The sequence below is a fragment of the Haematobia irritans genome, chromosome 4 (genome assembly GCF_050003625.1).
Source record: "Haematobia irritans isolate KBUSLIRL chromosome 4, ASM5000362v1, whole genome shotgun sequence".
In the NCBI taxonomy this organism is placed as follows: Eukaryota; Metazoa; Arthropoda; class Insecta; order Diptera; family Muscidae; genus Haematobia; species Haematobia irritans.
The window spans coordinates 99,633,715-99,705,803 of NC_134400.1; positions in this window are offsets into that span (position 1 = coordinate 99,633,715).

The following is a 72,089-nucleotide window of genomic DNA, read 5'->3' on the forward strand; positions in this document are numbered from 1 at the left end:
ATATGCGTCCTAGAGCGAAAAGGACTTTAATTCATGACCACCCCCAAAAAATTGAAAAATCCACCCAAAACCTAAAAAAATTGAAATTTTTATATGAAAAACTTCCTTTGCCCATATCTCCTAAACTAAGCGTCATAGAGCGAAAAGGACTTTAATTCGTGACCACCCCAAAAAATTGAAAAATCCACCCAAAACCTAAAAAAATTGAAATTTTTATATGAAAACCTTCTTTTGCCCATATCTCCTTAAATATGCGTCCTAGAGCGAAAAGGACTTTAATTCGTGACCACCCCCAAAAAATTGAAAAATTCACCCAAAACATAAAAAAATTGAAATTTTTATATGATAAACTTCTTTTGCCCATATCTCCTAAACTAAGCGTCCTAGAGCGAAAAGGACTTTAATTCGTGACCACCCCCAAAAAATTGAAAAATCCACCCAAAACCTAAAAAAATTGAAATTTTTATATGAAAAACTTCTTTTGCCCATATCTCCTAAACTAAGCGTCCTAGAGCGAAAAGGACTTTAATTCGTGACCACCCCAAAAAATTGAAAAATCCACCCAAAACCTAAAAAAATTGAAATTTTTATATGAAAACCTTCTTTTGCCCATATCTTCTTAAATATGCGTCCTAGAGCGAAAAGGACTTTAATTCGTGACCACCCCCAAAAAATTGAAAAATCCACCCAAAACCTAAAAAAATTTAAATTTTTATATGAAAAACTTCTTTTGCCCATATCTCCTAAACTAAGCGTCCTTGAGCGAAAAGGACTTTAATTCGTGACCACCCCCAAAAAATTGAAAAATCCACCCAAAACCTAAAAAAATTTAAATTTTTATATGAAAAACTTCTTTTGCCCATATCTCCTTAAATATGCGTCCTAGAGCGAAAAGGACTTTAATTCATGACCACCCCAAAAAATTGAAAAATTCACCCAAAACCTAAAAAAATTGAAATTTTTATATGAAAAACTTCTTTTGCCCATATCTCCTAAACTAAGCGTCCTAGAGCGAAAAGGACTTTAATTCGTGAACACCCCCAAAAAATTGAAAAATTCACCCAAAACCTAAAAAAATTGAAATTTTTATATGAAAAACTTCTTTTGCCCATATCTCCTAAACTAAGCGTCCTAGAGCGAAAAGGACTAATTCGTGAACACCCCCAAAAAATTGAAAAATCCACCCAAAACCTAAAAAATTGAAATTTTTATATGAAAAACTTCTTTTGCCCATATCTCCTTAAATATGCGTCCTAGAGCGAAAAGGACTTTAATTCATGACCACCCCAAAAAATTGAAAAATTCACCCAAAACATAAAAAAATTGAAATTTTTATATGATAAACTTCTTTTGCCCATATCTCCTAAACTAAGCGTCCTAGAGCGAAAAGGAGTTTAATTCGTGACCACCCCCAAAAAATTTAAAAATCCACCCAAAACCTAAAAAAATTGAAATTTTTATATGAAAAACTTCTTTTGCCCATATCTCCTAAACTAAGCGCCCTAGAGCGAAAAGGACTTTAATTCATGACCACCCCAAAAAATTGAAAAGTTCACCCAAAACATAAAAAATTGAAATTTTTATATGATAAACTTCTTTTGCCCATATCTCCTAAACTAAGCGTCCTAGAGCGAAAAGGACTTTAATTCGTGACCACCGCAAAAAATTGAAAAATCCACCCAAAACCTAAAAAAAATTAAATTTTTATATGAAAAACTTCTTTTGCCCATATCTCCTTAAATATGCGTCCTAGAGCGAAAAGGACTTTAATTCATGACCACCCCAAAAAATTGAAAAATTCACCCAAAACCTAAAAAAATTGAAATTTTTATATGAAAAACTTCTTTTGCCCATATCTCCTAAACTAAGCGTCCTAGAGCGAAAAGGACTTTAATTCGTGACCACCCCCAAAAAATTGAAAAATCCACCCAAAACCTAAAAAATTGAAATTTTTATATGAAAAACTTCTTTTGCCCATATCTCCTAAACTAAGCGTCCTAGAGCGAAAAGGACTTTAATTCGTGACCACCCCCAAAAAATTGAAAAATCCACCCAAAACTTAAAAAAAATTGAAATTTTTATATGAAAAACTTCTTTTGCCCATATCTCCTAAACTAAGCGTCCTAGAGCGAAAAGGACTTTAATTCGTGACCACCCCAAAAAATTGAAAAATCCACCCAAAACCTAAAAAAATGAAATTTTTATATGAAAACCTTCTTTTGCCCATATCTCCTTAAATATGCGTCCTAGAGCGAAAAGGACTTTAATTCGTGACCACCCCCAAAAAATTTAAAAATCCACCAAAACCTAAAAAATTGAAATTTTTATATGACAAACTTCTTTTGCCCATATCTCCTAAACTGAGCGTCCTAGAGCGAAAAGGAGTTTAATTCGTGACCACCCCCAAAAAATTGAAAAATCCACCCAAAACCTAAAAAAATTGAAATTTTTATATGAAAAACTTCTTTTGCCCATATCTCCTAAACTAAGCCTCCTAGAGCGAAGAGGACTTTAATTCGTGACCACCCCAAAAAATTGAAAAATCCACCCAAAACCTAAAAAAATTGAAATTTTTATATGAAAACCTTCTTTTGCCCATATCTCCTAAACTAAGCCTCCTAGAGCGAAAAGGACTTTAATTCATGACCACCCCAAAAAATTGAAAAATCCACCCAAAACCTAAAAAAATGAAATTTTTATATGAAAAACTTCTTTTGTCCATATCTCCTTAAATATGCGTCCTAGAGCGAAAAGGACTTTAATTCGTGACCACCCCCAAAAAATTGAAAAATCCACCCAAAACCTAAAAAAATTGAAATTTTTATATGAAAAACTTCTTTTGCCCATATCTCCTAAACTAAGCGTCCTAGAGCGAAAAGGACTTTAATTCGTGACAACCCCCAAAAAATTGAAAAATCCACCCAAAACTTAAAAAAAATTGAAATTTTTATATGAAAAACTTCTTTTGCCCATATCTCCTAAACTAAGCGTCCTAGAGCGAAAAGGACTTTAATTCGTGACAACCCCCAAAAAATTGAAAAATCCACCCAAAACTTAAAAAAAATTGAAATTTTTATATGATAAACTTCTTTTGCCCATATCTCCTAAACTAAGCGTCCTAGAGCGAAAAGGACTTTAATTCGTGACCACCCCCAAAAAATTGAAAAATCCACCCAAAACCTAAAAAAATTGAAATTTTTATATGAAAAACTTCTTTTGCCCATATCTCCTAAACTAAGCGTCCTAGAGCGAAAAGGACTTTAATTCGTGACCACCCCAAAAAATTGAAAAATCCACCCAAAACCTAAAAAAATTGAAATTTTTATATGAAAACCTTCTTTTGCCCATATCTCCTTAAATATGCGTCCTAGAGCGAAAAGGACTTTAATTCGTTACCACCCCCAAAAAATTGAAAAATCCACCCAAAACCTAAAAAATTGAAATTTTTATATGAAAAACTTCTTTTGCCCATATCTCCTAAACTAAGCGTCCTAGAGCGAAAAGGACTTTAATTCGTGACAACCCCCAAAAAATTGAAAAATCCACCCAAAACTTAAAAAAAATTGAAATTTTTATATGAAAAACTTCTTTTGCCCATATCTCCTAAACTAAGCGTCCTAGAGCGAAAAGGACTTTAATTCGTGACCACCCCAAAAAATTGAAAAATCCACCCAAAACCTACAAAAAATGAAATTTTTATATGAAAACCTTCTTTTGCCCATATCTCCTTAAATATGCGTCCTAGAGCGAAAAGGACTTTAATTCGTGACCACCCCCAAAAAATTGAAAAATCCACCCAAAACCTAAAAAATTGAAATTTTTATATGATAAACTTCTTTTGCCCATATCTCCTAAACTAAGCGTCCTAGAGCGAAAAGGAGTTTAATTCGTGACCACCCCCAAAAAATTGAAAAATCCACCCAAAACCTAAAAAAATTTAAATTTTTATTTGAAGAACTTCTTTTGCCCATATCTCCTAAACTAAGCCTCCTAGAGCGAAAAGGACTTTAATTCGTGACCACCCCAAAAAATTGAAAAATCCACCCAAAACCTAAAAAAATTGAAATTTTTATATGAAAACCTTCTTTTGCCCATATCTCCTAAACTAAGCCTCCTAGAGCGAAAAGGACTTTAATTCATGACCACCCCAAAAAATTGAAAAATCCACCCAAAACCTAAAAAAATGAAATTTTTATATGAAAAACTTCTTTTGTCCATATCTCCTTAAATATGCGTCCTAGAGCGAAAAGGACTTTAATTCGTGACCACCCCCAAAAAATTGAAAAATCCACCCAAACCCTAAAAAAAATTGAAATTTTTATATGAAAAACTTCTTTTGCCCATATCTCCTAAACTAAGCGTCCTAGAGCGAAAAGGACATTAATTCGTGACCACCCCCAAAAAATTGAAAAATCCACCCAAAACCTAAAAAAAATTGAAATTTTTATATGAAAAACTTCTTTTGCCCATATCTCCTAAACTAAGCGTCCTAGAGCGAAAAGGACTTTAATTCGTGACCATCCCCAAAAAATTGAAAATTGAATTGTCCATATCTCCTTAAATATGCGTCCTAGAGCGAAAAGGACTTTAATTCATGACCACCCCCAAAAAATTGAAAAATCCACCCAAAACCTAAAAAAATTGAAATTTTTATATGAAAAACTTCCTTTGCCCATATCTCCTAAACTAAGCGTCATAGAGCGAAAAGGACTTTAATTCGTGACCACCCCAAAAAATTGAAAAATCCACCCAAAACCTAAAAAAATTGAAATTTTTATATGAAAACCTTCTTTTGCCCATATCTCCTTAAATATGCGTCCTAGAGCGAAAAGGACTTTAATTCGTGACCACCCCCAAAAAATTGAAAAATTCACCCAAAACATAAAAAAATTGAAATTTTTATATGATAAACTTCTTTTGCCCATATCTCCTAAACTAAGCGTCCTAGAGCGAAAAGGACTTTAATTCGTGACCACCCCCAAAAAATTGAAAAATCCACCCAAAACCTAAAAAAATTGAAATTTTTATATGAAAAACTTCTTTTGCCCATATCTCCTAAACTAAGCGTCCTAGAGCGAAAAGGACTTTAATTCGTGACCACCCCAAAAAATTGAAAAATCCACCCAAAACCTAAAAAAATTGAAATTTTTATATGAAAACCTTCTTTTGCCCATATCTTCTTAAATATGCGTCCTAGAGCGAAAAGGACTTTAATTCGTGACCACCCCCAAAAAATTGAAAAATCCACCCAAAACCTAAAAAAATTTAAATTTTTATATGAAAAACTTCTTTTGCCCATATCTCCTAAACTAAGCGTCCTTGAGCGAAAAGGACTTTAATTCGTGACCACCCCCAAAAAATTGAAAAATCCACCCAAAACCTAAAAAAATTTAAATTTTTATATGAAAAACTTCTTTTGCCCATATCTCCTTAAATATGCGTCCTAGAGCGAAAAGGACTTTAATTCATGACCACCCCAAAAAATTGAAAAATTCACCCAAAACCTAAAAAAATTGAAATTTTTATATGAAAAACTTCTTTTGCCCATATCTCCTAAACTAAGCGTCCTAGAGCGAAAAGGACTTTAATTCGTGAACACCCCCAAAAAATTGAAAAATTCACCCAAAACCTAAAAAAATTGAAATTTTTATATGAAAAACTTCTTTTGCCCATATCTCCTAAACTAAGCGTCCTAGAGCGAAAAGGACTAATTCGTGAACACCCCCAAAAAATTGAAAAATCCACCCAAAACCTAAAAAATTGAAATTTTTATATGAAAAACTTCTTTTGCCCATATCTCCTTAAATATGCGTCCTAGAGCGAAAAGGACTTTAATTCATGACCACCCCAAAAAATTGAAAAATTCACCCAAAACATAAAAAAATTGAAATTTTTATATGATAAACTTCTTTTGCCCATATCTCCTAAACTAAGCGTCCTAGAGCGAAAAGGAGTTTAATTCGTGACCACCCCCAAAAAATTTAAAAATCCACCCAAAACCTAAAAAAATTGAAATTTTTATATGAAAAACTTCTTTTGCCCATATCTCCTAAACTAAGCGCCCTAGAGCGAAAAGGACTTTAATTCATGACCACCCCAAAAAATTGAAAAGTTCACCCAAAACATAAAAAATTGAAATTTTTATATGATAAACTTCTTTTGCCCATATCTCCTAAACTAAGCGTCCTAGAGCGAAAAGGACTTTAATTCGTGACCACCGCAAAAAATTGAAAAATCCACCCAAAACCTAAAAAAAATTAAATTTTTATATGAAAAACTTCTTTTGCCCATATCTCCTTAAATATGCGTCCTAGAGCGAAAAGGACTTTAATTCATGACCACCCCAAAAAATTGAAAAATTCACCCAAAACCTAAAAAAATTGAAATTTTTATATGAAAAACTTCTTTTGCCCATATCTCCTAAACTAAGCGTCCTAGAGCGAAAAGGACTTTAATTCGTGACCACCCCCAAAAAATTGAAAAATCCACCCAAAACCTAAAAAATTGAAATTTTTATATGAAAAACTTCTTTTGCCCATATCTCCTAAACTAAGCGTCCTAGAGCGAAAAGGACTTTAATTCGTGACCACCCCCAAAAAATTGAAAAATCCACCCAAAACTTAAAAAAAATTGAAATTTTTATATGAAAAACTTCTTTTGCCCATATCTCCTAAACTAAGCGTCCTAGAGCGAAAAGGACTTTAATTCGTGACCACCCCAAAAAATTGAAAAATCCACCCAAAACCTAAAAAAATGAAATTTTTATATGAAAACCTTCTTTTGCCCATATCTCCTTAAATATGCGTCCTAGAGCGAAAAGGACTTTAATTCGTGACCACCCCCAAAAAATTTAAAAATCCACCAAAACCTAAAAAATTGAAATTTTTATATGACAAACTTCTTTTGCCCATATCTCCTAAACTGAGCGTCCTAGAGCGAAAAGGAGTTTAATTCGTGACCACCCCCAAAAAATTGAAAAATCCACCCAAAACCTAAAAAAATTGAAATTTTTATATGAAAAACTTCTTTTGCCCATATCTCCTAAACTAAGCCTCCTAGAGCGAAGAGGACTTTAATTCGTGACCACCCCAAAAAATTGAAAAATCCACCCAAAACCTAAAAAAATTGAAATTTTTATATGAAAACCTTCTTTTGCCCATATCTCCTAAACTAAGCCTCCTAGAGCGAAAAGGACTTTAATTCATGACCACCCCAAAAAATTGAAAAATCCACCCAAAACCTAAAAAAATGAAATTTTTATATGAAAAACTTCTTTTGTCCATATCTCCTTAAATATGCGTCCTAGAGCGAAAAGGACTTTAATTCGTGACCACCCCCAAAAAATTGAAAAATCCACCCAAAACCTAAAAAAATTGAAATTTTTATATGAAAAACTTCTTTTGCCCATATCTCCTAAACTAAGCGTCCTAGAGCGAAAAGGACATTAATTCGTGACCACCCCCAAAAAATTGAAAAATCCACCCAAAACCTAAAAAAATTGAAATTTTTATATGAAAAACTTCTTTTGCCCATATCTCCTAAACTAAGCGTCCTAGAGCGAAAAGGACTTTAATTCGTGACCATCCCCAAAAAATTGAAAATTCCACCCAAAACCTAAAAAAATTGAAATTTTTATATGAAAAACTTCTTTTGTCCATATCTCCTTAAATATGCGTCCTAGAGCGAAAAGGACTTTAATTCATGACCACCCCCAAAAAATTGAAAAATCCACCCAAAACCTAAAAAAATTGAAATTTTTATATGAAAAACTTCCTTTGCCCATATCTCCTAAACTAAGCGTCATAGAGCGAAAAGGACTTTAATTCGTGACCACCCCAAAAAATTGAAAAATCCACCCAAAACCTAAAAAAATTGAAATTTTTATATGAAAACCTTCTTTTGCCCATATCTCCTTAAATATGCGTCCTAGAGCGAAAAGGACTTTAATTCGTGACCACCCCCAAAAAATTGAAAAATTCACCCAAAACATAAAAAAATTGAAATTTTTATATGATAAACTTCTTTTGCCCATATCTCCTAAACTAAGCGTCCTAGAGCGAAAAGGACTTTAATTCGTGACCACCCCCAAAAAATTGAAAAATCCACCCAAAACCTAAAAAAATTGAAATTTTTATATGAAAAACTTCTTTTGCCCATATCTCCTAAACTAAGCGTCCTAGAGCGAAAAGGACTTTAATTCGTGACCACCCCAAAAAATTGAAAAATCCACCCAAAACCTAAAAAAATTGAAATTTTTATATGAAAACCTTCTTTTGCCCATATCTCCTTAAATATGCGTCCTAGAGCGAAAAGGACTTTAATTCGTGACCACCCCCAAAAAATTGAAAAATCCACCCAAAACCTAAAAAAATTGAAATTTTTATATGAAAAACTTCTTTTGCCCATATCTCCTTAAATATGCGTCCTAGAGCGAAAAGGACTTTAATTCGTGACCACCCCCAAAAAATTGAAAAATCCACCCGAAACCTAAAAAAATTGAAATTTTTATATGAAAAACTTCTTTTGCCCATATCTCCTAAACTAAGCGTCCTAGAGCGAAAAGGACTTTAATTCGTGACCACCCCCAAAAAATTGAAAAATCCACCCAAAACCTAAACAAATTTAAATTTTTATATGAAAAACTTCTTTTGCCCATATCTCCTTAAATATGCGTCCTAGAGCGAAAAGGACTTTAATTCATGACCACCCCAAAAAATTGAAAAATTCACCCAAAACCTAAAAAAATTGAAATTTTTATATGAAAAACTTCTTTTGCCCATATCTCCTAAACTAAGCGTCCTAGAGCGAAAAGGACTAATTCGTGAACACCCCCAAAAAATTGAAAAATCCACCCAAAACCTAAAAAATTGAAATTTTTATATGAAAAACTTCTTTTGCCCATATCTCCTTAAATATGCGTCCTAGAGCGAAAAGGACTTTAAGTCATGACCACCCTCAAAAAATTGAAAAATCCACCCAAAACCTAAAAAAAATTGAAATTTTTATAGGAAAAACTTCTATTGCATATATCTCCTAAATTAAGCGTCCTAGAGCGAAAAGGACTTTAATTCGTGACCACCCTCAAAAAATTGAAAAATCCACCCAAAACCTAAACAAATTGAAATTTTTATATGAAAAACTTCTTTTGTCCATATCTCCTAAACTAAGCGTCCTAGAGCGAAAAGGACTTTAATTCGTGACCACCCCCAAAAAATTGAAAAATCCACCCAAAACCTAAAAAAATTGAAATTTTTATATGAAAAACTTCTTTTGCCCATATCTCCTAAACTAAGCGTCCTAGAGCGAAAAGGACTTTAATTCGTGACCACCCCAAAAAATTGAAAAATCCACCCAAAACCTAAAAAAATTGAAATTTTTATATGAAAACCTTCTTTTTCCCATATCTCCATAAATATGCATCCTAGAGCGAAAAGGACTTTAATTCGTGACCACCCCCACAAAATTGAAAAATCCACCCAAAACCTAAAAAATTGAAATTTTTATATGATAAACTTCTTTTGCCCATATCTCCTAAACTAAGCGTCCTAGAGCGAAAAGGACTTTAATTCGTGACCACCCCCAAAAAATTGAAAAATCCACCCAAAACCTAAACAAATTTAAATTTTTATATGAAAAACTTCTTTTGCCCATATCTCCTTAAATATGCGTCCTAGAGCGAAAAGGACTTTAATTCATGACCACCCCAAAAAATTGAAAAATTCACCCAAAACCTAAAAAAATTGAAATTTTTATATGAAAAACTTCTTTTGCCCATATCTCCTAAACTAAGCGTCCTAGAGCGAAAAGGACTAATTCGTGAACACCCCCAAAAAATTGAAAAATCCACCCAAAACCTAAAAAATTGAAATTTTTATATGAAAAACTTCTTTTGCCCATATCTCCTTAAATATGCGTCCTAGAGCGAAAAGGACTTTAAGTCATGACCACCCTCAAAAAATTGAAAAATCCACCCAAAACCTAAAAAAAATTGAAATTTTTATAGGAAAAACTTCTTTTGCATATATCTCCTAAATTAAGCGTCCTAGAGCGAAAAGGACTTTAATTCGTGACCACCCTCAAAAAATTGAAAAATCCACCCAAAACCTAAACAAATTGAAATTTTTATATGAGAAACTTCTTTTGTCCATATCTCCTAAACTAAGCGTCCTAGAGCGAAAAGGACTTTAATTCGTGACCACCCCCAAAAAATTGAAAAATCCACCCAAAACCTAAAAAAATTGAAATTTTTATATGAAAAACTTCTTTTGCCCATATCTCCTAAACTAAGCGTCCTAGAGCGAAAAGGACTTTAATTCGTGACCACCCCAAAAAATTGAAAAATCCACCCAAAACCTAAAAAAATTGAAATTTTTATATGAAAACCTTCTTTTTCCCATATCTCCATAAATATGCATCCTAGAGCGAAAAGGACTTTAATTCGTGACCACCCCCACAAAATTGAAAAATCCACCCAAAACCTAAAAAATTGAAATTTTTATATGATAAACTTCTTTTGCCCATATCTCCTAAACTAAGCGTCCTAGAGCGAAAAGGAGTTTAATTCGTGACCACCCCCAAAAAATTGAAAAATCCACCCAAAACCTAAAAAAATTGAAATTTTTATATGAAAAACTTCTTTTGCATATATCTCCTAAACTAAGCCTCCTAGAGCGAAAAGGACTTTAATTCGTGACCACCCCCAAAAAATTGAAAAATCCACCCAAAACCAAAAAAAATTGAAATTTTTATATGAAAAACTTCTTTTGCCCATATCTCCTAAACTAAGCGTCCTAGAGCGAAAAGGACTTTAATTCGTGACCACCCCCAAAAAATTGAAAAATCCACCCAAAACCTAAAAAAATTGAAATTTTTATATGAAAAACTTCTTTTGTCCATATCTCCTTAAATATGCGTCCTAGAGCGAAAAGGACTTTAATTCGTGACCACCCCCCAAAAATTGAAAAATCCACCCAAAACCTAAAAAAATTGAAATTTTTATATGAAAAACTTCTTTTGCCCATATCTCCTAAACTAAGCGTCCTAGAGCGAAAAGGACTTTAATTCGTGACCACCCCCAAAAAATTGAAAAATCCACCCAAAACCAAAAAAAATTGAAATTTTTATATGAAAAACTTCTTTTGCCCATATCTCCTAAACTAAGCGTCCTAGAGCGAAAAGGACTTTAATTCGTGACCACCCCCAAAAAATTGAAAAATCCACCCAAAACCTAAAAAAATTGAAATTTTTATATGAAAAACTTCTTTTGTCCATATCTCCTTAAATATGCGTCCTAGAGCGAAAAGGACTTTAATTCATGACCATCCCCAAAAAATTGAAAAATCCACCCAAAACCTAAAAAAATTGAAATTTTTATATGAAAAACTTCTTTTGCCCATATCTCCTAAACTAAGCGTCCTAGAGCGAAAAGGACTTTAATTCATGACCACCCCAAAAAGTTGAAAAATCCACCCAAAACCTAAAAAAATTGAAAGTTTTATATGAAAACCTTCTTTTGCCCATATCTCCTTAAATATGCGTCCTAGAGCGAAAAGGACTTTAATTCGTGACCACCCCAAAAAATTGAAAAATTCACCCAAAACATAAAAAAATTGAAATTTTTATATGATAAACTTCTTTTGCCCATATCTCCTAAACTAAGCGTCCTAGAGCGAAAAGGACTTTAATTCGTGACCACCCCCAAAAAATTTAAAAATCCACCCAAAACCTAAAAAAATTGAAATTTTTATATGAAAACCTTCTTTTGCCCATATCTCCTAAACTAAGCGTCCTACAGCGAAAAGGACTTTAATTCATGACCACCCCAAAAAATTGAAAAATCCACCCAAAACCTAAAAAAATTGAAATTTTTATATGAAAAACTTCTTTTGTCCATATCTCCTTAAATATGCGTCCTAGAGCGAAAATGACTTTAATTCGTGACCACCCCCAAAAAATTGAAAAATCCACCCAAAACCTAAAAAAATTGAAATTTTTATATGAAAAACTTCTTTTGCCCATATCTCCTAAACTAAGCGTCCTAGAGCGAAAAGGACTTTAATTCGTGACCACCCCAAAAAATTGAAAAATCCACCAAAAACCTAAAAAAATTGAAATTTTTATATGAAAACCTTCTTTTGCCCATATCTCCTAAACTAAGCCTCCTAGAGCGAAAAGGACTTTAATTCATGACCACCCCAAAAAATTGAAAAATCCACCCAAAACCTAAAAAAATTTAAATTTTTATATGAAAAATTTCTTTTGCCCATATCTCCTTAAATATGCGTCCTAGAGCGAAAAGGACTTTAATTCATGACCACCCCCAAAAAATTGAAAAATCCACCCAAAACCTAAAAAAATTGAAATTTTTATAAAGGGTGATTCTTTTGAGGTTAGGATTTTCATGCATTAGTATTTGACAGATCACGTGGGATTTCAGACATGGTGTCAAAGAGAAAGATGCTCAGTATGCTTTGACATTTCATCATGAATAGACTTACTAACGAGCAACGCTTGCAAATCATTGAATTTTATTACCTAGAAAAGTTGGCAGAAAATCCGCTTTTTTATCGACAAATTTTGTTCAGCGATGAGGCTCATTTCTGGTTGAATGAAGAGCAACCAGAAGCCGTTCAAGAACTGCCCATGCATCCCGAAAAATGCACTGTTTGGTGTGGTTTGTACGCTGGTGGAATCATTGGACCGTATTTTTTCAAAGATGCTGTTGGACGCAACGTTACGGTGAATGGCGATCGCTATCGTTCGATGCTAACAAACTTTTTGTTGCCAAAAATGGAAGAACTGAACTTGGTTGACATGTGGTTTCAACAAGATGGCGCTACATGCCACACAGCTCGCGATTCTATGGCCATTTTGAGGGAAAACTTCGGAGAACAATTCATCTCAAGAAATGGACCGGTAAGTTGGCCACCAAGATCATGCGATTTGACGCCTTTAGACTATTTTTTGTGGGGCTACGTCAAGTCTAAAGTCTACAGAAATAAGCCAGCAACTATTCCAGCTTTGGAAGACAACATTTCCGAAGAAATTCGGGCTATTCCGGCCGAAATGCTCGAAAAAAATGCCCAAAATTGGACTTTCCGAATGGACCACCTAAGACGCAGCCGCGGTCAACATTTAAATGAAATTATCTTCAAAAAGTAAATGTCATGGACCAATCTAACGTTTCAAATAAAGAACCGATGAGATTTTGCAAATTTTAGGCGTTTTTTTTTAAAAAAAAGTTATCAAGCTCTTAACAAATCACCCTTTATGAAAAACTTCTTTTGCCCATATCTCCTAAACTAAGCGTCCTTGAGCGAAAAGGACTTTAATTCATGACCACCCTCAAAAAATTGCAAAATCCACCCAAAACCTAAAAAAATTGAAATTTTTATATGAAAAACTTCTTTTGCCCATATCTCCTAAACTAAGCGTCCTAGAGCGAAAAGGACTTTAATTCATGACCACCCCAAAAAATTGAAAAATTCACCCAAAACATAAAAAAATTGAAATTTGTATATGATAAACTTCTTTTGCCCATATCTCCTAAACTAAGCGTCCTAGAGCGAAAAGGACTTTAATTCGTGACCATCCCCAAAAAATTTAAAAATCCACCCAAAACCTAAAAAAATTGAAATTTTTATATGAAAAACTTCTTTTGTCCATATCTCCTTAAATATGCGTCCTAGAGCGAAAAGGACTTTAATTCATGACCACCCCCAAAAAATTGAAAAATCCACCCAAAACCTAAAAAAATTTAAATTTTTATATGAAAAACTTCCTTTGCCAATATCTCCTAAACTAAGCGTCATAGAGCGAAAAGGACTTTAATTGGTGACCACCCCAAAAAGTTGAAAAATCCACCCAAAACCTAAAAAAATTGAAATTTTTATATGAAAACCTTCTTTTGCCCATATCTCCTTAAATATGCGTCCTAGAGCGAAAAGGACTTTAATTCGTGACCACCCCCAAAAAATTGAAAAATCCACCCAAAACCTAAACAAATTTAAATTTTTATATGAAAAACTTCTTTTGCCCATATCTCCTTAAATATGCGTCCTAGAGCGAAAAGGACTTTAATTCATGACCACCCCAAAAAATTTAAAAATTCACCCAAAACCTAAAAAAATTGAAATTTTTATATGAAAAACTTCTTTTGCCCATATCTCCTAAACTAAGCGTCCTAGAGCGAAAAGGACTAATTCGTGAACACCCCCAAAAAATTGAAAAATCCACCCAAAACCTAAAAAATTGAAATTTTTATATGAAAAACTTCTTTTGCCCATATCTCCTTAAATATGCGTCCTAGAGCGAAAAGGACTTTAAGTCATGACCACCCTCAAAAAATTGAAAAATCCACCCAAAACCTAAAAAAAATTGAAATTTTTATAGGAAAAACTTCTTTTGTCCATATCTCCTAAATTAAGCGTCCTAGAGCGAAAAGGACTTTAATTCGTGACCACCCTCAAAAAATTGAAAAATCCACCCAAAACCTAAACAAATTGAAATTTTTATATGAAAAACTTCTTTTGTCCATATCTCCTAAACTAAGCGTCCTAGAGCGAAAAGGACTTTAATTCGTGACCACCCCCAAAAAATTGAAAAATCCACCCAAAACCTAAAAAAATTGAAATTTTTATATGAAAAACTTCTTTTGCCCATATCTCCTAAACTAAGCGTCCTAGAGCGAAAAGGACTTTAATTCGTGACCACCCCAAAAAATTGAAAAATCCACCCAAAACCTAAAAAAATTGAAATTTTTATATGAAAAACTTCTTTTTCCCATATCTCCATAAATATGCGTCCTAGAGCGAAAAGGACTTTAATTCGTGACCACCCCCACAAAATTGAAAAATCCACCCAAAACATAAAAAAATTGAAATTTTTATATGATAAACTTCTTTTGCCCATATCTCCTAAACTAAGCGTCCTAGAGCGAAAAGGAGTTTAATTCGTGACCACCCCCAAAAAATTGAAAAATCCACCCAAAACCTAAAAAAATTGAAATTTTTATATGAAAAACTTCTTTTGCATATATCTCCTAAACTAAGCCTCCTAGAGCGAAAAGGACTTTAATTCGTGACCACCCCAAAAAATTGAAAAATCCACCCAAAACCTAAAAAAATTGAAATTTTTATATGAAAACCTTCTTTTGCCCATATCTCCTAAACTAAGCCTCCTAGAGCGAAAAGGACTTTAATTCATGACCACCCCAAAAAATTGAAAAATCCACCCAAAACCTAAAAAAATTGAAATTTTTATATGAAAAACTTCTTTTGTCCATATCTCCTTAAATATGCGTCCTAGAGCGAAAAGGACTTTAATTCGTGACCACCCCCAAAAAATTGAAAAATCCACCCAAAACCTAAAAAAATTGAAATTTTTATATGAAAAACTTCTTTTGTCCATATCTCCTTAAATATGCGTCCTAGAGCGAAAAGGACTTTAATTCGTGACCACCCCCAAAAAATTGAAAAATCCACCCAAAACCTAAAAAAATTGAAATTTTTATATGAAAAACTTCTTTTGCCCATATCTCCTAAACTAAGCGTCCTAGAGCGAAAAGGACTTTAATTCGTGACCACCCCCAAAAAATTGAAAAATCCACCCAAAACCTAAAAAAATTGAAATTTTTATATGAAAAACTTCTTTTGTCCATATCTCCTTAAATATGCGTCCTAGAGCGAAAAGGACTTTAATTCATGACCATCCCCAAAAAATTGAAAAATCCACCCAAAACCTAAAAAAATTGAAATTTTTATATGAAAAACTTCTTTTGCCCATATCTCCTAAACTAAGCGTCCTAGAGCGAAAAGGACTTTAATTCGTGACCACCCCAAAAAGTTGAAAAATCCACCCAAAACCTAAAAAAATTGAAAGTTTTATATGAAAACCTCTTTTGCCCATATCTCCTTAAATATGCGTCCTAGAGCGAAAAGGACTTTAATTCGTGACCACCCCAAAAAATTGAAAAATTCACCCAAAACATAAAAAAATTGAAATTTTTATATGATAAACTTCTTTTGCCCATATCTCCTAAACTAAGCGTCCTAGAGCGAAAAGGACTTTAATTCGTGACCACCCCCAAAAAATTTAAAAATCCACCCAAAACCTAAAAAAATTGAAATTTTTATATGAAAACCTTCTTTTGCCCATATCTCCTAAACTAAGCGTCCTAGAGCGAAAAGGACTTTAATTCATGACCACCCCAAAAATTTGAAAAATCCACCCAAAACCTAAAAAAATTGAAATTTTTATATGAAAAACTTCTTTTGTCCATATCTCCTTAAATATGCGTCCTAGAGCGAAAATGACTTTAAGTCATGACCACCCTCAAAAAATTGAAAAATCCACCCAAAACCTAAAAAAAATTGAAATTTTTATAGGAAAAACTTCTTTTGCATATATCTCCTAAATTAAGCGTCCTAGAGCGAAAAGGACTTTAATTCGTGACCACCCCAAAAAATTGAAAAATCCACCCAAAACCTAAAAAAATTGAAATTTGTATATGAAAAACTTCTTTTGCCCATCTCTCCTAAACTAAGCGTCCTAGAGCGAAAAGGACTTTAATTCATGACCACCCTCAAAAAATTGCAAAATCCACCCAAAACCTAAAAAAATTGAAATTTTTATATGAAAAACTTCTTTTGCCCATATCTCCTAAACTAAGCGTCCTAGAGCGAAAAGGACTTTAATTCATGACCACCCCAAAAAATTGAAAAATTCACCCAAAACATAAAAAAATTGAAATTTTTATATGAAAAACTTCTTTTGCCCATATCTCCTTAAATATGCGTCCTAGAGCGGAAAGGACTTTAATTCGTGACCACCCCCAAAAAATTGAAAAATCCACCCAAAACCTAAAAAAATTGAAATTTTTATATGAAAAACTTCTTTTGCCCATATCTCCTAAACTAAGCGTCTTAGAGCGAAAAGGACTTTAATTCGTGACCACCCCCAAAAAATTGAAAAATCCACCCAAAACCTAAAAAAATTGAAATTTTTATATGAAAAACTTCTTTTGCCCATATCTCCTTAAATATGCGTCATAGAGCGAAAAGGACTTTAATTCATGACCACCCCAAAAAATTGAAAAATTCACCCAAAACCTAAAAAATTGAAATTTTTATATGAAAAACTTCTTTTGCCCATATCTCCTAAACTAAGCGTCCTAGAGCGAAAAGGACTTTAATTCGTGACCACCCCCAAAAAATTGAAAAATCCACCCAAAACCTAAAAAATTGAAATTTTTATATGAAAAACTTGTTTTGCCCATATCTCCTTAAATATGCGTCCTAGAGCGAAAAGGACTTTAATTCATGACCACCCTCAAAAAATTGAAAAATCCACCCAAAACCTAAAAAAATTGAAATTTTTATATGAAAAACTTCTTTTGCATATATCTCCTAAACTAAGCGTCCTAGAGCGAAAAGGACTTTAATTCGTGACCACCCCAAAAAATTGAAAAATACACCCAAAACCTAAACAAATTGAAATATTTATATGAAAAACTTCTTTTGCCCATATCTCCTTAAATATGCGTCCTAGAGCGAAAAGGACTTTAATTCGTGACCACCCTCAAATAATTGAAAAATCCTCCCAAAACCTAAAAAAATTGAAATTTCTATATGAAAAACTTCTTTTGTCCATATCTCCTAAAGTAAGCGTCCTAGAGCGAAAAGGACTTTAATTCGTGACCACCCCCAAAAAATTGAAAAATCCACCCAAAACCTAAAAAAATTGAAATTTTTATATGAAAAACTTCTTTTGCCCATATCTCCTAAACTAAGCGTCCTAGAGCGAAAAGGACTTTAATTCGTGACCACCCCAAAAAATTGAAAAATCCACCCAAAACCTAAAAAAATTGAAATTTTTATATGAAAAACTTCTTTTGCCCATATCTCCTAAACTAAGCTTCCTAGAGCGAAAAGGACTTTAATTCGTGACCACCCCCAAAAAATTGAAAAATCCACCCAAAACCTAAAAAATTGAAATTTTTATATGAAAAACTTCTTTTGCCCATATCTCCTTAAATATGCGTCCTAGAGCGAAAAGGACTTTAATTCATGACCACCCTCAAAAAATTTAAAAATCCACCCAAAACCTAAAAAAATTGAAATTTTTATATGAAAAACTTCTTTTGCATATATCTCCTAAACTAAGCGTCCTAGAGCGAAAAGGACTTTAATTCGTGACCACCCCCAAAAAATTGAAAAATCCACCCAAAACCTAAAAAAATTGAAATTTTTATATGAAAAACTTCTTTTGCCCATATCTCCTTAAATATGCGTCCTAGAGCGAAAAGGACTTTAATTCGTGACCACCCTCAAAAAATTGAAAAATCCACCCAAAACCTAAAAAAATTGAAATTTTTATATGAAAAACTCCTTTTGTCCATATCTCCTAAACTAAGCGTCCTAGAGCGAAAAGGACTTTAATTCGTGACCACCCCCAAAAAATTGAAAAATCCACCCAAAACCTAAAAAAATTGAAATTTTTATATGAAAAACTTCTTTTGTCCATATCTCCTAAACTAAGCGTCCTAGAGCGAAAAGGACTTTAATTCGTGACCACCCCAAAAAATTGAAAAATCCACCCAAAACCTAAAAAAATTGAAATTTATATATGAAAACCTTCTTTTGCCCATATCTCCTAAACTAAGCCTCCTAGAGCGAAAAGGACTTTAATTCATGACCACCCCAAAAAATTGAAAAATCCACCCAAAACCTAAAAAAATTTAAATTTTTATATGAAAAACTTCTTTTGCCCATATCTCCTAAACTAAGCGTCCTAGAGCGAAAAGGACTTTAATTCGTGACCACCCCCAAAAAATTGAAAATTCCACCCAAAACCTACAAAAATTGAAATTTTTATATGAAAAACTTCTTTTGCCCATATCTCCTTAAATATGCGTCATAGAGCGAAAAGGACTTTAATTCATGACCACCCCAAAAAATTGAAAAATTCACCCAAAACCTAAAAAATTGAAATTTTTATATGAAAAACTTCTTTTGCCCATATCTCCTAAACTAAGCGTCCTAGAGCGAAAAGGACTTTAATTCGTGACCACCCCCAAAAAATTGAAAAATCCACCCAAAACCTAAAAAATTGAAATTTTTATATGAAAAACTTGTTTTGCCCATATCTCCTTAAATATGCGTCCTAGAGCGAAAAGGACTTTAATTCATGACCACCCTCAAAAAATTGAAAAATCCACCCAAAACCTAAAAAAATTGAAATTTTTATATGAAAAACTTCTTTTGCATATATCTCCTAAACTAAGCGTCCTAGAGCGAAAAGGACTTTAATTCGTGACCACCCCAAAAAATTGAAAAATCCACCCAAAACCTAAACAAATTGAAATTTTTATATGAAAAACTTCTTTTGCCCATATCTCCTTAAATATGCGTCCTAGAGCGAAAAGGACTTTAATTCGTGACCACCCTCAAATAATTGAAAAATCCTCCCAAAACCTAAAAAAATTGAAATTTCTATATGAAAAACTTCTTTTGTCCATATCTCCTAAAGTAAGCGTCCTAGAGCGAAAAGGACTTTAATTCGTGACCACCCCCAAAAAATTGAAAAATCCACCCAAAACCTAAAAAAATTGAAATTTTTATATGAAAAACTTCTTTTGCCCATATCTCCTAAACTAAGCGTCCTAGAGCGAAAAGGACTTTAATTCGTGACCACCCCAAAAAATTGAAAAATCCACCCAAAACCTAAAAAAATTGAAGTTTTTATATGAAAAACTTCTTTTGCCCATATCTCCTAAACTAAGCTTCCTAGAGCGAAAAGGACTTTAATTCGTGACCACCCCCAAAAAATTGAAAAATCCACCCAAAACCTAAAAAAATTGAAATTTTTATATGAAAAACTTCTTTTGCCCATATCTCCTTAAATATGCGTCCTAGAGCGAAAAGGACTTTAATTCATGACCACCCTCAAAAAATTTAAAAATCCAAACAAAACCTAAAAAAATTGAAATTTTTATATGAAAAACTTCTTTTGCATATATCTCCTAAACTAAGCGTCCTAGAGCGAAAAGGACTTTATTTCGTGACCACCCCCAAAAAATTGAAAAATCCACCCAAAACCTAAAAAAATTGAAATTTTTATATGAAAAACTTCTTTTGCCCATATCTCCTTAAATATGCGTCCTAGAGCGAAAAGGACTTTAATTCGTGACCACCCTCAAAAAATTGAAAAATCCTCCCAAAACCTAAAAAAATTGAAATTTTTATATGAAAAACTCCTTTTGTCCATATCTCCTAAACTAAGCGTCCTAGAGCGAAAAGGACTTTAATTCGTGACCACCCCCAAAAAATTGAAAAATCCACCCAAAACCTAAAAAAATTGAAATTTTTATATGAAAAACTTCTTTTGTCCATATCTCCTAAACTAAGCGTCCTAGAGCGAAAAGGACTTTAATTCGTGACCACCCCAAAAAATTGAAAAATCCACCCAAAACCTAAAAAAATTGAAATTTTTATATGAAAAACTTCTTTTGCCCATATCTCCTAAACTAAGCCTCCTAAAGCGAAAAGGACTTTAATTCGTGACCACCCCAAAAAAATTGAAAAATCCACCCAAAACCTAAAAAAATTGAAATTTATATATGAAAACCTTCTTTTGCCCGTATCTCCTAAACTAAGCCTCCTAGAGCGAAAAGGACTTTAATTCATGACCACCCCAAAAAATTGAAAAATCCACCCAAAACCTAAAAAAATTTAAATTTTTATATGAAAAACTTCTTTTGCCCATATCTCCTAAACTAAGCGTCCTAGAGCGAAAAGGACTTTAATTCGTGACCACCCCCAAAAAATTGAAAATTCCACCCAAAACCTAAAAAAATTGAAATTTTTATATGAAAAACTTCTTTTGTCCATATCTCCTTAAATATGCGTCCTAGAGCGAAAAGGACTTTAATTCATGACCACCCCCAAAAAATTGAAAAATCCACCCAAAACCTAAAAAAATTGAAATTTTTATATGAAAACCTTCTTTTGCCCATATCTCCTTAAATATGCGTCCTAGAGCGAAAAGGACTTTAATTCGTGACCACCCCCAAAAAATTGAAAAATTCACCCAAAACATAAAAAAATTGAAATTTTTATATGATAAACTTCTTTTGCCCATATCTCCTAAACTAAGCCTCCTAGATCGAAAAGGACTTTAATTCGTGACCACCCCAAAAAATTGAAAAATCCACCCAAAACCTAAAAAAATTGAAATTTTTATATGAAAACCTTCTTTTGTCCATATCTCCTTAAATATGCGTCCTAGAGCGAAAAGGACTTTAATTCGTGACCACCCCCAAAAAATTGAAAAATCCACCCAAAACCTAAAAAAATTGAAATTTTTATATGAAAAACTTCTATTGCCCATATCTCCTAAACTAAGCGTCCTAGAGCGAAAAGGACTTTAATTCGTGACCACCCCAAAAAATTGATAAATCTACCCAAAACCTAAAAAAATTGAAATTTTTATATGAAAACCTTCTGTTGCCCATATCTCCTAAACTAAGCGTCCTAGAGCGAAAAGGACTTTAATTCATGACCACCCCAAAAAATTGAAAAATCCACCCAAAACCTAAAAAAATTTAAATTTTTATATGAAAAACTTCTTTTGCCCATATCTCCTTAAATATGCGTCCTAGAGCGAAAAGGACTTTAATTCGTGACCACCCCCAAAAAATTGAAAAATCCACCCAAAACCTAAAAAAATCGAAATTTTTATATGAAAAACTTCTTTTGCCCATATCTCCTAAACTAAGCGTCCTAGAGCGAAAAGGACTTTAATTCATGACCACCCTCAAAAAATTGCAAAATCCACCCAAAACCTAAAAAAATTGAAATTTTTATATGAAAAACTTCTTTTGTCCATATCTTCTAAACTAAGCGTCCTAGAGCGAAAAGGAGTTTAATTCGTGACCACCCCCAAAAAATTTAAAAATCCACCCAAAAACTAAAAAAATTGAAATTTTTATATGAAAAACTTCTTTTGTCCATATCTCCTTAAATATGCGTCCTAGAGCGAAAAGGACTTTAATTCGTGACCACCCCCAAAAAATTGCAAAATCCACCCAAAACCTAAAAAAATTGAAATTTTTATATGAAAAACTTCTTTTGCCCATATCTCCTTAAATATGCGTCCTAGAGCGAAAAGGACTTTAATTCATGACCACCCCAAAAAATTGAAAAATCCACCCAAAACCTAAAAAAATTGAAATTTTTATATGAAAAACTTCTTTTGTCCATATCTCCTAAACTAAGCGTCCTAGAGCGAAAAGGACTTTAATTCGTGACCACCCCAAAAAATTGAAAAATCCACCTAAAAAACTTAAAATTTTTATATGAAAACCTTCTTTTGCCCATATCTCCTAAACTAAGCGTCCTAGAGCGAAAAGGACTTTAATTCATGACCACCCCAAAAAATTGAAAAATCCACCCAAAACCTAAAAAAATTGAAATTTTTATATGAAAAACTTCTTTTGTCCATATCTCCTTAAATATGCGTCCTAGAGCGAAAAGGACTTTAATTCGTGACCACCCTCAAAAAATTGAAAAATCCACCTAAAACTTAAAAAAAATTGAAATTTTTATATGAAAAACTTCTTTTGCCCATATCTCCTAAACTAAGCGTCCTAGAGCGAAAAGGACTTTAATTCGTGACCAACCCCAAAAAATTGAAAAATCCACCCAAAACCTAAAAAAATTGAAATTTTTATATGAAAAATTTCTTTTGCCCATATCTCCTTAAATATGCGTCCTAGAGCGAAAAGGACTTTAATTCATGACCACCCCCAAAAAATTGAAAAATCCACCCAAAACCTACAAAAATTGAAATTTTTATATGAAAAATTTCTTTTGCCCATATCTCCTTAAATATGCGTCCTAGAGCGAAAAGGACTTTAATTCGTGACCACCCCCAAAAAATTGAAAAATCCACCCAAAACCTAAAAAAATTGAAATTTTTATATGAAAACCTTCTTTTGCCCATATCTCCTAAACTAAGCGTCCTAGAGCGAAAAGGACTTTAATTCATGACCACCCCAAAAAATTGAAAAATCCACCCAAAACCTAAAAAAATTGAAATTTTTATATGAAAAACTTCTTTTGTCCATATCTCCTAAACTAAGCGTCCTAGAGCGAAAAGGACTTTAATTCGTGACCACCCCCAAAAAATTGAAAAATCCACCCAAAACCTAAAAAAATTGAAATTTTTATATGAAAAACTTCTTTTACCCATATCTCCTAAACGAAGCGTCCTAGACCGAAAAGGACTTTAATTCGTGATCACCCCAAAAAATTGAAAAATCCACCCAAAACCTAAAAAAATTTAAATTTTTATATGAAAACCTTCTTTTGCCCATATCTTCTTAAATATGCGTCCTAGAGCGAAAAGGACTTTAATTCGTGACCACCCCCAAAAAATTGAAAAATCCACCCAAAACCTAAAAAAAATGAAATTTTTATATGATAAACTTCTTTTGCCCATATATCCTAAACTAAGCGTCCTAGAGCGAAAAGGACTTTAATTCGTGACCACCCCAAAAAATTGAAAAATCCACCCAAAACCTAAAAAAATTGAAATTTTTATATGAAAACCTTCTTTTGCCCATATCTCCTAAACTAAGCGTCCTAGAGCGAAAAGGACTTTAATTCATGACCACCCCAAAAAATTGAAAAATCCACCCAAAACCTAAAAAAATTGAAATTTTTATATGATAAACTTCTTTTGCCCATATCTCCTAAACTAAGCGTCCTAGAGCGAAAAGGACTTTAATTCGTGACCACCCCCAAAAAATTGAAAAATCCACCCAAAACCTAAAAAAATTGAAATTTTTATATGAAAAACTTCTTTTGTCCATATCTCCTTAAATATGCGTCCTAGAGCGAAAAGGACTTTAATACGTGACCACCCCCAAAAAATTGAAAAATCCACCCAAAACCTAAAAAAATTTAAATTTTTATATGAAAAACTTCTTTTGCCCATATGTCCTAAACTAAGCGTCCTAGAGCGAAAAGGACTTTAATTCATGACCACCCCAAAAAATTGAAAAATCCACCCAAAACCTAAAAAAATTTAAATTTTTATATGAAAAACTTCTTTTGTCCATATCTCCTAAACTAAGCGTCCTAGAGCGAAAAGGACTTTAATTCGTGACCACCCCAAAAATTGAAAAATCCACCCAAAACCTAAAAAAATTGAAATTTTTATATGAAAAATTTCTTTTGCCCATATCTCCTAAACTAAGCGTCCTAGAGCGAAAAGGACTTTAATTCGTGACCACCCCCAAAAAATTGAAAAATCCACCCAAAACCTAAAAACATTGAAATTTTTATATGATAAACTTCTTTTGCCCATATCTCCTAAACTAAGCGTCCTAGAGCGAAAAGGACTTTAATTCGTGACCACCCCCAAAAAATTGAAAAATCCACCCAAAACCTAAAAAAATTGAAATTTTTATATGAAAACCTTCTTTTGCCCATATCTCCTAAACTAAGCGTCCTAGAGCGAAAAGGACTTTAATTCGTGACCACCCCCAAAAAATTGAAAAATCCACCCAAAACCTAAAAAATTTAAATTTTTATATGAAAAACTTCTTTTGCCCATATCTCCTTAAATATGCGTCCTAGAGCGAAAAGGACTTTAATTCATGAACACCCCCAAAAAATTTAAAAATTCACCCAAAACATAAAAAAATTGAAATTTTTATATGATAAACTTCTTTTGCCCATATATCCTAAACTAAGCGTCCTAGAGCGAAAAGGACTTTAATTCGTGACCACCGCAAAAAATTGAAAAATCCACCCAAAACCTAAAAAAATTGAAATTTTTATATGAAAAACTTCTTTTGCCCATATCTCCTTAAATATGCGTCCTAGAGCGAAAAGGACTTTAATTCGTGACCACCCCCAAAAAATTGAAAAATCCACCCAAAACCTAAAAAATTAAAATTTTTATATGAAAAACTTCTTTTGCCCATATCTCCTTAAATATGCGTCCTAGAGCGAAAAGGACTTTAATTCATGACCACCCCCAAAAAATTGAAAAATCCACCCAAAACCTAAAAAAATTGAAATTTTTATATGAAAAACTTCTTTTGCCCATATCTCATAGACTAAGCGTCCTAGAGCGAAAAGGACTTTAATTCATGACCACCCCAAAAAAATTGAAAAATCCACCCAAAACCAAAAAAAATTGAAATTTTTATATGAAAAACTTCTTTTGCCCATATCTCCTTAAATATGCGTCCTAGAGCGAAAAGGACTTTCATTCAAATTTTTATATGAAAAACTTCTTTTGTCCATATCTCCTTAAATATGCGTCCTAGAGCGAAAAGGACTTTAATTCGTGACCACCCCCAAAAAATTGAAAAATCCACCCAAAACCTAAAAAAATTGAAATTTTTATATGAAAAACTTCTTTTGCCCATATCTCCTAAACTAAGCGTCCTAGAGCGAAAAGGACTTTAATTCGTGGCCACCCCCAAAAAAATTGAAAAATCCACCCAAAACCTAAAAAAATTGAAATTTTTATATGAAAAACTTTTTTTGCCCATATCTCCTAAACTAAGCGTCCTAGAGCGAAAAGGACTTTAATTCGTGACCACCCCCAAAAAATTGAAAAATCCACCCAAAACCTAAAAAAAATGAAATTTTTATATGAAAAACTTCTTTTGCCCATATCTCCTTAAATATGCGTCCTAGAGCGAAAAGGACTTTAATTCGTGACCACCCCCAAAAAATTGAAAAATCCACCAAAAACCTAAAAAAATTGAAATTTTTATATGAAAACCTTCTTTTGCCCATATCTCATAAACTAAGCCTCCTAGAGCGAAAAGGACTTTAATTCGTGACCACCCCCAAAAAATTGAAAAATCCACCCAAAACCTAAAAAAATTGAAATTTTTATATGAAAAACTTCTTTTGCCCATATCTCCTTAAATATGCGTCCTAGAGCGAAAAGGACTTTCATTCAAATTTTTATATGAAAAACTTCTTTTGTCCATATCTCCTTAAATATGCGTCCTAGAGCGAAAAGGACTTTAATTCGTGACCACCCCAAAAAATTGAAAAATCCACCCAAAACCTAAAAAAATTGAAATTTTTATATGAAAACCTTCTTTTGCCCATATCTCCTAAACTAAGCCTCCTAGAGCGAAAAGGACTTTAATTCATGACCACCCCCAAAAATTGAAAAATCCACCCAAAACCTAAAAAAATTGAAATTTTTATATGAAAAACTTCTTTTGCCCATATCTCCTTAAATATGCGTCCTAGAGCGAAAAGGACTTTAATTCGTGACCACCCCCAAAAAATTGAAAAATCCACCCAAAACCTAAAAAATTTAAATTTTTATATGAAAAACTTCTTTTGTCCATATCTCCTTAAATATGCGTCCTAGAGCGAAAAGGACTTTAATTCGTGACCACCCCCAAAAAATTGCAGAATCCACCCAAAACCTAAAAAAATTGAAATTTTTATATGAAAAACTTCTTTTGCCCATATCTCCTTAAATATGCGTCCTAGAGCGAAAAGGACTTTAATTCATGACCACCCCAAAAAATTGAAAAATCCACCCAAAACCTAAAAAAATTTAAATTTTTATATGAAAAACTTCTTTTGTCCATATCTCCTAAACTAAGCGTCCTAGAGCGAAAAGGATTTTAATTCGTGACCACCCCAAAAAATTGAAAAATCCACCTAAAAAACTTGAAATTTTTATATGAAAACCTTCTTTTGCCCATATCTCCTAAACTAAGCGTCCTAGAGCGGAAAGGACTTTAATTCATGACCACCCCAAAAAATTGAAAAATCCACCCAAAACCTAAAAAAATTGAAATTTTTATATGAAAAACTTCTTTTGTCCATATCTCCTTAAATATGCGTCCTAGAGCGAAAAGGACTTTAATTCGTGACCACCCTAAAAAAATTGAAAAATCCACCTAAAACTTAAAAAAAATTGAAATTTTTATATGAAAAACTTCTTTTGCCCATATCTCCTAAACTAAGCGTCCTAGAGCGAAAAGGACTTTAATTCGTGATCACCCCAAAAAATTGAAAAATCCACCCAAAACCTAAAAAAATTGAAATTTTTATATGAAAAATTTCTTTTGCCCATATCTCCTTAAATATGCGTCCTAGAGCGAAAAGGACTTTAATTCGTGACCACCCCCAAAAAATTGAAAAATCCACCCAAAACCTAAAAAAATTGAAATTTTTATATGAAAAATTTCTTTTGCCCATATCTCCTTAAATATGCGTCCTAGAGCGAAAAGGACTTGAATTCGTGACCACCCCCAAAAAATTGAAAAATCCACCCAAAACCTAAAAAAATTGAAATTTTTATATGAAAAACTTCTTTTACCCATATCTCCTAAACGAAGCGTCCTAGACCGAAAAGGACTTTAATTCGTGATCACCCCAAAAAATTGAAAAATCCACCCAAAACCTAAAAAAATTGAAATTTTTATATGAAAAACTTTTTTTGCCCATATCTCCTAAACTAAGCGTCCTAGAGCGAAAAGGACTTTAATTCGTGACCACCCCCAAAAAATTGAAAAATCCACCCAAAACCTAAAAAAAATGAAATTTTTATATGAAAAACTTCTTTTGCCCATATCTCCTTAAATATGCGTCCTAGAGCGAAAAGGACTTTAATTCGTGACCACCCCCAAAAAATTGAAAAATCCACCAAAAACCTAAAAAAATTGAAATTTTTATATGAAAACCTTCTTTTGCCCATATCTCATAAACTAAGCCTCCTAGAGCGAAAAGGACTTTAATTCGTGACCACCCCCAAAAAATTGAAAAATCCACCCAAAACCTAAAAAAATTGAAATTTTTATATGAAAAACTTCTTTTGCCCATATCTCCTTAAATATGCGTCCTAGAGCGAAAAGGACTTTCATTCAAATTTTTATATGAAAAACTTCTTTTGTCCATATCTCCTTAAATATGCGTCCTAGAGCGAAAAGGACTTTAATTCGTGACCACCCCAAAAAATTGAAAAATCCACCCAAAACCTAAAAAAATTGAAATTTTTATATGAAAACCTTCTTTTGCCCATATCTCCTAAACTAAGCCTCCTAGAGCGAAAAGGACTTTAATTCATGACCACCCCCAAAAATTGAAAAATCCACCCAAAACCTAAAAAAATTGAAATTTTTATATGAAAAACTTCTTTTGCCCATATCTCCTAAACTAAGCGTCCTAGAGCGAAAAGGACTTTAATTCGTGACCACCCCCAAAAAATTGAAAAATCCACCCAAAACCTAAAAAATTTAAATTTTTATATGAAAAACTTCTTTTGTCCATATCTCCTTAAATATGCGTCCTAGAGCGAAAAGGACTTTAATTCGTGACCACCCCCAAAAAATTGCAAAATCCACCCAAAACCTAAAAAAATTGAAATTTTTATATGAAAAACTTCTTTTGCCCATATCTCCTTAAATATGCGTCCTAGAGCGAAAAGGACTTTAATTCATGACCACCCCAAAAAATTGAAAAATCCACCCAAAACCTAAAAAAATTGAAATTTTTATATGAAAAACTTCTTTTGTCCATATCTCCTAAACTAAGCGTCCTAGAGCGAAAAGGATTTTAATTCGTGACCACCCCAAAAAATTGAAAAATCCACCTAAAAAACTTGAAATTTTTATATGAAAACCTTCTTTTGCCCATATCTCCTAAACTAAGCGTCCTAGAGCGAAAAGGACTTTAATTCATGACCACCCCAAAAAATTGAAAAATCCACCCAAAACCTAAAAAAATTGAAATTTTTATATGAAAAACTTCTTTTGTCCATATCTCCTTAAATATGCGTCCTAGAGCGAAAAGGACTTTAATTCGTGACCACCCTAAAAAAATTGAAAAATCCACCTAAAACTTAAAAAAAATTGAAATTTTTATATGAAAAACTTCTTTTGCCCATATCTCCTAAACTAAGCGTCCTAGAGCGAAAAGGACTTTAATTCGTGACCAACCCCAAAAAATTGAAAAATCCACCCAAAACCTAAAAAAATTGAAATTTTTATATGAAAAATTTCTTTTGCCCATATCTCCTTAAATATGCGTCCTAGAGCGAAAAGGACTTTAATTCGTGACCACCCCCAAAAAATTGAAAAATCCACCCAAAACCTAAAAAAATTGAAATTTTTATATGAAAAATTTCTTTTGCCCATATCTCCTTAAATATGCGTCCTAGAGCGAAAAGGACTTGAATTCGTGACCACCCCCAAAAAATTGAAAAATCCACCCAAAACCTAAAAAAATTGAAATTTTTATATGAAAAACTTCTTTTACCCATATCTCCTAAACGAAGCGTCCTAGACCGAAAAGGACTTTAATTCGTGATCACCCCAAAAAATTGAAAAATCCACCCAAAACCTAAAAAAATTGAAATTTTTATATGAAAAATTTCTTTTGCCCATATCTCCTTAAATATGCGTCCTAGAGCGAAAAGGACTTTAATTCGTGACCACCCCAAAAAATTGAAAAATCCACGCAAAACCTAAAAAAATTGAAATTTTTATATGAAAACCTTCTTTTGCCCATATCTCTTAAACTAAGCGTCCTAGAGCGAAAAGGACTTTAATTCGTGACCACCCCAAAAAATTGAAAAATCCACCCAAAACCTAAAAAAATTGAAATTTTTATATGAAAACCTTCTTTTGCCCATATCTCTTAAACTAAGCGTCCTAGAGCGAAAAGGACTTTAATTCATGACCACCCCAAAAAATTGAAAAATCCACCCAAAACCTAAAAAAATTGAAATTTTTATATGAAAAACTTCTTTTGCCCATATCTCCTTAAATATGCGTCCTAGAGCGAAAAGGACTTTAATTCATGACCACCCCAAAAAATTGAAAAATCCACCCAAAACCTAAAAAAATTGAAATTTTTATATGAAAAACTTCTTTTGTCCATATCTCCTAAACTAAGCGTCCTAGAGCGAAAAGGATTTTAATTCGTGACCACCCCAAAAAATTGAAAAATCCACCTAAAAAACTTGAAATTTTTATATGAAAACCTTCTTTTGCCCATATCTCCTAAACTAAGCGTCCTAGAGCGAAAAGGACTTTAATTCATGACCACCCCAAAAAATTGAAAAATCCACCCAAAACCTAAAAAAATTGAAATTTTTATATGAAAAACTTCTTTTGTCCATATCTCCTTAAATATGCGTCCTAGAGCGAAAAGGACTTTAATTCGTGACCACCCTAAAAAAATTGAAAAATCCACCTAAAACTTAAAAAAAATTGAAATTTTTATATGAAAAACTTCTTTTGCCCATATCTCCTAAACTAAGCGTCCTAGAGCGAAAAGGACTTTAATTCGTGATCACCCCAAAAAATTGAAAAATCCACCCAAAACCTAAAAAAATTGAAATTTTTATATGAAAAATTTCTTTTGCCCATATCTCCTTAAATATGCGTCCTAGAGCGAAAAGGACTTTAATTCGTGACCACCCCCAAAAAATTGAAAAATCCACCCAAAACCTAAAAAAATTGAAATTTTTATATGAAAAATTTCTTTTGCCCATATCTCCTTAAATATGCGTCCTAGAGCGAAAAGGACTTGAATTCGTGACCACCCCCAAAAAATTGAAAAATCCACCCAAAACCTAAAAAAATTGAAATTTTTATATGAAAAACTTCTTTTACCCATATCTCCTAAACGAAGCGTCCTAGACCGAAAAGGACTTTAATTCGTGATCACCCCAAAAAATTGAAAAATCCACCCAAAACCTAAAAAAATTGAAATTTTTATATGAAAAACTTTTTTTGCCCATATCTCCTAAACTAAGCGTCCTAGAGCGAAAAGGACTTTAATTCGTGACCACCCCCAAAAAATTGAAAAATCCACCCAAAACCTAAAAAAAATGAAATTTTTATATGAAAAACTTCTTTTGCCCATATCTCCTTAAATATGCGTCCTAGAGCGAAAAGGACTTTAATTCGTGACCACCCCCAAAAAATTGAAAAATCCACCAAAAACCTAAAAAAATTGAAATTTTTATATGAAAACCTTCTTTTGCCCATATCTCATAAACTAAGCCTCCTAGAGCGAAAAGGACTTTAATTCGTGACCACCCCCAAAAAATTGAAAAATCCACCCAAAACCTAAAAAAATTGAAATTTTTATATGAAAAACTTCTTTTGCCCATATCTCCTTAAATATGCGTCCTAGAGCGAAAAGGACTTTCATTCAAATTTTTATATGAAAAACTTCTTTTGTCCATATCTCCTTAAATATGCGTCCTAGAGCGAAAAGGACTTTAATTCGTGACCACCCCAAAAAATTGAAAAATCCACCCAAAACCTAAAAAAATTGAAATTTTTATATGAAAACCTTCTTTTGCCCATATCTCCTAAACTAAGCCTCCTAGAGCGAAAAGGACTTTAATTCATGACCACCCCCAAAAATTGAAAAATCCACCCAAAACCTAAAAAAATTGAAATTTTTATATGAAAAACTTCTTTTGCCCATATCTCCTAAACTAAGCGTCCTAGAGCGAAAAGGACTTTAATTCGTGACCACCCCCAAAAAATTGAAAAATCCACCCAAAACCTAAAAAATTTAAATTTTTATATGAAAAACTTCTTTTGTCCATATCTCCTTAAATATGCGTCCTAGAGCGAAAAGGACTTTAATTCGTGACCACCCCCAAAAAATTGCAAAATCCACCCAAAACCTAAAAAAATTGAAATTTTTATATGAAAAACTTCTTTTGCCCATATCTCCTTAAATATGCGTCCTAGAGCGAAAAGGACTTTAATTCATGACCACCCCAAAAAATTGAAAAATCCACCCAAAACCTAAAAAAATTGAAATTTTTATATGAAAAACTTCTTTTGTCCATATCTCCTAAACTAAGCGTCCTAGAGCGAAAAGGATTTTAATTCGTGACCACCCCAAAAAATTGAAAAATCCACCTAAAAAACTTGAAATTTTTATATGAAAACCTTCTTTTGCCCATATCTCCTAAACTAAGCGTCCTAGAGCGAAAAGGACTTTAATTCATGACCACCCCAAAAAATTGAAAAATCCACCCAAAACCTAAAAAAATTGAAATTTTTATATGAAAAACTTCTTTTGTCCATATCTCCTTAAATATGCGTCCTAGAGCGAAAAGGACTTTAATTCGTGACCACCCTAAAAAAATTGAAAAATCCACCTAAAACTTAAAAAAAATTGAAATTTTTATATGAAAAACTTCTTTTGCCCATATCTCCTAAACTAAGCGTCCTAGAGCGAAAAGGACTTTAATTCGTGACCAACCCCAAAAAATTGAAAAATCCACCCAAAACCTAAAAAAATTGAAATTTTTATATGAAAAATTTCTTTTGCCCATATCTCCTTAAATATGCGTCCTAGAGCGAAAAGGACTTTAATTCGTGACCACCCCCAAAAAATTGAAAAATCCACCCAAAACCTAAAAAAATTGAAATTTTTATATGAAAAATTTCTTTTGCCCATATCTCCTTAAATATGCGTCCTAGAGCGAAAAGGACTTGAATTCGTGACCACCCCCAAAAAATTGAAAAATCCACCCAAAACCTAAAAAAATTGAAATTTTTATATGAAAAACTTCTTTTACCCATATCTCCTAAACGAAGCGTCCTAGACCGAAAAGGACTTTAATTCGTGATCACCCCAAAAAATTGAAAAATCCACCCAAAACCTAAAAAAATTGAAATTTTTATATGAAAAATTTCTTTTGCCCATATCTCCTTAAATATGCGTCCTAGAGCGAAAAGGACTTTAATTCGTGACCACCCCAAAAAATTGAAAAATCCACGCAAAACCTAAAAAAATTGAAATTTTTATATGAAAACCTTCTTTTGCCCATATCTCTTAAACTAAGCGTCCTAGAGCGAAAAGGACTTTAATTCGTGACCACCCCAAAAAATTGAAAAATCCACCCAAAACCTAAAAAAATTGAAATTTTTATATGAAAACCTTCTTTTGCCCATATCTCTTAAACTAAGCGTCCTAGAGCGAAAAGGACTTTAATTCATGACCACCCCAAAAAATTGAAAAATCCACCCAAAACCTAAAAAAATTGAAATTTTTATATGAAAAACTTCTTTTGCCCATATCTCCTTAAATATGCGTCCTAGAGCGAAAAGGACTTTAATTCATGACCACCCCCAAAAAATTGAAAAATCCACCCAAAACCTAAAAAAAATGAAATTTTTATATGATAAACTTCTTTTGCCCATATATCCTAAACTAAGCGTCCTAGAGCGAAAAGGACTTTAATTCGTGACCACCCCAAAAAATTGAAAAATCCACCCAAAACCTAAAAAAATTGAAATTTTTATATGAAAACCTTCTTTTGCCCATATCTCCTAAACTAAGCGTCCTAGAGCGAAAAGGACTTTAATTCATGACCACCCCAAAAAATTGAAAAATCCACCCAAAACCTAAAAAAATTGAAATTTTTATATGATAAACTTCTTTTGCCCATATCTCCTAAACTAAGCGTCCTAGAGCGAAAAGGACTTTAATTCGTGACCACCCCCAAAAAATTGAAAAATCCACCCAAAACCTAAAAAAATTGAAATTTTTATATGAAAAACTTCTTTTGTCCATATCTCCTTAAATATGCGTCCTAGAGCGAAAAGGACTTTAATACGTGACCACCCCCAAAAAATTGAAAAATCCACCCAAAACCTAAAAAAATTTAAATTTTTATATGAAAAACTTCTTTTGCCCATATGTCCTAAACTAAGCGTCCTAGAGCGAAAAGGACTTTAATTCATGACCACCCCAAAAAATTGAAAAATCCACCCAAAACCTAAAAAAATTTAAATTTTTATATGAAAAACTTCTTTTGTCCATATCTCCTAAACTAAGCGTCCTAGAGCGAAAAGGACTTTAATTCGTGACCACCCCAAAAATTGAAAAATCCACCCAAAACCTAAAAAAATTGAAATTTGTATATGAAAAACTTCTTTTGCCCATATCTCCTAAACTAAGCGTCCTAGAGCGAAAAGGACTTTAATTCGTGACCACCCCCAAAAAATTGAAAAATCCACCCAAAACCTAAAAAAATTGAAATTTTTATATGATAAACTTCTTTTGCCCATATCTCCTAAACTAAGCGTCCTAGAGCGAAAAGGACTTTAATTCGTGACCACCCCCAAAAAATTGAAAAATCCACCCAAAACCTAAAAAAATTGAAATTTTTATATGAAAACCTTCTTTTTCCCATATCTCCTAAACTAAGCGTCCTAGAGCGAAAAGGACTTTAATTCGTGACCACCCCCAAAAAATTGAAAAATCCACCCAAAACCTAAAAAATTGAAATTTTTATATGAAAAACTTCTTTTGCCCATATCTCCTTAAATATGCGTCCTAGAGCGAAAAGGACTTTAAGTCATGACCACCCCCAAAAAATTTAAAAATTCACCCAAAACCTAAAAAAATTGAAATTTTTATATGATAAACTTCTTTTGCCCATATATCCTAAACTAAGCGTCCTAGAGCGAAAAGGACTTTAATTCGTGACCACCGCAAAAAATTGAAAAATCCACCCAAAACCTAAAAAAATTGAAATTTTTATATGAAAAACTTCTTTTGCCCATATCTCCTTAAATATGCGTCCTAGAGCGAAAAGGACTGTAATTCGTGACCACCCCCAAAAAATTGAAAAATCCACCCAAAACCTAAAAAATTAAAATTTTTATATGAAAAACTTCTTTTGCCCATATCTCCTTAAATATGCGTCCTAGAGCGAAAAGGACTTTAATTCATGACCACCCCCAAAAAATTGAAAAATCCACCCAAAACCTAAAAAAATTGAAATTTTTATATGAAAAACTTCTTTTGCCCATATCTCATAGACTAAGCGTCCTAGAGCGAAAAGGACTTTAATTCATGACCACCCCAAAAAAATTGAAAAATCCACCCAAAACCAAAAAAAATTGAAATTTTTATATGAAAAACTTCTTTTGCCCATATCTCCTTAAATATGCGTCCTAGAGCGAAAAGGACTTTCATTCAAATTTTTATATGAAAAACTTCTTTTGTCCATATCTCCTTAAATATGCGTCCTAGAGCGAAAAGGACTTTAATTCGTGACCACCCCCAAAAAATTGAAAAATCCACCCAAAACCTAAAAAAATTGAAATTTTTATATGAAAACCTTCTTTTTCCCATATCTCCTAAACTAAGCGTCCTAGAGCGAAAAGGACTTTAATTCGTGACCACCCCCAAAAAATTGAAAAATCCACCCAAAACCTAAAAAATTGAAATTTTTATATGAAAAACTTCTTTTGCCCATATCTCCTTAAATATGCGTCCTAGAGCGAAAAGGACTTTAAGTCATGACCACCCCCAAAAAATTTAAAAATTCACCCAAAACCTAAAAAAATTGAAATTTTTATATGATAAACTTCTTTTGCCCATATATCCTAAACTAAGCGTCCTAGAGCGAAAAGGACTTTAATTCGTGACCACCGCAAAAAATTGAAAAATCCACCCAAAACCTAAAAAAATTGAAATTTTTATATGAAAAACTTCTTTTGCCCATATCTCCTTAAATATGCGTCCTAGAGCGAAAAGGACTGTAATTCGTGACCACCCCCAAAAAATTGAAAAATCCACCCAAAACCTAAAAAATTAAAATTTTTATATGAAAAACTTCTTTTGCCCATATCTCCTTAAATATGCGTCCTAGAGCGAAAAGGACTTTAATTCATGACCACCCCCAAAAAATTGAAAAATCCACCCAAAACCTAAAAAAATTGAAATTTTTATATGAAAAACTTCTTTTGCCCATATCTCCTAAACTAAGCGTCCTAGAGCGAAAAGGACTTTAATTCGTGGCCACCCCCAAAAAAATTGAAAAATCCACCCAAAACCTAAAAAAATTGAAATTTTTATATGAAAAACTTTTTTTGCCCATATCTCCTAAACTAAGCGTCCTAGAGCGAAAAGGACTTTAATTCGTGACCACCCCCAAAAAATTGAAAAATCCACCCAAAACCTAAAAAAATTGAAATTTTTATATGAAAAACTTCTTTTGCCCATATCTCCTTAAATATGCGTCCTAGGGCGAAAAGGACTTTAATTCGTGACCACCCCCAAAAAATTGAAAAATCCACCAAAAACCTAAAAAAATTGAAATTTTTATATGAAAACCTTCTTTTGCCCATATCTCATAAACTAAGCCTCCTAGAGCGAAAAGGACTTTAATTCGTGACCACCCCCAAAAAATTGAAAAATCCACCCAAAACCTAAAAAAATTGAAATTTTTATATGAAAAACTTCTTTTGCCCATATCTCCTTAAATATGCGTCCTAGAGCGAAAAGGACTTTAATTCATGTCCACCCTCAAAAAATTGAAAAATCCACCAAAACCTAAAAAAATTGAAATTTTTATATGATAAACTTCTTTTGCCCATATCTCCTTAAATATGCGTCCTAGAGCGAAAAGGACTTTAATTCGTGACCACCCCAAAAAATTGAAAAATCCACCCAAAACCTAAAAAAATTGAAATTTTTATATGAAAACCTTCTTTTGCCCATATCTCCTAAACTAAGCCTCCTAGAGCGAAAAGGACTTTAATTCATGACCACCCCCAAAAATTGAAAAATCCACCCAAAACCTAAAAAAATTGAAATTTTTATATGAAAAACTTCTTTTGCCCATATCTCCTTAAATATGCGTCCTAGAGCGAAAAGGACTTTAATTCGTGACCACCCCAAAAAATTGAAAAATCCACCCAAAACCTAAAAAAATTGAAATTTTTATATGAAAACCTTCTGTTGCCCATATCTCCTAAACTAAGCGTCCTAGAGCGAAAAGGACTTTAATTCGTGACCACCCCAAAAAATTGAAAAATCCACCCAAAACCTAAAAAAATTGAAATTTTTATATGAAAAACTTCTTTTGCCCATATCTCCTTAAATATGCGTCCTAGAGCGAAAAGGACTTTAATTCGTGACCACCCCCAAAAAATTGAAAAATCCACCCAAAACCTAAAAAAATTGAAATTTTTATATGAAAAACTTCTTTTGCCCATATCTCCTAAACTAGAGCGAAAAGGACTTTAATTCATGACCACCCCAAAAAATTGAAAAATCCACCCAAAACCTAAAAAAATTGAAATTTTTATATGAAAAACTTCTTTTGTCCATATCTCCTAAACTAAGCCTCCTAGAGCGAAAAGGACTTTAATTCATGACCACCCCCAAAAAATTGAAAAATCCACCCAAAACCTAAAAAAATTGAAATTTTTATATGAAAAACTTCTTTTGCCCATTTCTCCTAAACTAAGCGTCCTAGAGCGAAAAGGACTTTAATTCGTGACCACCCCCAAAAAATTGAAAAATCCACCCAAAACCTAAAAAAATTGAAATTTTTATATGAAAAACTTCTTTTGCCCATATCTCCTAAACTAAGCGTCCTAGAGCGAAAAGGACTTTAATTCGTGACCACCCCCAAAAAATTGAAAAATCCACCCAAAATCTAAAAAAATTGAAATTTTTATATGAAAAACTTCTTTTGCCCATATCTCCTAAACTAAGCGTCCTAGAGCGAAAAGGACTTTAATTCATGACCACCCCAAAAAATTGAAAAATCCACCCAAAACCTAAAAAAATTTAAATTTTTATATGAAAAACTTCTTTTGTCCATATCTCCTTAAATATGCCTCCTAGAGCGAAAAGGACTTTAATTCATGACCACCCCAAAAAATTGAAAAATCCACCCAAAACCTAAAAAAATTGAAATTTTTATATGAAAAACTTCTTTTGCCCATATCTCCTTAAATATGCGTCCTAGAGCGAAAAGGACTTTAATTCGTGACCACCCCAAAAAATTGAAAAATCCACCCAAAACCTAAAAAAATTGAAATTTTTATATGAAAACCTTCTTTTGCCCATATCTCCTAAACTAAGCGTCCTAGAGCGAAAAGGACTTTAATTCATGACCACCCCAAAAAATTGAAAAATCCACCCAAAACCTAAAAAAATTGAAATTTTTATATGAAAAACTTCTTTTGCCCATGTCTTTTTAAATATGCGTCCTAGAGCGAAAAGGACTTTAATTCATGACCACCCTCAAAAAATTGAAAAATCCACCCAAAACCTAAAATAAAATTGAAATTTTTATATGAAAAACTTCTTTTGCCCATATCTCCTAAACTAAGCGTCCTAGAGCGAAAAGGACTTTAATTCGTGACCACCCCAAAAAATTGCAAAATCGACCCAAAACCTAAAAAAATTGAAATTTTTATATGAAAAACTTCTTTTGTCCATATCTCCTAAACTAAGCCTCCTAGAGCGAAAAGGACTTTAATTCATGACCACCCCCAAAAAATTGACAAATCCACCCAAAACCTAAAAAAAATGAAATTTTTATATGAAAAACTTTTTTTGCCCATATCTCCTAAATTAAGCGTCCTAGAGCGAAAAGGACTTTAATTCGTGACCACCCCAAAAAATTGAAAAATCCACCCAAAACCTAAAAAAATTGAAATTTTTATATGAAAACCTTCTTTTGCCCATATCTCCTAAACTAAGCGTCCTAGAGCGAAAAGGACTTTAATTCGTGACCACCCCCAAAAAATTGAAAAATCCACCCAAAACCTAAAAAAATTGAAATTTTTATATGAAAACCTTCTTTTGTCCATATCTCCTAAACTAAGCGTCCTAGAGCGAAAAGGACTTTAATTCATGACCACCCCAAAAAATTGAAAAATTCACCCAAAACATAAAAAAATGAAATTTTTATATGAAAAACTTCTTTTGCATATATCTCCTAAACTAAGCGTCCTAGAGCGAAAAGGACTTTAATTCGTGACCACCCACAAAAAATTGAAAAATCCACTCAAAACCTAAAAAATTGAAATTTTTATATGAAAACCTTCTTTTGCCCATATCTCCTAAACTAAGCGTCCTAGAGCGAAAAGGACTTTAATTCATGACCACCCCAAAAAATTGCAAAATCCACCCAAAACCTAAAAAAATTGAAATTTTTATATGAAAAACTTCTTTTGTCCATATCTCCTAAACTAAGCGTCCTAGAGCGAAAAGGACTTTAATTCGTGACCACCCCCAAAAAATTGAAAAATCCACCCAAAACCTAAAAAAATTGAAATTTTTATATGAAAAACTTCTTTTGCCCATATCTCCTAAACTAAGCGTCCTAGAGCGAAAAGGACTTTAATTCATGACCACCCCCAAAAAATTGAAAAATCCACCCAAAACCTAAAAAAATTGAAATTTTTATATGAAAACCTTCTTTTGCCCATATCTCCTAAACTAAGCGTCCTAGAGCGAAAAGGACTTTAATTCATGACCACCCTCAAAAAATTGAAAAATCCACCCAAAACCTAAAAACATTTAAATTTTTATATGAAAAACTTCTTTTGCCCATATCTCCTAAACTAAGCGTCCTAGAGCGAAAAGGACTTTAATTCGTGACCACCCCCAAAAAATTGAAAAATCCACCCAAAACCTAAAAAAATTTAAATTTTTATATGAAAACCTTCTTTTGCCCATACCTCCTAAACTATGCGTCCTAGAGCGAAAAGGACTTTAATTCGTGACCACCCCCAAAAAATTTAAAAATCCACCCAAAACCTAAAAAAATTGAAATTTTTATATGATAAACTTCTTTTGCCCATATCTCCTAAACTAAGCGTCCTAGAGCGAAAAGGACTTTAATTCGTGACCACCCCCAAAAAATTGAAAAATCCACCCAAAACCTAAAAAAATTTAAATTTTTATATGAAAAACTTCTTTTGCCCATATCTCCTTAAATATGCGTTCTAGAGCGAAAAGGACTTTAATTCGTGACCACCCTCAAAAAATTGAAAAGTCCACCCAAAACCTAAAAAAATTGAAATTTTTATATGAAAAACTTCTTCTGCCCATATCTCCTTAAATATGCGTCCTAGAGCGAAAAGGACTTTAATTCGTGACCACCCACAAAAAATTGAAAAATCCACCCAAAACCTAAAAAATTGAAATTTTTATATGAAAAATTTATTTTGCCCATATCTCCTTAAATATGCGTCCTAGAGCGAAAAGGACTTTAATTCGTGACCACCCCCAAAAAATTGAAAAATCCACCCAAAACCTAAAAAAATTGAAATTTTTATATGAAAACCTTCTTTTGCATATATCTCCTAAACTAAGCGTACTAGAGCGAAAAGGACCTTAATTCATGACCACCCCAAAAAATTGAAAAATCCACCCAAAACCTAAAAAAATTGAAATTTTTATGTGAAAAACTTCTTTTGTCCATATCTCCTAAACTAAGCGTCCTAGAGCGAAAAGGACTTTAATTCGTGACCACCCCCAAAAAATTTAAAAATCCACCCAAAACCTAAAAAAATTGAAATTTTTATATGAAAAATTTCTTTTGCCCATATCTCCTTAAATATGCGACCTAGAGCGAAAAGGACTTTAATTCATGACCACCCCCAAAAAATTGAAAAATCCACCCAAAACCTAAAAATATTGAAATTTTTATATGAAAAACTTCTTTTGCCCATATCTCCTAAATTAAGCGTCCTAGAGCGAAAAGGACTTTAATTCGTGACCACCCCAAAAAATTGAAAAATCCACCCAAAACCTAAAAAAATTAAAATTTTTATATGAAAAACTTCTTTTGCCTATATCTCCTAAACTAAGCGTCCTAGAGCGAAAAGGACTTTAATTCGTGACCACCCCCAAAAAAATGGAAAAATCCACCCAAAACCTAAAAAAATTGAAATTTTTATATGAAAAAATTCTTTTGCCCATATCTCCTAAACTAAGCGTCCTAGAGCGAAAAGGACTTTAATTCGTGACCACCCCCAAAAAATTGAAAAATCCACCCAAAACCTAAAAAAATTGAAATTTTTATATGAAAACCTTCTTTTGTCCATATCTCCTAAACTAAGCGTCCTAGAGCGAAAAGGACTTTAATTCATGACCACCCCAAAAAATTGAAAAATTCACCCAAAACATAAAAAAATGAAATTTTTATATGAAAAACTTCTTTTGCATATATCTCCTAAACTAAGCGTCCTAGAGCGAAAAGGACTTTAATTCGTGACCACCCACAAAAAATTGAAAAATCCACTCAAAACCTAAAAAATTGAAATTTTTATATGAAAACCTTCTTTTGCCCATATCTCCTAAACTAAGCGTCCTAGAGCGAAAAGGACTTTAATTCATGACCACCCCAAAAAATTGAAAAATCCACCCAAAACCTAAAAAAATTGAAATTTTTATATGAAAAACTTCTTTTGTCCATATCTCCTAAACTAAGCGTCCTAGAGCGAAAAGGACTTTAATTCGTGACCACCCCCAAAAAATTGAAAAATCCACCCAAAACCTAAAAAAATTGAAATTTTTATATGAAAAACTTCTTTTTCCCATATCTCCTAAACTAAGCGTCCTAGAGCGAAAAGGACTTTAATTCATGACCACCCCCAAAAAATTGAAAAATCCACCCAAAACCTAAAAAAATTGAAATTTTTATATGAAAACCTTCTTTTGCCCATATCTCCTAAACTAAGCGTCCTAGAGCGAAAAGGACTTTAATTCATGACCACCCTCAAAAAATTGAAAAATCCACCCAAAACCTAAAAACATTTAAATTTTTATATGAAAAACTTCTTTTGCATATATCTCCTAAACTAAGCGTCCTAGAGCGAAAAGGACTTTAATTCGTGACCACCCCCAAAAAATTGAAAAATCCACCCAAAACCTAAAAAAAATGAACTTTTTATATGAAAAACTTCTTTTGCCCATATCTCCTAAACTAAGCGTCCTAGAGCGAAAAGGACTTTAATTCATGACCACCCCAAAAAATTGAAAAATCCACCCAAAACCTAAAAAAATTGAAATTTTTAAATGAAAAACTTCTTTTGTCCATATCTCCTTAAATATGCCTCCTAGAGCGAAAAGGACTTTAATTCATGACCACCCCAAAAAATTGAAAAATCCACCCAAAACCTAAAAAAATTGAAATTTTTATATGAAAACCTTCTTTTGCCCATATCTCCTAAACTAAGCGTCCTAGAGCGAAAAGGACTTTAATTCATGACCACCCCAAAAAATTGAAAAATCCACCCAAAACCTAAAAAAATTGAAATTTTTATATGAAAAACTTCTTTTGCGTCCTAGAGCGAAAAGGACTTTAATTCATGACCACCCTCAAAAAATTGAAAAATCCACCCAAAACCTATAATAAAATTGAAATTTTTATATGAAAAACTTCTTTTGCCCATATCTCCTAAACTAAGCGTCCTAGAGCGAAAAGGACTTTAATTCATGACCACCCCAAAAAATTGAAAAATCCACCCAAAACCTAAAAAATTTAAATTTTTATATGAAAAACTTCTTTTGTCCATATCTCCTAAACTAAGCCTCCTAGAGCGAAAAGGACTTTAATTCATGAACACCCCCAAAAAATTGAAAAATCCACCCAAAACCTAAAAAAATTGAAATTTTTATATGAAAAACTTCTTTTGCCCATATCTCCTAAATTAAGCGTCCTAGAGCGAAAAGGACTTCAATTCGTGACCACCCCAAAAAATTGCAAAATCGACCCAAAACCTAAAAAAATTGAAATTTTTATATGATAAACTTCTTTTGTCCATATCTCCTAAACTAAGCCTCCTAGAGCGAAAAGGACTTTAATTCATGACCACCCCCAAAAAATTGACAAATCCACCCAAAACCTAAAAAAAATGAAATTTTTATATGAAAAACTTTTTTTGCCCATATCTCCTAAATTAAGCGTCCTAGAGCGAAAAGGACTTTAATTCGTGACCACCCCAAAAAATTGAAAAATCCACCCAAAACCTAAAAAAATTGAAATTTTTATATGAAAACCTTCTTTTGCCCATATCTCCTAAACTAAGCGTCCTAGAGCGAAAAGGACTTTAATTCATGACCACCCCAAAAAATTGAAAAATTCACCCAAAACATAAAAAAATGAAATTTTTATATGAAAAACTTCTTTTGCATATATCTCCTAAACTAAGCGTCCTAGAGCGAAAAGGACTTTAATTCGTGACCACCCACAAAAAATTGAAAAATCCACTCAAAACCTAAAAAATTGAAATTTTTATATGAAAACCTTCTTTTGCCCATATCTCCTAAACTAAGCGTCCTAGAGCGAAAAGGACTTTAATTCATGACCACCCCAAAAAATTGAAAAATCCACCCAAAACCTAAAAAAATTGAAATTTTTATATGAAAAACTTCTTTTGTCCATATCTCCTAAACTAAGCGTCCTAGAGCGAAAAGGACTTTAATTCGTGACCACCCCCAAAAAATTGAAAAATCCACCCAAAACCTAAAAAAATTGAAATTTTTATATGAAAAACTTCTTTTGCCCATATCTCCTAAACTAAGCGTCCTAGAGCGAAAAGGACTTTAATTCATGACCACCCCCAAAAAATTGAAAAATCCACCCAAAACCTAAAAAAATTGAAATTTTTATATGAAAACCTTCTTTTGCCCATATCTCCTAAACTAAGCGTCCTAGAGCGAAAAGGACTTTAATTCATGACCACCCTCAAAAAATTGAAAAATCCACCCAAAACCTAAAAACATTTAAATTTTTATATGAAAAACTTCTTTTGCCCATATCTCCTAAACTAAGCGTCCTAGAGCGAAAAGGACTTTAATTCGTGACCACCCCCAAAAAATTGAAAAATCCACCCAAAACCTAAAAAAATTTAAATTTTTATATGAAAACCTTCTTTTGCCCATACCTCCTAAACTATGCGTCCTAGAGCGAAAAGGACTTTAATTCGTGACCACCCCCAAAAAATTTAAAAATCCACCCAAAACCTAAAAAAATTGAAATTTTTATATGATAAACTTCTTTTGCCCATATCTCCTAAACTAAGCGTCCTAGAGCGAAAAGGACTTTAATTCGTGACCACCCCCAAAAAATTGAAAAATCCACCCAAAACCTAAAAAAATTGAAATTTTTATATGAAAAACTTCTTTTGCCCATATCTCCTTAAATATGCGTTCTAGAGCGAAAAGGACTTTAATTCGTGACCACCCTCAAAAAATTGAAAAATCCACCCAAAACCTAAAAAAATTGAAATTTTTATATGAAAAACTTCTACTGCCCATATCTCCTTAAATATGCGTCCTAGAGCGAAAAGGACTTTAATTCGTGACCACCCACAAAAAATTGAAAAATCCACCCAAAACCTAAAAAAATTGAAATTTTTATATGAAAAATTTATTTTGCCCATATCTCCTTAAATATGCGTCCTAGAGCGAAAAGGACTTTAATTCGTGACCACCCCCAAAAAATTGAAAAATCCACCCAAAACCTAAAAAAATTGAAATTTTTATATGAAAACCTTCTTTTGCATATATCTCCTAAACTAAGCGTCCTAGAGCGAAAAGGACCTTAATTCATGACCACCCCAAAAAATTGAAAAATCCACCCAAAACCTAAAAAAATTGAAATTTTTATATGAAAAACTTCTTTTGTCCATATCTCCTAAACTAAGCGTCCTAGAGCGAAAAGGACTTTAATTCGTGACCACCCCCAAAAAATTTAAAAATCCACCCAAAACCTAAAAAAATTGAAATTTTTATATGAAAAATTTCTTTTGCCCATATCTTCTTAAATATGCGACCTAGAGCGAAAAGGACTTTAATTCATGACCACCCCCAAAAAATTGAAAAATCCACCCAAAACCTAAAAAAATTGAAATTTTTATATGAAAAACTTCTTTTGCCCATATCTCCTAAATTAAGCGTCCTAGAGCGAAAAGGACTTTAATTCGTGACCACCCCAAAAAATTGAAAAATCCACCCAAAACCTAAAAAAATTAAAATTTTTATATGAAAAACTTCTTTTGCCTATATCTCCTAAACTAAGCGTCCTAGAGCGAAAAGGACTTTAATTCGTGACCACCCCCAAAAAAATGGAAAAACCCACCCAAAACCTAAAAAAATTGAAATTTTTATATGAAAAAATTATTTTGCCCATATCTCCTAAACTAAGCGTCCTAGAGCGAAAAGGACTTTAATTCGTGACCACCCCCAAAAAATTGAAAAATCCACCCAAAACCTAAAAAAATTGAAATTTTTATATGAAAAATTTCTTTTGCCCATATCTCCTTAAATATGCGTCCTAGAGCGAAAAGGACTTTAATTCGTGACCACCCCCAAAAAATTGAAAAATCCACCCAAAACCAAAAAAAATTGAAATTTTTATATGAAAAACTTCTTTTGCATATATCTCCTAAACTAAGCGTCCTAGAGCGAAAAGGACTTTAATTCGTGACCACCCCCAAAAAATTGAAAAATCCACCCAAAACCTAAAAAAAATGAACTTTTTATATGAAAAACTTCTTTTGCCCATATCTCCTAAACTAAGCGTCCTAGAGCGAAAAGGACTTTAATTCATGACCACCCCAAAAAATTGAAAAATCCACCCAAAACCTAAAAAAATTGAAATTTTTAAATGAAAAACTTCTTTTGTCCATATCTCCTTAAATATGCCTCCTAGAGCGAAAAGGACTTTAATTCATGACCACCCCAAAAAATTGAAAAATCCACCCAAAACCTAAAAAAATTGAAATTTTTATATGAAAACCTTCTTTTGCCCATATCTCCTAAACTAAGCGTCCTAGAGCGAAAAGGACTTTAATTCGTGACCACCCCCAAAAAATTGAAAAATCCACCCAAAACCTAAAAAATTGAAATTTTTATATGAAAAACTTCTTTTGTCCATATCTCCTAAACTAAGCCTCCTAGAGCGAAAAGGACTTTAATTCATGACCACCTCCAAAAAATTGACAAATCCACCCAAAACCTAAAAAAATTGAAATTTTTATATGAAAAACTTCTTTTGTCCATATCTCCTAAACTAAGCGTCCTAGAGCGAAAAGGACTTTAATTCGTGACCACCCCCAAAAAATTGAAAAATCCACCCAAAACCTAAAAAAATTGAAATTTTTATATGAAAAACTTCTTTTGCCCATATCTCCTAAACTAAGCGTCCTAGAGCGAAAAGGACTTTAATTCATGACCACCCCCAAAAAATTGAAAAATCCACCCAAAACCTAAAAAAATTGAAATTTTTATATGAAAACCTTCTTTTGCCCATATCTCCTAAACTAAGCGTCCTAGAGCGAAAAGGACTTTAATTCATGACCACCCTCAAAAAATTGAAAAATCCACCCAAAACCTAAAAACATTTAAATTTTTATATGAAAAACTTCTTTTGCCCATATCTCCTAAACTAAGCGTCCTAGAGCGAAAAGGACTTTAATTCGTGACCACCCCCAAAAAAATTGAAAAATCCACCCAAAACCTAAAAAAATTTAAATTTTTATATGAAAACCTTCTTTTGCCCATATCTCCTAAACTAAGCGTCCTAGAGCGAAAAGGACTTTAATTCGTGACCACCCCCAAAAAATTGAAAAATCCACCCAAAACCTAAAAAAATTGAAATTTTTATATGATAAACTTCTTTTGCCCATATCTCCTAAACTAAGCGTCCTAGAGCGAAAAGGACTTTAATTCGTGACCACCCCCAAAAAATTGAAAAATCCACCCAAAACCTAAAAAAATTTAAATTTTTATATGAAAAACTTCTTTTGCCCATATCTCCTTAAATATGCGTTCAAGAGCGAAAAGGACTTTAATTCGTGACCACCCTCAAAAAATTGAAAAATCCACCCAAAACCTAAAAAAATTGAAATTTTTATATGCAAAACTTCTTCTGCTCATATCTCCTTAAATATGCGTCCTAGAGCGAAAAGGACTTTAATTCGTGACCACCCACAAAAAATTGAAAAATCCACCCAAAACCTAAAAAAATTGAAATTTTTATATGAAAAATTTCTTTTGCATATATCTCCTAAACTAAGCGTCCTAGAGCGAAAAGGACTTTAATTCATGACCACCCCAAAAAATTGAAAAATCCACCCAAAACCTAAAAAAATTGAAATTTTTATATGAAAAACTTCTTTTGTCCATATCTCCTAAACTAAGCGTCCTAGAGCGAAAAGGACTTTAATTCGTGACCACCCCCAAAAAATTTAAAAATCCACCCAAAACCTAAAAAAATTGAAATTTTTATATGAAAAATTTATTTTGCCCATATCTCCTTAAATATGCGTCCTAGAGCGAAAAGGACTTTAATTCATGACCACCCCCAAAAAATTGAAAAATCCACCCAAAACCTAAAAAAATTGAAATTTTTATATGAAAAACTTCTTTTGCCCATATCTCCTAAATTAAGCGTCCTAGAGCGAAAAGGACTTTAATTCGTGACCACCCCAAAAAATTGAAAAATCCACCCAAAACCTAAAAAAATTAAAATTTTTATATGAAAAACTTCTTTTGCCTATATCTCCTAAACTAAGCGTCCTAGAGCGAAAAGGACTCTAATTCGTGACCACCCCCAAAAAAATGGAAAAATCCACCCAAAACCTAAAAAAATTGAAATTTTTATATGAAAAAATTCTTTTGCCCATATCTCCTAAACTAAGCGTCCTAGAGCGAAAAGGACTTTAATTCGTGACCACCCCCAAAAAATTGAAAAATCCACCCAAAACCTAAAAAAATTGAAATTTTTATATGAAAAATTTCTTTTGCCCATATCTCCTTAAATATGCGTCCTAGAGCGAAAAGGACTTTAATTCGTGACCACCCCCAAAAAATTGAAAAATCCACCCAAAATCTAAAAAAATTGAAATTTTTATATGAAAAACTTCTTTTGCCCATATCTCCTAAACTAAGCGTCCTAGAGCGAAAAGGACTTTAATTCGTGACCACCCCCAAAAAATTGAAAAATCCACCCAAAACCTAAAAAAAATGAAATTTTTATATGAAAAACTTCTTTTGCCCATATCTCCTAAACTAAGCGTCCTAGAGCGAAAAGGACTTTAATTCATGACCACCCCAAAAAATTGAAAAATCCACCCAAAACCTAAAAAAATTGAAATTTTTATATGAAAAACTTCTTTTGTCCATATCTCCTTAAATATGCCTCCTAGAGCGAAAAGGACTTTAATTCATGACCACCCCAAAAAATTGAAAAATCCACCCAAAACCTAAAAAAATTGAAATTTTTATATGAAAACCTTCTTTTGCCCATATCTCCTAAACTAAGCGTCCTAGAGCGAAAAGGACTTTAATTCATGACCACCCCAAAAAATTGAAAAATCCACCCAAAACCTAAAAAAATTGAAATTTTTATATGAAAAACTTCTTTTGCCCATATCTCCTTAAATATGCGTCCTAGAGCGAAAAGGACTTTAATTCATGACCACCCTCAAAAAATTGAAAAATCCACCCAAAACCTAAAATAAAATTGAAATTTTTATATGAAAAACTTCTTTTGCCCATATCTCCTAAACTAAGCGTCCTAGAGCGAAAAGGACTTTAATTCATGACCACCCCAAAAAATTGAAAAATCCACCCAAAACCTAAAAAAATTGAAATTTTTATATGAAAAACTTCTTTTGTCCATATCTCCTAAACTAAGCCTCCTAGAGCGAAAAGGACTTTAATTCATGACCACCCCCAAAAAATTGAAAAATCCACCCAAAACCTAAAAAAATTGAAATTTTTATATGAAAAACTTCTTTTGCCCATATCTCCTAAATTAAGCGTCCTAGAGCGAAAAGGACTTTAATTCGTGACCACCCCAAAAAATTGAAAAATCCACCCAAAACCTAAAAAAATTGAAATTTTTATATGAAAACCTTCTTTTGCCCATATCTCCTAAACTAAGCGTCCTAGAGCGAAAAGGACTTTAATTCGTGACCACCCCCAAAAAATTGAAAAATCCACCCAAAACCTAAAAAAATTTAAATTTTTATATGAAAACCTTCTTTTGCCCATATCTCCTAAACTAAGCGTCCTAGAGCGAAAAGGACTTTAATTCATGACCACCCCCAAAAAATTGAAAAATCCACCCAAAACCTAAAAAAATTGAAATTTTTATATGAAAAACTTCTTTTGTCCATATCTCCTAAACTAAGCGTCCTAGAGCGAAAAGGACTTTAATTCATGACCACCCCCAAAAAATTGAAAAATCCACCCAAAACCTAAAAAAATTGAAATTTTTATATGATAAACTTCTTTTGCCCATATCTCCTAAACTAAGCGTCCTAGAGCGAAAAGGACTTTAATTCGTGACCACCCCCAAAAAATTGAAAAATCCACCCAAAACCTAAAAAAATTTAAATTTTTATATGAAAAACTTCTTTTGCCCATATCTCCTTAAATATGCGTTCTAGAGCGAAAAGGACTTTAATTCGTGACCACCCTCAAAAAATTGAAAAATCCACCCAAAACCTAAAAAAATTGAAATTTTTATATGAAAAACTTCTTCTGCCCATATCTCCTTAAATATGCGTCCTAGAGCGAAAAGGACTTTAATTCGTGACCACCCACAAAAAATTGAAAAATCCACCCAAAACCTAAAAAAATTGAAATTTTTATATGAAAAATTTCTTTTGCCCATATCTCCTTAAATATGCGTCCTAGAGCGAAAAGGACTTTAATTCGTGACCACCCCCAAAAAATTGAAAAATCCACCCAAAACCTAAAAAAATTGAAATTTTTATATGAAAACCTTCTTTTGCATATATCTCCTAAACTAAGCGTCCTAGAGCGAAAAGGACTTTAATTCATGACCACCCCAAAAAATTGAAAAATCCACCCAAAACCTAAAAAATTGAAATTTTTATATGAAAAACTTCTTTTGTCCATATCTCCTAAACTAAGCGTCCTAGAGCGAAAAGGACTTTAATTCGTGACCACCCCCAAAAAATTGAAAAATCCACCCAAAACCTAAAAAAATTGAAATTTTTATATGAAAAATTTCTTTTGTCCATATCTCCTTAAATATGCGTCCTAGAGCGAAAAGGACTTTAATTCATGACCACCCCCAAAAAATTGAAAAATCCACCCAAAACCTAAAAAAATTGAAATTTTTATATGAAAAACTTCTTTTGCCCATATCTCCTAAATTAAGCGTCCTAGAGCGAAAAGGACTTTAATTCGTGACCACCCCAAAAAATTGAAAAATCCACCCAAAACCTAAAAAAATTAAAATTTTTATATGAAAAACTTCTTTTGCCTATATCTCCTAAACTAAGCGTCCTAGAGCGAAAAGGACTTTAATTCGTGACCACCCCCAAAAAAATTGAAAAATCCACCCAAAACCTAAAAAAATTGAAATTTTTATATGAAAAAATTCTTTTGCCCATATCTCCTAAACTAAGCGTCCTAGAGCGAAAAGGACTTTAATTCGTGACCACCCCCAAAAAAATGAAAAATCCACCCAAAACCTAAAAAAATTGAAATTTTTATATGAAAAATTTCTTTTGCCCATATCTCCTTAAATATGCGTCCTAGAGCGAAAAGGACTTTAATTCGTGACCACCCCCAAAAAATTGAAAAATCCACCCAAAATCTAAAAAAATTGAAATTTTTATATGAAAAACTTCTTTTGCCCATATCTCCTTAAATATGCGTCCTAGAGCGAAAAGGACTTTAATTCATGACCACCCTCAAAAAATTGAAAAATCCACCCAAAACCTAAAATAAAATTGAAAGTTTTATATGAAAAACTTCTTTTGCCCATATCTCCTAAACTAAGCGTCCTAGAGCGAAAAGGACTTTACTTCATGACCACCCCCAAAAAATTGAAAAATCCACCCAAAACCTAAAAAAATTGAAATTTTTATATGAAAAACTTCTTTTGTCCATATCTCCTAAACTAAGCCTCCTAGAGCGAAAAGGACTTTAATTCATGACCACCCCAAAAAATTGAAAAATCCCCCCAAAACCTAAAAAAATTGAAATTTTTATATGAAAAACTTCTTTTGCCCATATCTCCTTAAATATGCGTCCTAGAGCGAAAAGGACTTTAATTCATGACCACCCTCAAAAAATTGAAAAATCCACCCAAAACCTAAAATAAAATTGAAAGTTTTATATGAAAAACTTCTTTTGCCCATATCTCCTAAACTAAGCGTCCTAGAGCGAAAAGGACTTTACTTCATGACCACCCCCAAAAAATTGAAAAATCCACCCAAAACCTAAAAAAATTGAAATTTTTATATGAAAAACTTCTTTTGTCCATATCTCCTAAACTAAGCCTCCTAGAGCGAAAAGGACTTTAATTCATGACCACCCCCAAAAAATTGAAAAATCCACCCAAAACCTAAAAAAATTGAAATTTTTATATGAAAAACTTCTTTTGCCCATATCTCCTAAATTAAGCGTCCTAGAGCGAAAAGGACTTTAATTCGTGACCACCCCAAAAAATTGAAAAATCCACCCAAAACCTAAAAAAATTGAAATTTTTATATGAAAACCTTATTTTGCCCATATCTCCTAAACTAAGCGTCCTAGAGCGAAAAGGACTTTAATTCGTGACCACCCCAAAAAAATTGAAAAATCCACCCAAAACCTAAAAAAATTGAAATTTTTATATGAAAAATTTCTTTTGCCCATATCTCCTTAAATATGCGTCCTAGAGCGAAAAGGACTTTAATTCGTGACCACCCCCAAAAAATTGAAAAATCCACCCAAAATCTAAAAAAATTGAAATTTTTATATGAAAAACTTCTTTTGCCCATATCTCCTAAACTAAGCGTCCTAGAGCGAAAAGAACTTTAATTCGTGACCACCCCCAAAAAATTGAAAAATCCACCCAAAACCTAAAAAAAATGAAATTTTTATATGAAAAACTTCTTTTGCCCATATCTCCTAAACTAAGCGTCCTAGAGCGAAAAGGACTTTAATTCATGACCACCCCAAAAAATTGAAAAATCCACCCAAAACCTAAAAAAATTGAAATTTTTATATGAAAAACTTCTTTTGCCCATATCTCCTTAAATATGCGTCCTAGAGCGAAAAGGACTTTAATTCATGACCACCCTCAAAAAATTGAAAAATCCACCCAAAACCTAAAATAAAATTGAAATTTTTATATGAAAAACTTCTTTTGCCCATATCTCCTTAAAAATGCGTCCTAGAGCGAAAAGGACTTTAATTCGTGACCACCCCCAAAAATTTGAAAAATCCACCCAAAACCTAAAAAAAATTGAAATTTTTATATGAAAAACTTCTTTTGCCCATATCTCCTTAAATATGCGTCCTAGAGCGAAAAGGACTTTAATTCGTGATCACCCCCAAAAAATTGAAAAATCCACCCAAAACCTAAAAAAATTTTAATTTTTATATGAAAAACTTCTTTTGCCCATATCTCCTTAAATATGCGTCCTAGAGCGAAAAGGACTTTAATTCGTGACCACCCCCAAAAAATTGAAAAATCCACCCAAAACCTAAAAAAATTGAAATTTTTATATGAAAAACTTCTTTTGCCCATATCTCCTAAATTAAGCGTCCTAGAGCGAAAAGGACTTTAATTCGTGACCACCCCAAAAAATTGAAAAATCCACCCAAAACCTAAAAAAATTAAAATTTTTATATGAAAAACTTCTTTTGCCTATATCTCCTAAACTAAGCGTCCTAGAGCGAAAAGGACTTTAATTCGTGACCACCCCCAAAAAAATGGAAAAATCCACCCAAAACCTAAAAAAATTGAAATTTTTATATGAAAAAATTCTTTTGCCCATATCTCCTAAACTAAGCGTCCTAGAGCGAAAAGGACTTTAATTCGTGACCACCCCCAAAAAATTGAAAAATCCACCCAAAACCTAAAAAAATTGAAATTTTTATATGAAAAATTTCTTTTGCCCATATCTCCTTAAATATGCGTCCTAGAGCGAAAAGGACTTTAATTCATGACCACCCTCAAAAAATTGAAAAATCCACCCAAAACCTAAAATAAAATTGAAATTTTTATATGAAAAACTTCTTTTGCCCATATCTCCTTAAAAATGCGTCCTAGAGCGAAAAGGACTTTAATTCGTGACCACCCCCAAAAATTTGAAAAATCCACCCAAAACCTTAAAAAAAATTGAAATTTTTATATGAAAAACTTCTTTTGCCCATATCTCCTTAAATATGCGTCCTAGAGCGAAAAGGACTTTAATTCGTGATCACCCCCAAAAAATTGAAAAATCCACCCAAAACCTAAAAAAATTTTAATTTTTATATGAAAAAATTCTTTTGCCCATATCTCCTAAACTAAGCGTCCTAGAGCGAAAAGGACTTTAATTCGTGACCACCCCCAAAAAATTGAAAAATCCACCCAAAACCTAAAAAAATTGAAATTTTTATATGAAAAACTTCTTTTGCCCATATCTCCTAAATTAAGCGTCCTAGAGCGAAAAGGACTTTAATTCGTGACCACCCCAAAAAATGGAAAAATCCACCCAAAACCTAAAAAAATTAAAATTTTTATATGAAAAACTTCTTTTGCCTATATCTCCTAAACTAAGCGTCCTAGAGCGAAAAGGGCTTTAATTCGTGACCACCCCCAAAAAATTGAAAAATCCACCCAAAACCTAAAAAAAATGAAATTTTTATATGAAAAACTTCTTTTGCCCATATCTCCTAAACTAAGCGTCCTAGAGCGAAAAGGACTTTAATTCATGACCACCCCAAAAAATTGAAAAATCCACCCAAAACCTAAAAAAATTGAAATTTTTATATGAAAAACTTCTTTTGTCCATATCTCCTTAAATATGCCTCCTAGAGCGAAAAGGACTTTAATTCATGACCACCCCAAAAAATTGAAAAATCCACCCAAAACCTAAAAAAAATTGAAATTTTTATATGAAAACCTTCTTTTGCCCATATCTCCTAAACTAAGCGTCCTAGAGCGAAAAGGACTTTAATTCATGACCACCCCAAAAAATTGAAAAATCCACCCAAAACCTAAAAAAATTGAAATTTTTATATGAAAAACTTCTTTTGCCCATATCTCCTTAAATATGCGTCCTAGAGCGAAAAGGACTTTAATTCATGACCACCCTCAAAAAATTTAAAAATCCACCCAAAACCTAAAATAAAATTGAAATTTTTATATGAAAAACTTCTTTTGCCCATATCTCCTAAACTAAGCGTCCTAGAGCGAAAAGGACTTTAATTCATGACCACCCCAAAAAATTGAAAAATCCACCCAAAACCTAAAAAAATTGAAATTTTTATATGAAAAACTTCTTTTGTCCATATCTCCTAAACTAAGCCTCCTAGAGCGAAAAGGACTTTAATTCATGACCACCCCCAAAAAATTGAAAAATCCACCCAAAACCTAAAAAAATTGAAATTTTTATATGAAAAACTTCTTTTGCCCATATCTCCTAAATTAAGCGTCCTAGAGCGAAAAGGACTTTAATTCGTGACCACCCCAAAAAATTGAAAAATCCACCCAAAACCTAAAAAAATTGAAATTTTTATATGAAAACCTTCTTTTGCCCATATCTCCTAAACTAAGCGTCCTAGAGCGAAAAGGACTTTAATTCGTGACCACCCCCAAAAAATTGAAAAATCCACCCAAAACCTAAAAAAATTGAAATTTTTATATGAAAACCTTCTTTTGCCCATATCTCCTAAACTAAGCGTCCTAGAGCGAAAAGGACTTTAATTCATGACCACCCCCAAAAAATTGAAAAATCCACCCAAAACCTAAAAAAATTGAAATTTTTATATGAAAAACTTCTTTTGTCCATATCTCCTAAACTAAGCGTCCTAGAGCGAAAAGGACTTTAATTCATGACCACCCCCAAAAAATTGAAAAATCCACCCAAAACCTAAAAAAATTGAAATTTTTATATGATAAACTTCTTTTGCCCATATCTCCTAAACTAAGCGTCCTAGAGCGAAAAGGACTTTAATTCGTGACCACCCCCAAAAAATTGAAAAATCCACCCAAAACCTAAAAAAATTTAAATTTTTATATGAAAAACTTCTTTTGCCCATATCTCCTTAAATATGCGTTCTAGAGCGAAAAGGACTTTAATTCGTGACCACCCTCAAAAAATTGAAAAATCCACCCAAAACCTAAAAAAATTGAAATTTTTATATGAAAAACTTCTTTTGCCCATATCTCCTTAAATATGCGTCCTAGAGCGAAAAGGACTTTAATTCGTGACCACCCACAAAAAATTGAAAAATCCACCCAAAACCTAAAAAAATTTAAATTTTTATATGAAAAATTTCTTTTGCCCATATCTCCTTAAATATGCGTCCTAGAGCGAAAAGGACTTTAATTCGTGACCACCCCCAAAAAATTGAAAAATCCACCCAAAACCTAAAAAAATTGAAATTTTTATATGAAAACCTTTTTTTGCATATATCTCCTAAACTAAGCGTCCTAGAGCGAAAAGGACTTTAATTCATGACCACCCCAAAAAATTGAAAAATCCACCCAAAACCTAAAAAAATTGAAATTTTTATATGAAAAACTTCTTTTGTCCATATCTCCTAAACTAAGCGTCCTAGAGCGAAAAGGACTTTAATTCGTGACCACCCCCAAAAAATTGAAAAATCCACCCAAAACCTAAAAAAATTGAAATTTTTATATGAAAAATTTCTTTTGCCCATATCTCCTTAAATATGCGTCCTAGAGCGAAAAGGACTTTAATTCATGACCACCCCCAAAAAATTGAAAAATCCACCCAAAACCTAAAAAAATTGAAATTTTTATATGAAAAACTTCTTTTGCCCATATCTCCTAAATTAAGCGTCCTAGAGCGAAAAGGACTTTAATTCGTGACCACCCCAAAAAATTGAAAAATCCACCCAAAACCTAAAAAAATTAAAATTTTTATATGAAAAACTTCTTTTGCCTATATCTCCTAAACTAAGCGTCCTAGAGCGAAAAGGACTTTAATTCGTGACCACCCCCAAAAAATTGAAAAATCCACCCAAAACCTAAAAAAATTGAAATTTTTATATGAAAAAATTCTTTTGCCCATATCTCCTAAACTAAGCGTCCTAGAGCGAAAAGGACTTTAATTCGTGACCACCCCCAAAAAAATGAAAAATCCACCCAAAACCTAAAAAAATTGAAATTTTTATATGAAAAATTTCTTTTGCCCATATCTCCTTAAATATGCGTCCTAGAGCGAAAAGGACTTTAATTCGTGACCACCCCCAAAAAATTGAAAAATCCACCCAAAATCTAAAAAAATTGAAATTTTTATATGAAAAACTTCTTTTGCCCATATCTCCTAAACTAAGCGTCCTAGAGCGAAAAGGACTTTAATTCGTGACCACCCCCAAAAAATTGAAAAATCCACCCAAAACCTAAAAAAAATGAAATTTTTATATGAAAAACTTCTTTTGCCCATATCTCCTAAACTAAGCGTCCTAGAGCGAAAAGGACTTTAATTCATGACCACCCCAAAAAATTGAAAAATCCACCCAAAACCTAAAAAAATTGAAATTTTTATATGAAAAACTTCTTTTGCCCATATCTCCTTAAATATGCGTCCTAGAGCGAAAAGGACTTTAATTCATGACCACCCTCAAAAAATTGAAAAATCCACCCAAAACCTAAAATAAAATTGAAAGTTTTATATGAAAAACTTCTTTTGCCCATATCTCCTAAACTAAGCGTCCTAGAGCGAAAAGGACTTTACTTCATGACCACCCCAAAAAATTGAAAAATCCACCCAAAACCTAAAAAAATTGAAATTTTTATATGAAAAACTTCTTTTGTCCATATCTCCTAAACTAAGCCTCCTAGAGCGAAAAGGACTTTAATTCATGACCACCCCCAAAAAATTGAAAAATCCACCCAAAACCTAAAAAAATTGAAATTTTTATATGAAAAACTTCTTTTGCCCATATCTCCTAAATTAAGCGTCCTAGAGCGAAAAGGACTTTAATTCGTGACCACCCCAAAAAATTGAAAAATCCACCCAAAACCTAAAAAAATTGAAATTTTTATATGAAAACCTTCTTTTGCCCATATCTCCTAAACTAAGCGTCCTAGAGCGAAAAGGACTTTAATTCGTGACCACCCCAAAAAAATTGAAAAATCCACCCAAAACCTAAAAAAATTGAAATTTTTATATGAAAAATTTCTTTTGCCCATATCTCCTTAAATATGCGTCCTAGAGCGAAAAGGACTTTAATTCGTGACCACCCCCAAAAAATTGAAAAATCCACCCAAAATCTAAAAAAATTGAAATTTTTATATGAAAAACTTCTTTTGCCCATATCTCCTAAACTAAGCGTCCTAGAGCGAAAAGGACTTTAATTCGTGACCACCCCCAAAAAATTGAAAAATCCACCCAAAACCTAAAAAAAATGAAATTTTTATATGAAAAACTTCTTTTGCCCATATCTCCTAAACTAAGCGTCCTAGAGCGAAAAGGACTTTAATTCATGACCACCCCAAAAAATTGAAAAATCCACCCAAAACCTAAAAAATTTAAATTTTTATATGAAAAACTTCTTTTGCCCATATCTCCTTAAATATGCGTCCTAGAGCGAAAAGGACTTTAATTCATGACCACCCTCAAAAAATTGAAAAATCCACCCAAAACCTAAAATAAAATTGAAATTTTTATATGAAAAACTTCTTTTGCCCATATCTCCTTAAAAATGCGTCCTAGAGCGAAAAGGACTTTAATTCGTGACCACCCCCAAAAATTTGAAAAATCCACCCAAAACCTAAAAAAAATTGAAATTTTTATATGAAAAACTTCTTTTGCCCATATCTCCTTAAATATGCGTCCTAGAGCGAAAAGGACTTTAATTCGTGATCACCCCCAAAAAATTGAAAAATCCACTCAAAACCTAAAAAAATTTTAATTTTTATATGAAAAACTTCTTTTGCCCATATCTCCTTAAATATGCGTCCTAGAGCGAAAAGGACTTTAATTCGTGACCACCCCTAAAAAATTGAAAAATCCACCCAAAACCTAAAAAATTTAAATTTTTATATGAAAAACTTCTTTTGCCCATATCTCTTAAACTAAGCGTCCTAGAGCGAAAAGGACTTTAATTCATGACCACCTCAAAAAATCTAAAAAAATTGAAATTTTTATATGAAAAACTTCTGTTGCCCATATCTCCTAAACTAAGCGTCCTAGAGCGAAAAGGACTTTAATTCATGACCACCCTCAAAAAATTGAAAAATCCACCCAAAACCTAAAAAAATTTAAATTTTTATATGAAAACCTTCTTTTGCCCATATCTCCTAAACTAAGCGTCCTAGAGCGAAAAGGACTTTAATTCATGACCACCCTCAAAAAATTGAAAAATCCACCCAAAACCTAAAAAAAATTGAAATTTTTATATGAAAAACTTCTTTTGCCCATATCTCCTTAAATATGCGTCCTAGAGCGAAAGGGACTTTAATTCGTGACAACCCCCAAAAAAATTGAAAAATCCACCCAAAACCTAAAAAAATTGAAATTTTTATATGAAAAACTTCTGTTGCCCATATCTCCTAAACTAAGCGTCCTAGAGCGAAAAGGACTTTAATTCATGACCACCCCCAAAAAATTGAAAAATCCACCCAAAACCTAAAAAAATTTAAATTTTTATATGAAAAACTTCTTTTGTCCATATCTCCTTAAATATGCCTCCTAGAGCGAAAAGGACTTTAATTCATGACCACCCCAAAAAATTTAAAAATCCACCCAAAACCTAAAAAAATTGAAATTTTTATATGAAAACCTTCTTTTGCCCATATCTCCTAAACTAAGCGTCCTAGAGCGAAAAGGACTTTAAGTCATGACCACCCCAAAAAATTGAAAAATCCACCCAAAACCTAAAAAAATTGAAATTTTTATATGAAAACCTTCTTTTGCCCATATCTCCTTAAATATGCGTCCTAGAGCGAAAAGGACTTTAATTCATGACCACCCCCAAAAAATTGAAAAATCCACCCAAAAACTAAAAAAATTGAAATTTTTATATGAAAAACTTCTTTTGTCCATATCTCCTAAACTAAGCCTCCTAGAGCGAAAAGGACTTTAATTCATGACCACCCCCAAAAAATTGAAAAATCCACCCAAAACCTAAAAAAATTGAAATTTTTATATGAAAAACTTCTTTTGCCCATATCTCCTAAACTAAGCGTCCTAGAGCGAAAAGGACTTTAATTCGTGACCACCCCCAAAAAATTGAAAAATCCACCCAAAACCTAAAAAAAATGAAATTTTTATATGAAAAACTTCTTTTGCCCATATCTCCTAAACTAAGCGTCCTAGAGCGAAAAGGACTTTAATTCATGACCACCCCAAAAAATTGAAAAATCCACCCAAAACCTAAAAAATTTAAATTTTTATATGAAAAACTTCTTTTGCCCATATCTCCTAAACTAAGCGTCCTAGAGCGAAAAGGACTTTAATTCGTGACCACCCCAAAAAAATTGAAAAATCCACCCAAAACCTAAAAAAATTGAAATTTTTATATGAAAAATTTCTTTTGCCCATATCTCCTTAAATATGCGTCCTAGAGCGAAAAGGACTTTAATTCGTGACCACCCCCAAAAAATTGAAAAATCCACCCAAAATCTAAAAAAATTGAAATTTTTATATGAAAAACTTCTTTTGCCCATATCTCCTAAACTAAGCGTCCTAGAGCGAAAAGGACTTTAATTCGTGACCACCCCCAAAAAATTGAAAAATCCACCCAAAACCTAAAAAAAATGAAATTTTTATATGAAAAACTTCTTTTGCCCATATCTCCTAAACTAAGCGTCCTAGAGCGAAAAGGACTTTAATTCATGACCACCCCAAAAAATTGAAAAATCCACCCAAAACCTAAAAAATTTAAATTTTTATATGAAAAACTTCTTTTGCCCATATCTCCTTAAATATGCGTCCTAGAGCGAAAAGGACTTTAATTCATGACCACCCTCAAAAAATTGAAAAATCCACCCAAAACCTAAAATAAAATTGAAATTTTTATATGAAAAACTTCTTTTGCCCATATCTCCTTAAAAATGCGTCCTAGAGCGAAAAGGACTTTAATTCGTGACCACCCCCAAAAATTTGAAAAATCCACCCAAAACCTAAAAAAAATTGAAATTTTTATATGAAAAACTTCTTTTGCCCATATCTCCTTAAATATGCGTCCTAGAGCGAAAAGGACTTTAATTCGTGATCACCCCCAAAAAATTGAAAAATCCACTCAAAACCTAAAAAAATTTTAATTTTTATATGAAAAACTTCTTTTGCCCATATCTCCTTAAATATGCGTCCTAGAGCGAAAAGGACTTTAATTCGTGACCACCCCTAAAAAATTGAAAAATCCACCCAAAACCTAAAAAATTTAAATTTTTATATGAAAAACTTCTTTTGCCCATATCTCTTAAACTAAGCGTCCTAGAGCGAAAAGGACTTTAATTCATGACCACCTCAAAAAATCTAAAAAAATTGAAATTTTTATATGAAAAACTTCTGTTGCCCATATCTCCTAAACTAAGCGTCCTAGAGCGAAAAGGACTTTAATTCATGACCACCCTCAAAAAATTGAAAAATCCACCCAAAACCTAAAAAAATTTAAATTTTTATATGAAAACCTTCTTTTGCCCATATCTCCTAAACTAAGCGTCCTAGAGCGAAAAGGACTTTAATTCATGACCACCCTCAAAAAATTGAAAAATCCACCCAAAACCTAAAAAAAATTGAAATTTTTATATGAAAAACTTCTTTTGCCCATATCTCCTTAAATATGCGTCCTAGAGCGAAAGGGACTTTAATTCGTGACAACCCCCAAAAAAATTGAAAAATCCACCCAAAACCTAAAAAAATTGAAATTTTTATATGAAAAACTTCTGTTGCCCATATCTCCTAAACTAAGCGTCCTAGAGCGAAAAGGACTTTAATTCATGACCACCCCCAAAAAATTGAAAAATCCACCCAAAACCTAAAAAAATTGAAATTTTTATATGAAAAACTTCTTTTGTCCATATCTCCTTAAATATGCCTCCTAGAGCGAAAAGGACTTTAATTCATGACCACCCCAAAAAATTTAAAAATCCACCCAAAACCTAAAAAAATTGAAATTTTTATATGAAAACCTTCTTTTGCCCATATCTCCTAAACTAAGCGTCCTAGAGCGAAAAGGACTTTAAGTCATGACCACCCCAAAAAATTGAAAAATCCACCCAAAACCTAAAAAAATTGAAATTTTTATATGAAAACCTTCTTTTGCCCATATCTCCTTAAATATGCGTCCTAGAGCGAAAAGGACTTTAATTCATGACCACCCCCAAAAAATTGAAAAATCCACCCAAAAACTAAAAAAATTGAAATTTTTATATGAAAAACTTCTTTTGTCCATATCTCCTAAACTAAGCCTCCTAGAGCGAAAAGGACTTTAATTCATGACCACCCCCAAAAAATTGAAAAATCCACCCAAAACCTAAAAAAATTGAAATTTTTATATGAAAAACTTCTTTTGCCCATATCTCCTAAATTAAGCGTCCTAGAGCGAAAAGGACTTTAATTCGTGACCACCCCAAAAAATTGAAAAATCCACCCAAAACCTAAAAAAATTGAAATTTTTATATGAAAACCTTCTTTTGCCCATATCTCCTAAACTAAGCGTCTTAGAGCGAAAAGGACTTTAATTCGTGACCACCCCCAAAAAATTGAAAAATCCACCCAAAACCTAAAAAAATTGAAATTTTTATATGAAAACCTTCTTTTGCCCATATCTCATAAACTAAGCGTCCTAGAGCGAAAAGGACTTTAATTCATGACCACCCCCAAAAAATTGAAAAATCCACCCAAAACCTAAAAAAATTGAAATTTTTATATGAAAAACTTCTTTTGTCCATATCTCCTAAACTAAGCGTCCTAGAGCGAAAAGGACTTTAATTCATGACCACCCCAAAAAATTGAAAAATTCACCCAAAACATAAAAAAATGAAATTTTTATATGAAAAACTTCTTTTGCATATATCTCCTAAACTAAGCGTCCTAGAGCGAAAAGGACTTTAATTCGTGACCACCCCCAAAAAATTGAAAAATCCACCCAAAACCTAAAAAATTGAAATTTTTATATGAAAACCTTCTTTTGCCCATATCTCCTAAACTAAGCGTCCTAGAGCGAAAAGGACTTTAATTCATGACCACCCCAAAAAATTGAAAAATCCACCCAAAACCTAAAAAAATTGAAATTTTTATATGAAAAACTTCTTTTGTCCATATCTCCTAAACTAAGCGTCCTAGAGCGAAAAGGACTTTAATTCGTGACCACCCCCAAAAAATTGAAAAATCCACCCAAAACCTTAAAAAAATTGAAATTTTTATATGAAAAACTTCTTTTGCCCATATCTCCTAACTTAGCGTCCTAGAGCGAAAAGGACTTCAATTCATGACCACCCCCAAAAAATTGAAAAATCCACCCAAAACCTAAAAAAATTGAAATTTTTATATGAAAACCTTCTTTTGCCCATATCTCCTAAACTAAGCGTCCTAGAGCGAAAAGGACTTTAATTCGTGACCACCCCCAAAAAATTGAAAAATTCACCCAAAACATAAAAAAATTTAAATTTTTATATGATAAACTTCTTTTGTCCATATCTCCTAAACTAAGCGTCCTAGAGCGAAAAAGGACTTTAATTCGTGACCACCCCCAAAAAATTGAAAAATCCACCCAAAACCTAAAAAAATTGAAATTTTTATATGATAAACTTCTTTTGCCCATATCTCCTAAACTAAGCGTCCTAGAGCGAAAAGGACTTTAATTCGTGACCACCCCCAAAAAATTGAAAAATCCCCCCAAAACCTAAAAAAATTTAAATTTTTATATGAAAAACTTCTTTTGCCCATATCTCCTTAAATATGCGTCCTAGAGCGAAAAGGACTTTAATTCGTGACCACCCTCAAAAAATTGAAAAATCCACCCAAAACCTAAAAAAATTGAAATTTTTATATGAAAAACTTCTTTTGCCCATATCTCCTTAAATATGCGTCCTAGAGCGAAAAGTACTTTAATTCGTGACCACCCACAAAAAATTGAAAAATCCACCCAAAAACTAAAAAAAGTGAAATTTTTATATGAAAAATTTCTTTTGCCCATATCTCCTTAAATATGCGTCCTAGAGCGAAAAGGACTTTAATTCGTGACCACCCCCAAAAAATTGAAAAATCCACCCAAAACCTAAAAAAATTGAAATTTTTATATGAAAACCTTCGTTTGCATATATCTCCTAAACTAAGCGTCCTAGAGCGAAAAGGACTTTCATTCATGACCACCCCAAAAAATTGAAAAATCCACCCAAAACCTAAAAAAATTGAAATTTTTATATGAAAAACTTCTTTTGTCCATATCTCCTAAACTAAGCGTCCTAGAGCGAAAAGGACTTTAATTCGTGACCACCCCCAAAAAATTGAAAAATCCACCCAAAACCTAAAAAAATTGAAATTTTTATATGAAAAACTTCTTTTGCCCATATTTCCTAAATTAAGCGTCCTAGAGCGAAAAGGACTTTAATTCGTGACCACCCCAAAAAATTGAAAAATCCACCCAAAACCTAAAAAAATTGAAATTTTTATATGAAAAACTTCTTTTGCCCATATCTCCTAAACAAAGCGTCCTAGAGCGAAAAGGACTTTAATTCGTGACCACCCCCAAAAAATTGAAAAATCCACCCAAAACCTAAAAAAATTGAAATTTTTATATGAAAACCTTCTTTTGCCCATACCTCCTAAACTAAGCGCCCTAGAGCGAAAAGGACTTTAATTCATGACCACCCCCAAAAAATTGAAAAATCCACCCAAAACCTAAAAAAATTGAAATTTTTATATGAAAAACTTCTTTTGTCCATATCTCCTAAACTAAGCGTCCTAGAGCGAAAAGGACTTTAATTCATGACCACCCCAAAAAATTGAAAAATTCACCCAAAACATAAAAAAAAATGAAATTTTTATATGAAAAACTTCTTTTGCATATATCTCCTAAACTAAGCGTCCTAGAGCGAAAAGGACTTTAATTCGTGACCACCCCCAAAAAATTGAAAAATCCACCCAAAACCTAAAAAATTGAAATTTTTATATGAAAACCTTCTTTTGCCCATATCTCCTAAACTAAGCGTCCTAGAGCGAAAAGGACTTTAATTCATGACCACCCCAAAAAATTGAAAAATCCACCCAAAACCTAAAAAAATTGAAATTTTTATATGAAAAACTTCTTTTGTCCATATCTCCTAAACTAAGCGTCCTAGAGCGAAAAGGACTTTAATTCGTGACCACCCCCAAAAATTTAAAAATCCACCCAAAACCTAAAAAAATTTAAATTTTTATATGAAAAACTTCTTTTGCCCATATCTCCTAAACTAAGCGTCCTAGAGCGAAAAGGACTTTAATTCATGACCACCCCCAAAAAATTGGAAAATCCACCCAAAACCTAAAAAATTGAAATTTTTATATGAAAACCTTCTTTTGCCCATATCTCCTAAACTAAGCGTCCTAGAGCGAAAAGGACTTTAATTCATGACCACCCTCAAAAAATTGAAAAATCCACCCAAAACCTAAAAACATTTAAATTTTTATATGAAAAACTTCTTTTGCCCATATCTCCTAAACTAAGCGTCCTAGAGCGAAAAGGACTTTAATTCATGACCACCCTCAAAAAATTGAAAAATCCACCCAAAACCTAAAAAAATTGACATTTTTATATGAAAAACTTCTTTTGTCCATATCTCCTAAACTAAGCGTCCTAGAGCGAAAAGGACTTTAATTCGTGACCACCCCCAAAAATTTAAAAATCCACCCAAAACCTAAAAAAATTTAAATTTTTATATGAAAAACTTCTTTTGCCCATATCTCCTAAACTAAGCGTCCTAGAGCGAAAAGGACTTTAATTCATGACCACCCCCAAAAAATTGAAAAATCCACCCAAAACCTAAAAAATTGAAATTTTTATATGAAAAACTTCTTTTGTCCATATCTCCTACACTAAGCCTCCTAGAGCGAAAAGGACTTTAATTCATGAACACCCCCAAAAAATTGAAAAATCCACCCAAAACCTAAACAAGTACATACGGCCGCAAGTTCGGCCAGGCCGAATCTTATGTACCCACCACCATGGATTGCGTAGAAACTTCTACGAAAGACTGTGATTTAGTCCATATATGGTATATATTAGACAAAAAAGTTATGTATAGTTAAGTCTACAAATAATTACGAATCGATATGGACTTTTTGTACGTAGAGAGCCAGAATTGAAATATGGGGGTCGCTTATATGGGGGCTGTATACAATTATGAACTTGATATGGACCAATTTTTGTGTGATTGGGGATCGATTTATCTGAGGGCCATATATAACTATAGACCGATATGGACCTAGTTAGGCATGGTTGTTAACGACCATATACTAGCACAATGTACCAAATTTCAACTCACTCGGATGAAATTTGCTCCTCCAAGAGGTTCCAAAACCAAATCTCGGGATAGGTTTATATGGGGCTATGTACGATTATTGACTGATATGGACCACTTTTGGCATGGTTGTTAAATATATACTACCACCACGTATTTCAAGCAGATCGGATGAATTTTGCTTCTCCAAAAGGCACCGGAGGTCGACCAATTTTTGCATGGGAGTTTGAGGCCATATATTAACACCACATACCAAATTTCAACTGAATCAGATGAATTTTGGTCTTCCAAGAGGTTCCGGAGGTCAAATCTGGTGATCGGTTTATATGGGGGCTATATATAATTATGAACCGATGTGGACCAATTTTTGCATGGTTGTTATAGACCATATACTAACATAACGTACAAAATTTCAGCCGGATCGGATGAAATTTGCTTCTCTTAGCGGCCTCGCAAGCCAAATCGGGGGATCGGTTTATATGGGGGCTATATATAATTATGGACCGATGTCGACCAATTTTTGCATGATTGTTAGAGACCATATACTAACACCATGTACCAAATTTCAGCCGGATCGGATGAAATTTGCTTCTCTTAGAGGCCTCGCAAGCCAAATCGGGGGATCGGTTTATATGGGGGCTATATATAATTATGGACCGATGTGGACCAATTTTTGCATGGTTGTTAGAGACCATATATTGACACCATGTACCAAATTTCAGCCGGATCGGATGAAATTTGCTTCTCTTAGGGGCCTCGCAAGCCAAATCGGGGGATCGGTTTATATGGGGGCTATATATAATTATGGACCGATGTGGACCAATTTTTGCATGGTTGTTAGAAACCATATACTAACACCATGTACCAAATTTCAGCCGGATCGGATGAAATTTGCTTCTCTTAGAGGCCTCGCAAGCCAAATTTTGGGGTCCGTTTATATGGGGGCTATACGTAAAAGTGGACCGATATGGCCCATTTGCAATACCATCCGACCTACATCAATAACAACTACTTGTGCCAAGTTTCAAGTCGATAACTTGTTTCGTTCGGAAGTTAGCGTGATTTCAACAGACGGACGGACGGACGGACGGACGGACGGACGGACGGACGGACGGACGGACGGACATGCTCAGATCGACTCAGAATTTCACCACGACCCAGAATATATATACTTTATGGGGTCTTAGAGCAATATTTCGATGTGTTACAAACGGAATGACAAAGTTAATATACCCCCCATCCTATGGTGGTGGGTATAAAAAATTGAAATTTTTATATGAAAAACTTCTTTTGCCCATATCTCCTAAATTAAGCGTCCTAGAGCGAAAAGGACTTCAATTCGTGACCACCCCAAAAAATTGAAAAATCCACCCAAAACCTAAAAAAATTGAAATTTTTATATGAAAACCTTCTTTTGCCCATATCTCCTAAACTAAGCGTCCTAGAGCGAAAAGGACTTTAATTCATGACCACCCCCAAAAAATTGAAAAATCCACCCAAAACCTAAAAAAATTGAAATTTTTATATGAAAAACTTCTTTTGTCCATATCTCCTAAACTAAGCGTCCTAGAGCGAAAAGGACTTTAATTCATGACCACCCCCAAAAAATTGAAAAATCCACCCAAAACCTAAAAAAATTGAAATTTTTATATGATAAACTTCTTTTGCCCATATCTCCTAAACTAAGCGTCCTAGAGCGAAAAGGACTTTAATTCGTGACCACCCCCAAAAAATTGAAAAATCCACCCAAAACCTAAAAAAATTTAAATTTTTATATGAAAAACTTCTTTTGCCCATATCTCCTTAAATATGCGTTCTAGAGCGAAAAGGACTTTAATTCGTGACCACCCTCAAAAAATTGAAAAATCCACCCAAAACCTAAAAAAATTGAAATTTTTATATGAAAAACTTCTTCTGCCCATATCTCCTTAAATATGCGTCCTAGAGCGAAAAGGACTTTAATTCGTGACCACCCACAAAAAATTGAAAAATCCACCCAAAACCTAAAAAAATTGAAATTTTTATATGAAAAATTTCTTTTGCCCATATCTCCTTAAATATGCGTCCTAGAGCGAAAAGGACTTTAATTCGTGACCACCCCCAAAAAATTGAAAAATCCACCCAAAACCTAAAAAAATTGAAATTTTTATATGAAAACCTTCTTTTGCATATATCTCCTAAACTAAGCGTCCTAGAGCGAAAAGGACTTTAATTCATGACCACCCCAAAAAATTGAAAAATCCACCCAAAACCTAAAAAAATTGAAATTTTTATATGAAAAACTTCTTTTGTCCATATCTCCTAAACTAAGCGTCCTAGAGCGAAAAGGACTTTAATTCGTGACCACCCCCAAAAAATTGAAAAATCCACCCAAAACCTAAAAAAATTGAAATTTTTATATGAAAAACTTCTTTTGTCCATATCTCCTAAACTAACCACCCCCAAAAAATTTAAAAATCCACCCAAAACCTAAAAAAATTAAAATTTTTATATGAAAAACTTCTTTTGCCTATATCTCCTAAACTAAGCGTCCTAGAGCGAAAAGGACTTTAATTCGTGACCACCCCCAAAAAAATGGAAAAATCCACCCAAAACCTAAAAAAATTGAAATTTTTATATGAAAAAATTCTTTTGCCCATATCTCCTAAACTAAGCGTCCTAGAGCGAAAAGGACTTTAATTCGTGACCACCCCCAAAAAATTGAAAAATCCACCCAAAACCTAAAAAAATTGAAATTTTTATATGAAAAATTTCTTTTGCCCATATCTCCTTAAATATGCGTCCTAGAGCGAAAAGGACTTTAATTCGTGACCACCCCCAAAAAATTGAAAAATCCACCCAAAATCTAAAAAAAATTGAAATTTTTATATGAAAAACTTCTTTTGCCCATATCTCCTAAACTAAGCGTCCTAGAGCGAAAAGGACTTTAATTCGTGACCACCCCCAAAAAATTGAAAAATCCACCCAAAACCTAAAAAAAATGAAATTTTTATATGAAAAACTTCTTTTGCCCATATCTCCTAAACTAAGCGTCCTAGAGCGAAAAGGACTTTAATTCGTGACCACCCCCAAAAAATTGAAAAATCCACCCAAAACCTAAAAAAATTGAAATTTTTATATGAAAAACTTCTTTTGTCCATATCTCCTTAAATATGCCTCCTAGAGCGAAAAGGACTTTAATTCATGACCACCCCAAAAAATTGAAAAATCCACCCAAAACCTAAAAAAATTGAAATTTTTATATGAAAACCTTATTTTGCCCATATCTCCTAAACTAAGCGTCCTAGAGCGAAAAGGACTTTAATTCATGACCACCCCCAAAAAATTGAAAAATCCACCCAAAACCTAAAAAAATTGAAATTTTTATATGAAAAACTTCTTTTGCCCATATCTCCTTAAATATGCGTCCTAGAGCGAAAAGGACTTTAATTCATGACCACCCTCAAAAAATTGAAAAATCCACCCAAAACCTAAAATAAAATTGAAATTTTTATATGAAAAACTTCTTTTGCCCATATCTCCTAAACTAAGCGTCCTAGAGCGAAAAGGACTTTAATTCATGACCACCCCAAAAAATTGAAAAATCAACCCAAAACCTAAAAAAATTGAAATTTTTATATGAAAAACTTCTTTTGTCCATATCTCCTAAACTAAGCCTCCTAGAGCGAAAAGGACTTTAATTCATGACCACCCCCAAAAAATTGAAAAATCCACCCAAAACCTAAAAAAATTGAAATTTTTATATGAAAAACTTCTTTTGCCAATATCTCCTAAATTAAGCGTCCTAGAGCGAAAAGGACTTTAATTCGTGACCACCCCAAAAAATTGAAAAATCCACCCAAAACCTAAAAAAATTGAAATTTTTATATGAAAACCTTCTTTTGCCCATATCTCCTAAACTAAGCGTCCTAGAGCGAAAAGGACTTTAATTCGTGACCACCCTCAAAAAATTGAAAAATCCACCCAAAACCTAAAAAAATTGAAATTTTTATATGAAAAACTTCTTCTGCCCATATCTCCTTAAATATGCGTCCTAGAGCGAAAAGGACTTTAATTCGTGACCACCCACAAAAAATTGAAAAATCCACCCAAAACCTAAAAAAATTGAAATTTTTATATGAAAAATTTCTTTTGCCCATATCTCCTTAAATATGCGTCCTAGAGCGAAAAGGACTTTAATTCGTGACCACCCCCAAAAAATTGAAAAATCCACCCAAAACCTAAAAAAATTGAAATTTTTATATGAAAACCTTCTTTTGCATATATCTCCTAAACTAAGCGTCCTAGAGCGAAAAGGACTTTAATTCATGACCACCCCAAAAAATTGAAAAATCCACCCAAAACCTAAAAAAATTGAAATTTTTATATGAAAAACTTCTTTTGTCCATATCTCCTAAACTAAGCGTCCTAGAGCGAAAAGGACTTTAATTCGTGACCACCCCCAAAAAATTGAAAAATCCACCCAAAACCTAAAAAAATTGAAATTTTTATATGAAAAACTTCTTTTGTCCATATCTCCTAAACTAACCACCCCCAAAAAATTTAAAAATCCACCCAAAACCTAAAAAAATTAAAATTTTTATATGAAAAACTTCTTTTGCCTATATCTCCTAAACTAAGCGTCCTAGAGCGAAAAGGACTTTAATTCGTGACCACCCCCAAAAAAATGGAAAAATCCACCCAAAACCTAAAAAAATTGAAATTTTTATATGAAAAAATTCTTTTGCCCATATCTCCTAAACTAAGCGTCCTAGAGCGAAAAGGACTTTAATTCGTGACCACCCCCAAAAAATTGAAAAATCCACCCAAAACCTAAAAAAATTGAAATTTTTATATGAAAAATTTCTTTTGCCCATATCTCCTTAAATATGCGTCCTAGAGCGAAAAGGACTTTAATTCGTGACCACCCCCAAAAAATTGAAAAATCCACCCAAAATCTAAAAAAATTGAAATTTTTATATGAAAAACTTCTTTTGCCCATATCTCCTAAACTAAGCGTCCTAGAGCGAAAAGGACTTTAATTCGTGACCACCCCCAAAAAATTGAAAAATCCACCCAAAACCTAAAAAAAATGAAATTTTTATATGAAAAACTTCTTTTGCCCATATCTCCTAAACTAAGCGTCCTAGAGCGAAAAGGACTTTAATTCATGACCACCCCAAAAAATTGAAAAATCCACCCAAAACCTAAAAAAATTGAAATTTTTATATGAAAAACTTCTTTTGTCCATATCTCCTTAAATATGCCTCCTAGAGCGAAAAGGACTTTAATTCATGACCACCCCAAAAAATTGAAAAATCCACCCAAAACCTAAAAAAATTGAAATTTTTATATGAAAACCTTCTTTTGCCCATATCTCCTAAACTAAGCGTCCTAGAGCGAAAAGGACTTTAATTCATGACCACCCCCAAAAAATTGAAAAATCCACCCAAAACCTAAAAAAATTGAAATTTTTATATGAAAAACTTCTTTTGCCCATATCTCCTTAAATATGCGTCCTAGAGCGAAAAGGACTTTAATTCATGACCACCCTCAAAAAATTGAAAAATCCACCCAAAACCTAAAATAAAATTGAAATTTTTATATGAAAAACTTCTTTTGCCCATATCTCCTAAACTAAGCGTCCTAGAGCGAAAAGGACTTTAATTCATGACCACCCCAAAAAATTGAAAAATCAACCCAAAACCTAAAAAAATTGAAATTTTTATATGAAAAACTTCTTTTGTCCATATCTCCTAAACTAAGCCTCCTAGAGCGAAAAGGACTTTAATTCATGACCACCCCCAAAAAATTGAAAAATCCACCCAAAACCTAAAAAAATTGAAATTTTTATATGAAAAACTTCTTTTGCCAATATCTCCTAAATTAAGCGTCCTAGAGCGAAAAGGACTTTAATTCGTGACCACCCCAAAAAATTGAAAAATCCACCCAAAACCTAAAAAAATTGAAATTTTTATATGAAAACCTTCTTTTGCCCATATCTCCTAAACTAAGCGTCCTAGAGCGAAAAGGACTTTAATTCGTGACCACCCTCAAAAAATTGAAAAATCCACCCAAAACCTAAAAAAATTGAAATTTTTATATGAAAAACTTCTTCTGCCCATATCTCCTTAAATATGCGTCCTAGAGCGAAAAGGACTTTAATTCGTGACCACCCACAAAAAATTGAAAAATCCACCCAAAACCTAAAAAAATTGAAATTTTTATATGAAAAATTTCTTTTGCCCATATCTCCTTAAATATGCGTCCTAGAGCGAAAAGGACTTTAATTCGTGACCACCCCCAAAAAATTGAAAAATCCACCCAAAACCTAAAAAAATTGAAATTTTTATATGAAAACCTTCTTTTGCATATATCTCCTAAACTAAGCGTCCTAGAGCGAAAAGGACTTTAATTCATGACCACCCCAAAAAATTGAAAAATCCACCCAAAACCTAAAAAAATTGAAATTTTTATATGAAAAACTTCTTTTGTCCATATCTCCTAAACTAAGCGTCCTAGAGCGAAAAGGACTTTAATTCGTGACCACCCCCAAAAAATTGAAAAATCCACCCAAAACCTAAAAAAATTGAAATTTTTATATGAAAACCTTCTTTTGTCCATATCTCCTAAACTAACCACCCCCAAAAAATTTAAAAATCCACCCAAAACCTAAAAAAATTAAAATTTTTATATGAAAAACTTCTTTTGCCTATATCTCCTAAACTAAGCGTCCTAGAGCGAAAAGGACTTTAATTCGTGACCACCCCCAAAAAAATGGAAAAATCCACCCAAAACCTAAAAAAATTGAAATTTTTATATGAAAAAATTCTTTTGCCCATATCTCCTAAACTAAGCGTCCTAGAGCG